This window comes from Electrophorus electricus, chromosome 10, assembly GCF_041902795.1.
Source record: "Electrophorus electricus isolate QZ-2024a chromosome 10, ASM4190279v1, whole genome shotgun sequence".
Lineage (NCBI taxonomy): Eukaryota > Metazoa > Chordata > Actinopteri > Gymnotiformes > Gymnotidae > Electrophorus > Electrophorus electricus.
This window is the reverse complement of record NC_137506.1, coordinates 23,096,106-23,157,053: the sequence shown is the minus strand read 5'-3', so window position 1 is coordinate 23,157,053 and position 60,948 is coordinate 23,096,106. Positions and strand designations below refer to the sequence as shown.

Sequence of the window (60,948 nt, the reverse complement as noted above, 5' to 3'; positions counted from 1 at the left end):
AGTGCCAGGAAGAACCACCTGAGCCTGCAAAGGTTCAAGACAGGCCAAAACCCATCATATTTTAGGAAATAAAAAATAAACTGAATAGTAGGCACTATCTCTTCAACAGCTCTTCTCTAAAGGAGGGCATGGACCTCTCAGAAGAAGGCCCTGTCTCAGGCAGGGTCAACAACAATCAAAGTCCTTAAACCCATGTCCACTGGCATTGCGGCTGGAAAACCCTATGGCCAGCTGAGCTACACTGAGGCCGTGGGCGTGGGGGGAGGGAACAGTCACCGAACAGGCAGGAGAGGATTCCTCCTTCATTCCAGGCAGTGTATTAGCTGGGCGCTAGCAGAGTTAGCAGAGCTCCCCCAGGGTAGCTCCTGAGATATCATCCATTTCACGCTACCATGGGCAGTCAGCAAGAATAACATAGAACATATCTATGTTAGCACAACACCTGGCTAATGAGGCAGACATAGTGATGGCTGTTACAGGCTTTGTTGTTACACATCTCAAACCACTGTTTTTAATGAAGTAATGATGCATCAGGCAATTATGTCTGATCGTTCTGATCTGTCAAGGCACAGCTTAGTGGTTTGTTGGGTCTGCACCCAAACTGTAATGGCACAGGATACAATATGGTTCATGTAGTCAACAACAACAAAAAAAAGGCTATATATGTTACAGGCTATTTCTGTTACAGACAATATCTACTACAGGTATGTCATTTTACATATGTACAAACCAGATTATGTCCACAGACAAAAAAAAAGAAAAAAAAGAAAGAAAAACACAAGACACCCTATGGTTCCCATTATCAGTCAACAAATGGCTGGTCCTTTATCTGAGAGAACAACTGAGAACAGTCACAATAAATATTTCTCGTATACTGTTTGTATGACTTAGCAATGTAGAGAACTGGGGACACTACAAACCCATGCAGTTGTATTGGCTTCCCCTAAAGCCACAAATTAATCATCACAACATAATCCATTTTCCCAGGAGCATGCCAGCGCTAGAGCAGCTACCTATTGATGAGGTTTTTTGTTTTTTTTCGGCAGACAGCCAGACTGTGAAGTGTGTCCTATTTCAGACTCACTGCTGTATTTCATGCTAACAATTACATTGTTCCGTTCAGAAAATAAATTCTCAATATGGAGAGTGAGAGAAGGTTTTGCATGAGTGTGTGCACTGTATTTTGTGTTCTTTTCACCCAGCCTCAGAATCCTGGCACTAAAACAAATCAAATTAGGAGTAGTTTGCCTGGTGTCACAGATGGGATGAAAGAAAAAATTGCCAATCTAACTGAATACCATCATTCTTTTAATCTCTGTGCTCTTGCTAGCAGACTGAGAAACAAAATCCATCTCTAAATATTACTCGCCACAACTCTCTCTTGCATTAAAAGAAATGTCTGTATAAATCTGTATAAGTCACATTCAAGTTTGTATTGTGATGTCGAACATGGACATTAAAATTAGAAAACATTAACTGAGTATGACATGGCATTCAGAACCATGTTATGACTATTTAGTGCTGAAGTGTTCCAAATGATTCTTTGTTTCTGCAGTCTTGACCTAGTTGGCCGAATTAGTTTGACTGCCTGAAAACTACGAAGGCACCACATTTTTAACTCAGCCTATAATTTTTAACTATGACTTGTGCTGTCATATTGAGAGCCATCATATCTTTATCTAAGAGCTCCAGTTTCAGTGAAGGAGAAATTTGTGCTTAACCCCACTTCACATCAATTGCAAGGACTTTAGGAATAATAGCTTTTTATATCCAAGGTAGTATTATTCAGTATTAAATCCATAATATATTTTTGCACCATATTCATGATGCTTATTATGTCAAGGCATAAATGTATTATCTCACCAAATAAAAAAATATAGCATTATGCAATCTGTGTATATTTTTCACTCAGGTATATTCAAATTCTTTCATATTTGCCAAAAGCACAAAAGTTTACATGCAAGTTCCTTGCTTTGGGCATGTTGGCATCAGAAGGATGCTAGTGTCAGAGACTGAACCCATAGGGCTTCCTGCCTGGATGTCACAAACCAGATATCACACAGATGATATAACTGAAACACATGCCTCGATAAGGTTGAACACGCATGTGTCATAATAGGAAGAATTGTGCAAGTGGCCATTTTTAGGTCAGAAAGTGTTAACAAGCAACACATACCCAACACACACAATATACACAACACAGACAAGATTTTACCGTGCCATATCTTTATCTCAGCTTCAAATACTAAATTAACCTCAATCTCAAACAATCAATTAACATTAACCTCAAACACTCAAGTAACTTCAACCATAAACACTGAAGTAACCTCTGCCTCAAACACTTTGTTGACTAGATAAGAAGAGGATGAGAGTATTTTGGACAATTCCTTGATACAATGGTGTTTCAATTCAAGTATACTGAGTGAATGTCTTGCTTGAACAGATTGCTTCAAGGTGTTCACAGGGTGGCATTTCACTAGGATTAGGGTCAGAACCTGATATCCTAATATCCTGACATCCTGACATTCTGCTCTAGAATGTCCTGATGGGACATTCACATTTGCAAGCTCCAGAGTCCCTGAGGGAGTGAAGTCTGGAGGTCACTCATAGTGCTTTACTCCACCTGCTCTGGTAGATTAAATTAAACACCTGACTCCAATGAACCTGAAATGGCATCATCCTGGAGGCTCAACTTCTTTTCCATCAATGGCAATGCTTATTTAAACTGTCTGTTTAATAACAATAAAATAATAACAAAATAAAATTGAATTGTAATAAAACTATAATAAAATTCAGTGCATGATATCTGTAAAATAACAATGCAATCACAGCAATGCTTGTAAAATAGGACAGTAATGATGAACATAAGATCTCAAGCCACGGCAATGATTTATGATTTATAGTTTAGTTGATTTATAGTTGATTTCAAAGGATTCACAAACTTTTTCTCAAAAATGATACCACCACCACCGCTTGGAGTCTGTTGCCATAGTGAAAGCATTGTTCCTCCAGCCAAAATATATGCAAAACAGAATCTACTTTTATCACATGCTCCTGCTGTCTCTATGGCGATGGCCGTTATGAGGGACCTTTGATACTCTGACTTATGCGCACTAACGCCACAAATGAACAACGCTGTTTGATGTCCAAATCAGAGAACTGGGCACGCACAATGGCAAGTCTCATATCTTTTGTCAACACAAAGGCTATTCAAACACCAGAGCATAAATTCTTGATTTAGCATTCTGACACCTTAGTGCCCTGGTGAAGGTGTGAAGACAAACACTGCTTTAGTGAGCCTGTCTCGCCAACTGGCTGGCTGTAACACTCACACAGCATCACCTGCACAGAAGACACTCTCCATGGCGCCCAAATAAACCAATCGAGCTGGACATAGCTGCCAGCTGTCACTCAGCCATACCAGGCAACTGGGAATTTCAGGAGCAGTCGAGACTGAAGGTGCTGTATGTCTGAGGTTATGCTTAACTCTTTAAGAAAATACCAAAGGTGACCAATTGCCCCCCTATCATTCAGTCAACAAGAGGCAATGCCTACTGAAGCAGAAACAAAAACGATTAGACCAGATTATGCCATCCAACCAAGTGACATACACTTGATGTTCCACATTGCCCTGAGACGTGTATCGCGGGGCCAGTTCAGCCTAGAACACCAGTGAGGACTGATTGGAATCTACAGTGACTTTAGCACTGTATCAACAATTAATAATAACAGCCATACAAAAATAAACAATATGCACAATTCCCATCCACCCTTTTCCAGGTTTTTCCTGGTGGAGCTTTAACTCTGGTTAAAGAAAAAAAGACTTGTAATAGCTATTGGTGTTATTGTAAGGTCTCCACAAATGGCAAAAAGAATGCTTGGAAAACATGTTTTGGGAGCATTCACACAGGTAGCACATCTTAAGGCACTACACTGGCATCATATCCAGCTGTGTCCAATTTGTTTTTCAATTAAGAAATTAGCAATTGCTACAGATAAATAAAGCAGCTTGGAGGGAGCTGGTTTGATTATTGCAGTGCAGGACAGCTATTAGCTTGCCACGTTCCCCAGCAGCGTAATGTCCTCTTTTATCTGTAAATGGATTTATATGCATGACTGTAGAAAGGGACGAGCGATCCCTGAAGGGCAGTCATAAGAGCAAAATGCTCAGACTGTCGGTGGCTGTTATTGTTGTGGTGAAACATTCCAATGGGTCATAAATAGGCAATGGGGTCCCACTGCTAAAATGTCAACCATAATGATGACACTCTATCAAGACAACTCTCATTGCTTAATGACCCATAGATTGTGGGGGGTATCACTGTAGCACATGAGTGAGAGAGAGAGAGAGAGAGAGAGAGAGAGAGAGAGAGAGAGAGAGAGAGAGAGAGAGAGAGAGAGAGAGAGAGAGAGGGAGGGAGGGGGGGGGCGGAGACAAAACCTCAGTGCTCTTTTCTTGTATGTATAGATTATAGAGAGTTTTATTATTAGGAAGTGTGGGCCAGAACCTGTGCTGTGGAACCTGCAGCTATGAATATAAAAAACTATATATTTAATCAATACATTTAAGTACTGTGTAATACAATTTTAAAAAGTGCCCGTCAAACACTTTAATACTAACACTTTAATCCTCTGTCTTTGAAATGAGAGATTAAAAGCTTCAACGATTGATCATCTTGTTGGATCTGTTCATAATCACTCATTTCATGTCATTCTCATATCATAATCATGTCAATTTCAAGATTATTTTTTGAATGGTGAAATCAAAATGTATAAGGCCTTATAATTGTTCTATTAATAACACAAGGCCTTCTTGTATGTTGGCCTTTAGACTATGTTTATTCTGCTGCTATTAGAGTTTGTGTTCGTGAATGCTCCGCAGCTAGCCACATCATTTGGAGAGAGATTATGTGGGTGGTGGAGCAAGCAACTGAAGTTTCACACATGCCATGTTTGATTTTGATCAGCAGTGAGCTGCTGACACTAGCGAGCATGTGACAGGAATCTGTTCTTTGCAGTGTTCATCCTCCCATATAGACACTGGCTGCATATACACATGTTCGTGTGCACAAGACAAATGTCACAGGAAAGTTAAAGAGTTCAACCAAGACTCGATGTGTTTGTGCCACTGATCAGCCAAAGCTAAGGTCCCAGAGGGCATCACATATGGAGTCTTACAGATGGGGACAGTGTGCTGAGCATTTAGCACATGAAGACAAAACCTGGCCATGTGTTTGCCAGAAGCACTATAAGTCTGCAGTCCTTTCCCTCTCAGTGACTGTCAATCTGTGTGTAGTCCACATTAGCCCATCACACTCTCACAACAGCTGCTGCAAGCCGATTCATCTGCTAATTAAGCTGTTTGGTTTAAATAGACATGTAGTCAGTTAAATAAACAAAGCCCCAAAAAAAGGAAATAAAGCTGAACTAGAAACAGCCTTATAAGAACATCTTATATGTTTGTAAATAGCTTACTTATAGGATAGCCACGTTATAATCAGACACAGCTGGAAATGTTGCTAAGATACTAGTACTAAACTGTAAGTGTTACTCACGTCTGAACCTTTCTCAGAGCAGAGGCAGGTTAATGGAGTGATAGCTGCACAAGCACTGAATGCAGTTTTTCCTTAATTACCCCCTTTAATGCAGAAAAACACTCAGCCAACAAAGCACAAAGCCTGCAGCATACACACATACACACAAATCTATATACACATAAGATCAGATGTAAATTATGAATGCACTTTTCTGCTATTCTGTAAAACAGATTTACAAAGACAGATTTGAATGCAATATAAAGAACCAGTTGTTCATTATTATCCATTACCCTAAGTTGAATGCTAATTAAAGTAATATACATGATGGCCAAGTAGTCCCAGTGTTATTAAATCAGCAAATGTGCCATATGGGGTTATTTAACCAGCAGTACATGACACTGTAGCAAAGCGTGCTCCCAATGGACTAAAACAAGGGAAAGGATCATCTGCTATTACATATCCTAAACCTGATGCAAACATATCAGCCTTGTGATATGCCGCTACAGTGATTCAGTTTGCAAAGATCCCAGACATTAAACTCATCTGACAGAATCAAACTGTAATAAGGTTATATCAATGGATCAAATTTAAGTGGGTTCTAGACGCTCATTACAACCTATAGCACTAACACTGCTTTAGCTAATCACCAAAGGCAGGACTTTAATTTTTTAGCAATGGCCACCATTTGTATTCCATGTCTGGTGCAATAAACACAGGTGATGGGTCGTAATTGATGAAGTGCAACCCAGGCAGGGGATTAAAATAGAAGGTGATGAATGGGGCAGGGTGTGTTCAGCCTCTCCCTACCTCTGGCTGTGAATAGGTTGTGGCCACAGGCAATAGATCATCTTGCATTTTATCATCCTGGTTTCTCACACTCATTTCACTCTCCCCTTTTGCTCCTAGAAAAAGGCACAGCCCTGCAGGTGCATTCAAATTAGTAAATTGACATCATTGATGTAATATGCTAACCACTATGCTCCCCCACAAACATGCTATCAGAAAAAAGCACTTAGTGGAATTAGCTGAGAATCAGCAGGACAAGGTTAATAATGTTTGAGTGTGGCGGCACTAAAGGCATGGGCCTGGTGCAGAGGCACTAGCGTAGAGCTGGGCTTGGCTGCAGTTGGGATCCTGAGGACATTTGTTGGGCACTGAAAGCACCATGACCAAGTCCCAGCCAATGAGTTACTTGACAGATGACCTTCTGGGCTAATTTGGAATTATGGGCTTATTTACCATGCTATGGACCATTCACTGACACTAGCTTCTCAGAAGCCAGGAGGTCACCTTGAAGAATGATTGGCCAGCACTGTGTTTGTGTGTGTCTTTGTGTGTGTGTGTGTGTGTGTGTGTGTGTGTGTGTGTGTGTGTTTGAAAGAGCAAACTTGTGAGCTGGTACAGATGATACTGTATTTGCCAGAGTTAAGGGTACCCCTTTTAATTATGGTCATATTAAAATCTTTCTATGCAGATTCTCTGTAGAGTCACACCTATTTCATGGTTCAGTTCTAGCACATATCTAAAAGCATTACAGCACATCCGAGTGCCCTGCTCACCTGAGGCAGGTTTAATGCTAATCCCTATGATCTTTTGCAACAAAGCTGCCAGAAGAGCTTTCTTTTCCATAGCTCCTAAACTCTGAAGTAGTGCTCCGGAGAACATGAGGAACGCAAACATATTTCTCTAGGGTTGTCTATGCTGAGTTATTTCAGATTATATCTTTTATTTTTGCTGTGCCATAAGATAATATCTCTATTTTCACCACCATGCTATGCCAATCACAAGTTAGTAAATCTTTATTTGATGTGACTAGTTTAAAAAGCTTCCAAAAGGTGAAGTGCAATTTCAAAGATAACATGTCTTTGATACATGAACCTGTATTTATCCAAACCTACAGTTCATTTCACTATTGTCTCTTTATCCAGTCACTGGGCAAGGAAAAAGAGACCACAGCAAATCCATTTTCCACCACAGCAAAACTATTCTGGACTACTTCAGCGAGAGCACTCTGAATGAAGGAATTACTGCTCTATCTCTACACAGCACAACTTACAAAAGACAAGGTGGATCTTAAGTGAGAGCAGAAAATAAGAGAGCCATTAGTTGTGCTTAACGGGCACATATGCCATTAGCAAGCACACATACAAGCCAAAGGGCTGATCAATACTCACACAGGAAGCAAAAAACAAGATTGTAACTGTGGATTTGCTAGGTGCACAAGCTTTGTTCATTTAATTAGATCTTATGTTTTCTTGAAAGATTTAGGGTTCTGCAAATAACAGGAACAGAGCATACTGGAAGACCTAGTAAATGTATATTTGTTATTTGCGACACACAATAACTTGAGTTTCATATTAAAGGACTGGGAAATGTAAAAATTTCACTGAATGTGAACATTTTGTGGGAGCTGATCATAGCTGAACACATTCAAATGTCGTTCCTAAGTTCCTCTATATGCTGGTTTAATATATTTCATTCAAGAATAAAAATGCAGGCTTGAGAATTAGTTGAAGGGAATATCTGGTCCCCTAAACACTCTTTTTATTACCTCACAAGAAAGAGGAAAAAGTACTGCAGACCTGGATTAATAGGCTACCTTGAATTATAGGATAGGCTGAATAACCCTGTGGAATTTCAATGAGGAAGCACAGAGGTATATACAAAGATATACACAACCTAATAACTAATCATAAAAGAGAAAATTACCTTCATAAGGAATGTTTATTCATTGCAGGTTCATGTGATTGTATGTGGCCTCAGTTTTGTTGATTAACACCTACACTATCAATCTGAAAACAGGTGTTCTATAAGCCTGCATTTTTTAGCTTGTTGCTCCAAGATAGGAGCAGACATGGGCACTAACAACGTGTCAGAAGCTGTAAATCACTTACAGTGGATTAAAACAGACCTCACTGAATATCTTCAGAATCAGACAAACATTCTTAAGTGATGTCAAGATCAGAACAAATGTCCTTTATTTTCATCTGTACCTGTGCAACAAACAACCCATAACCATTATCATTAGAAATTCTGGCAGAACACTGTTAGAAGATTCATCTAATGTATAGAGGCTTCAGTGGCAGTGGTCACCAGACCTGCTCTTGAAGGTCTACTCCTGCAGAGTTCAGCCCCTGCCTGTACCTAACACCTGATCCAGCAGAAATACTGGAGGTCTACCCTTGCGGAGTTCAGTCCCTGCCTGTACCTAACACCTGATTCAGCAGAACTACTGGAGGTCTACCCCTGTGGAGTTCAGTCCCTGCCTGTACCTAACACCTGATTCAGCAGAACTACTGGAGGCCTACTGCAGAGTTCAGTCCCTGCTTGTACCTAACACCTGATTCAGCAGAACTACTGGAGGTCTACCCCTGTGGAGTTCAGTCCCTGCCTGTACCTAACACCTGATTCAGCAGAACTACTGGAGGCCTACTGCAGAGTTCAGTCCCTGCTTGTACCTAACACCTGATCCAGCAGAACTACTGGAGGTCTACTCCTGCAGAGTTCAGTCCCTGCTTGTACCTAACACCTGATCCAGCAGAAATACTGGAGGTCTACTGCAGAGTTCGGTCCCTGCTTGTACCTAACACATGATCCAGCAGAACTACTGGAGGTCTACTCCTGCACAGTTCAGTCCCTGCTTGTACCTAACACCTGATCCAGCAGAACTACTGGAGGTCTACTCCTGCAGAGTTCAGTCCCTGCTTGTACCTAACACCTGATCCAGCAGAACTACTGGAGGTCTACTCGTGCAGAGTTCAGTCCCTGCCTGTACCTAACACCTGATCCAGCAGAACTACTGGAGGTCTACTCGTGCAGAGTTCAGTCCCTGCCTGTACCTAACACCTGATCCAGCAGAACTACTCGAGGTCTACTCGTGCAGAGTTCAGTCCCTGCCTGTACCTAACACCTGATCCAGCAGAACTACTGGAGGTCTACTCCTGCAGAGTTCAGTCCCTGCTTGTACCTAACACATGATCCAGCAGAACTACTGGAAGTCTACTCCCGCAGAGCTCAGTCCCGGCCTGTACCTAACACCTGATCCAGCAGAAATACTGGAGGTCTACTGCAGAGTTCAGTCCCTGCCTGTACCTAACACCTGATCCAGCAGAACTACTGGAGGTCTACTCCTGCAGAGTTCAGTCCCTGCCTGTACCTAACACCTGATCCAGCAGAACTACTGAAGGTCTACTCCTGCACAGTTCAGACCCTGCTTGTACCTAACACCTGATCCAGCAGAACTACTGGAGGTCTACTCTTGCAGAGTTCAGTCCCTGACTGTACCTAACACTTGATCCAGCAGAACTACTGGAGGTCTACTGCAGAGTTCAGTCCCTGCCTGTACCTAACACCTGATCCAGCAGAACTACTGGAGGTCTACTGCAGAGTTCAGTCCCTGCCTGTACCTAACACCTGATCCAGCAGAACTACTGGAGGTCTACTCCTGCAGAGTTCAGTCCCTGCCTGTACCTAACACCTGATCCAGTCTTGGAAGAAAGAGGCTCTCCAGGAACAGATTTGGTGGCCGCTAGTTTAGTCTGCATGACCAGGCCATACATTTAGTTCATTTTTATTAGTAGTAGTAGTATTTGTAGTAGTAGTGGTAGTAGTACTAGTAGTAATACTAATAATGTTAATAGTAGTAGTAATTATAGTTGTAGTAATACTAGAAGCAACATCAGTTGCATTAGTAGTAGAATTGTAGCATTTAGTAACTTGTAAAAGTTGAATATTTTCATATATGTATAGAATATATTTCATGAAGTGTTGATTTGGTCAGGTGAGCTATTTCATGCCAAATCAACTGAAGAACCTTCCACATGTATTCTCTTAGGTCTGCTGCCACCATATATGAACATACAAAGTGATAAGAAAGGAATAACAAACTACGCTATAATGTCCCTGTGATTAACTAAACTGTAATGTTCCTGTGATTAACTAAACTGTAACGTCCCTGTGATTAACTAAACTGTAACGTCCCTGTGATTAACTAAACTGTAATGTTCCTGTGATTAACTAAACTGTAATGTCCCTGTTATTATCTAAACTGTAATGTTCCTGTGATTAACTAAACTGTAATGTCCCTGTGATTAACTAAACTGTAATGTCCCTGTGATTAACTAAACTGTAACGTCCCTGTGATTAAATAAACTGTAATGTTCCTGTGATTAACTAAACTGTAATGTTCCTGTGATTAACTAAACTGTAATGTTCCTGTGATTGTTATAATGTCCCTATGATTAGCTGTTATAATGTCCCTGTGATTAACTAAACTGTAATGTCCCTGTGATTAACTAAACTGTAATGTCCCTGTTATTATCTAAACTGTAATGTTCCTGTGATTAACTAAACTGTAATGTCCCTGTGATTAACTAAATTGTAATGTCCCTGTGATTAACTAAACTGTAATGTCCCTGTGATTAACTAAACTGTAATGTCCCTGTTATTATCTAAACTGTAATGTTCCTGTGATTAACTAAACTGTAATGTCCCTGTGATTAACTAAATTGTAATGTCCCTGTGATTAACTAAACTGTAATGTCCCTGTGATTGTTATAATGTACCTATGATTAGCTAAGTTATAATGTTCCTGTGATTAGCTAAGTTATAATGTTCCTGTGATTAGCTAAGGTATAATGTTCCTGTGATTAGCTAAGGTATAATGGTCCTGTGATTAGCTAAGGTATAATGGTCCTGTGATTAGCTAAGGTATAATGTTCCTGTGATTAGCTAAGGTATAATGGTCCTGTGATTAGCTAAGGTATAATGGTCCTGTGATTAGCTAAGGTATAATGTTCCTGTGATTAGCTAAGGTATAATGGTCCTGTGATTAGCTAAGGTATAATGGTCCTGTGATTAGCTAAGGTATAATGGTCCTGTGATTAGCTAAGGTATAATGTTCCTGTGATTAGCTAAGGTATAATGTTCCTGTGATTAGCTAAGGTATAATGTTCCTGTGATTAGCTAAGGTATAATGTTCCTGTGATTAGCTAAGGTATAATGGTCCTGTGATTAGCTAAGGTATAATGGTCCTGTGATTAGCTAAGGTATAATGTTCCTGTGATTAGCTAAGGTATAATGTTCCTGTGATTAGCTAAGGTATAATGTTCCTGTGATTAGCTAAGGTATAATGGTCCTGTGATTAGCTAAGGTATAATGTTCCTGTGATTAGCTAAGGTATAATGTTCCTGTGATTAGCTAAGGTATAATGTTCCTGTGATTAGCTAAGGTATAATGTTCCTGTGATTAGCTAAGGTATAATGTTCCTGTGATTAGCTAAGGTATAATGGTCCTGTGATTAGCTAAGGTATAATGGTCCTGTGATTAGCTAAGGTATAATGTTCCTGTGATTAGCTAAGGTATAATGTTCCTGTGATTAGCTAAGGTATAATGTTCCTGTGATTAGCTAAGGTATAATGTTCCTGTGATTAGCTAAGGTATAATGTTCCTGTGATTAGCTAAGGTATAATGGTCCTGTGATTAGCTAAGGTATAATGGTCCTGTGATTAGCTAAGGTATAATGGTCCTGTGATTAGCTAAGGTATAATATTCCTGTGATTGTCTTTTATATTGTCCTTGTGAATGTCCCTGTGATTTTCAAGTCAGATGAGAGGAAACAAATACTTTAGTCTAATTTCTATATTTGTAACTTTCTTGTTTTTACATTCACTTTCTTTTTCAATTACCTCTTTAGATGAGATCTGAGCGATTTTTAATTTTCAGAAATCACACCCTGCTAAGACTTTTAGAGGGAATTTTAATCAGTGCAAATATCATGATTCCGTGTGCTGATAATGGTTTACGGTGCTGCCTTATCACCTCTCCCAGCCAGCTGCTCGCACAGCAAACACTGAGTCAGATGGAGGGACACGCCGAGCTGTAATTAAATATCTAATCCTAATCATCATCGGACCGATGTGGGCTATGAATAGGCATTGCCTCGGCCCAACGTTCTGGGACACCACCACAAGAGGCAGGGTGGAGGGCTTTTTATCTGTATTATTAATTAATTTACGACCACCTCCTGCCCCCTTGCAGTGTGTGCGCTGTGTGTCCCTCCCCTACGCCACTGTGTACAGGGCTGCTCAACCTTGGCACAAAACACGATGATGGTATCATTACTGCAAAAGGAGCAACTCTCTAGAGCTTAAAAGTATTTTCTGCAGCCAGTCCCCGGAATGATAGGAGCTGGCTTTACTGAGATATGGGACTCTTAGTTCTTCCTCCACCAATACAGCTGCACTGCACTGAATGACATTTTATACTTCCTAACAGCTAACTGAGCTCATTATGTATGCAGCTTATATCAAATATAATAAATGTCGGCTCCATCTGAATTTGAACCTTAATATGAGTTGCAGTGTTGTAACAACTCTGTCTTTTAGCCTGGCATGCATGCAACAAATCAACCTGAGGAAAAATCACCTAGGGTTCAGAAGAGCAGATAAATTGGAAATTACTGCAGGAAATTACTCTATATCAACTATAACAATGTAAACAATTTGTTGCTCATGCACAATCTCCTTAGATCACCACAGGGCCTTTGTAGAGATTTAAAGCCTGCCCTTTGTGGTGGGGACCCCAAACACTGAGCTACACTACTGCCACTCTAATATTATCCATGTAACATGGACTCACTGGCAGTGAGCCCCTGGTGGTCAGCCTGAGGCAGAGAGCATGATAAAACGTCACATACTGAAACCTGGATCCCACACTGATGAATCATCACACACTGAAACCTGGATACCTTTTAATCACAATACTAACAATGTTCCAGACTACATTGGAAACCCACTCTTGTCTGAAATTTGGTATATTAGGTACATCTAATTTAAAATTCCTCATAATTTTGTAGCACTGTTGGTAATAATAGAAGCTAACGGTTATGAAAGAAATGCTTAAACCTATATGATTACAAAATAACAAGTGAAACAAAACCCCAAAGACAGAATCATTGAGATGTGTTTCTCAGGACTTCTGAAAACCCACAACAGAAATGAGGGCCCCTGTGGGCCCCTGCAGGTTAACTGTTCTTCTTTAATGTTTAGCACTCACCTCACAATCAATTTATTTATTCTTTTTTTTTTTGAGGCAGAGCAACCACTGCTTTTCAAAGTATGGGAGACTAGTGCATAAATTCTAGTGCATAAATAATACAAGCATCGATTACACAAGTTGGAGACTTGTGTAAGGTATGTTTATTCAAGGGTATCCTTGTGTGTTCAGTTCATTAAATGTCACCATATTTTATTCATGTGTTGTGAAAATCTGAAGTGGAAATATGGACTCTAATTGGCTCTGTTACTGTTTTAATGGACTTGGGCAGCTCTGGACTCAGAGATTCATGAATAGGAAATGGAGGATCCAAGGTCTGTTGTAGAGGCTAGGCAAGAATTATCATCCAGTCTCAGACTCACACATTAAAACTACACTTAGCAGCACAGTTAGAATACAAACTTACATTTGTCTTGTGTGGGAATCTTCTTTATCATTCCAACATAAGGAACAAGAGATTTTACCTCTCTGTCCCATCATAGCACAACAGGAATGTCACTCTATAATTTACATTATTGGACAGATAAATGGAACTTTTCAAAAAGGCCTTTTGAAAAGTGATGATTCAGTCACTGTTTTTTATACTCAAAACAAACAAACAACCAACCCCCCCCCCCAAAAAAAAAATCTGCTTAGTTTTTTATACCTTCACAGGTATAATAGACGTATGACGTTTCTAAGCTTACACTCCTACTGCCACATTTAATGAAATTCACAGCAGACTAAACATGCAGCTTACTATAACAGTACACTGTCAAATTAAATATTTATTTATTTATTAGATGATAGTTTTTAAAATGGTTTCATTTGTTAGCATTGCTTATAACCTTGGAAATTTATGAATAATAGACTTTGAATTTTTAAGTGTTGATAAAGTTGCAGTTGCAGAGGTTACTTGTGCTAAAAGCAAAAAACATACTTTTAATATGATTTCAGTATGTGTGTTATGTGAGTCTGTTGAAAATAGTGACATGAGCATGTTAAAATGAATGTTTCCTTGTTATAAATGTCAGCTTCTATATTCAGTGATAATTATAGAGGTTTCCACATAAAATATCAATCCTCTAAAAGCAGATATAACACAATTAAACAAGCAAAATAAATAAATAAATCAAGCTGCGCTTTGTAGAGAGGAATTCTTTGATTGTGTGTGTCCACGGTTCACAGCAGACGGTCGGGATCCATGCATGTGCCATGACTAAGCTGGCCAAGAACCTCCACCCACGCTTCTGAGCGCACTGGACATACCGACATCATTCATTATACAGTCCGACAGCAGTCTCCACTTCTGCGTGCACACTGTTCCTGCATTGGAAGCAGCTCCACTACTCGTCAGAAATAAGAACTAACACAGTTCCACGGTACAGCTGTAAAGTCTAACGTCCACCCTGTGCAAAGACCCAACTGTACCATGACTTAGTCTCACCTTTTTCATTACTTTATTTTTTCTCATCAGTGTGTTAAGACATAACAGGTTTACTACATGATTTAGGCTGTGCAAAACCCACATGCAAGCCTGCAAACAAACAAAAATTAAAAGTTCCATGCCCATATCTTGGACATATAATCCAATAATGACTCAAAAAATGACTTTCCTTTCCCACAAACTAATACATATTTTCCACTGAATGATGTATTACTAGTACATAAATAACACTAAATGCTGCTGTGTCCATGGTCATATCTAAATACAACCTCAAAGGAGATCCCTTGGCTTTTTTAGGTTTGCATTTATGTGAAAAGGCAAGATAAATATTCAGGATGGGTTAATAAAGTTAAGGGACTTTATGAGACATTAAACAAACTGATTCTAACATCACACCAGCTCTATCAGCTACTGTGTTCAGCTAAGATCACATGTGTTCATGAGTGGGCAATAATGTGGCATAGGGGGGATGTGAGAATGTAAGAAAGAAAGAAACCATGCCACAGCAAAGAAAAGCTACAGCTCCTAGTAACCAGCAAGTTATTAATTACTATATGTTTTGATTATTGTTCTTAGTCAACAGGATGGAATGGAAAACATACACTTAGATGCCTTGATTTCAACCCTTTGTTTTTGCTCTAGCTGTTTTGATGACTCTTTTTCCTATTACTCAGAATTCTTTTTCCTATGCTTGTATCCACCCCCTGACTGCCCTGACCAAAATGCATAGAATCATAGAATCAAGCACTTGAATTGTTACTTCACTTCCTGCTATTCATGGGTATTTCCTTCAGGAAGCATCTGGTGGACTTTCACAATGATACCCATTGGTGATGTGAAATAAAACAGTAGCTAATGCATATGTAAGTCCAAAGACCTTTTTTCTATGCCTCCTGAAGTCTATCAACACTCCTTTGAAATTGTTAGCGTTGAGTGTCAGATGTGAACTGAGCTACACTGCTACTGTGGAAAGCCTTTATCAGTGGAGTAAACCGTGCTTCCTCCTATATTTTACGCTCTCATCATATATGCATGAAAATGTGAGATGATTGGCTTGCTGAGGTCTTTTGTCTATGAATATAGGCTAAATTACTGATGCTTTAGCATCTCATTTTCTTAATCCTATAAAAATACACCTTTTAAAATGTGATTCTTGAACTGTATGCATGGCAAACATGTCACTTCAAATAAATTGTTGGTGTCAATTGCTGAGGTCATGGCTGCACTGACCTGTGACTGCCAACTATATTTTTCTCTGTGTTTTGGGTTAATCTATTGCATCACTGAGGGAACAATTTGCAAAAGCTCTGGTTACATGAGCAGCAAATTTCTTTTAGAGCTGTTATTGTTTGGCATCAGCATCACCACCACCACCCTAGAGGAAGCGGAGGTCTGTATCAAGGCTGTGCACACTTCCTCTTCTTGTTGTCTTGGGAGGACCTCCCAGAGTAGATAAGAAAGAAGAAATGAGATAGATGGTGGTTTTCTCCCAGTCAGTGAGAGCTTGGAGACTAACAAAGAGCTGAGGGATACAAGGCAGGAGACAGAAACATGGATTACCAAAGTGGATTATATTTTCTCAACATTCTGACTGTTGTCTTTAGCATAAATGATATTTTCTATACTGTACGCCTGGAGACAGTGTCATTTGAAAATGCTCAGAAATCCTGTAAGGAAGAAGATGGTTTTTTGACTAACATGCCAAACCAAAGTGAAATTTCAAATATTCTGACAGCCATCAGGGATAAAGGAAATCAAACGTTTGATACTTTCTGGATTGGCCTGAAAAAAGAGAAGGGGGTATGCGTTCAAAGCAGTAATCCACTGAAAGGTTTCTACTGGACAATAGATAACAGCACTACATTTATGGCTAATAAGTGGAAGGAAGACCCTAAATCTACTTGCACAAATGTTCTATGTGGAAAAATCTCAGTGGAGTACAGAGACACCAACATCAGATGGGGGTTAACTGCTAGTCACTGCAAGCAGAAACATCCCTTTATTTGTAAACATGATGGACAGAATGACCTAAAACTATGCACTAAACCGCTGATCCAGGGAAGTCATGACATCATTAAAAAAAATAATGATCCGCACACACTTCAGATAACTTGTAATAGGAACACTTTCACACTAACCTGTTCGAGGAGCTCTCAAAATTGGAAGCTGGTAGGAGGAACAGAGACAGACATATCAAAAATCTGCTTAGAATGTCATTCGGGTTACAGAAAAAATATGAATGGAAATTGTGAGGACATCAATGAGTGTGAACAACACCAGATATGTGAACACGACTGCATAAATACAGTGGGTTCATATGAGTGTGTATGTCGGAATGACCTGTGCAGAACAACAGGAATAATGTCCTCTTTTCCTTCACCTGCTCCAACCACCAATTCAGTGGCGCACAACCAACCTCCAATAACAAAATGGACCAGTAACAGCACAGCTGGGAGTGACATTCACTCTGAGGGAAACACAGAAGGTCTGTCCAACATCCTCGTCCCTGTGATTGTGGCTTTGCTGATCCTTGTGGTGCTTATTGTGCTCCTTGCAGCCATAGCAAGATGCTTCCACGTAAGACGCTCTAAAGAACTGCGAAAAAGAAGGGCAAAAACCTCTAAAGAAGCAGTGGCTCTAAACGGATCGGACTCTGTGGAAAAGGTGAACGAGAAGGAGGCAACCTAAGGGGTGTTGGAGAGATCAATCACAGGCATAGATTATTCTGAAAGAACTGAGTGGCTCAGTGACAGTGACATTTGCTGGGGATTGTTATGTATATAAGCTTTCCATGTATATAAGCTTTTTTTTACTGTACACTGCTTGCCTTTTAAATGCTGCTCTGAAGTCATGCTTTTTTACAATCTAAATCAAGGTGCTGATACTGTTTGCATGCATTATATAAAGATTATATCCAGAGGGTTCAATATTCTTTAAAAATGCTTGAATTTTTAAGGATTTTTCAGATCTGCAAACATAAGAGATTTATGTACTTTATATCAACATTCATTTTTCAGTTTGGAAACTCTCAGGTCTTCGCCAAAGACTACAAAAAACTTATATGACAAATGGCAGTATAATGGCTTTTTAAAAGGATGTAGTGTGAGACTGAAAATGTAAAACTGCCACAAAGCATGTCAAGTACATGCCTTACATCTGTGTCATGCTCTTATATAAAGAACAACAATAAGAAGTGATTTCGAAGAGAAAAATATGTGATTGGATGCCTGAAATAAAATGCAAACATTTACAGTTTTTTGCTTAAGTCAAACAAAATTAAGAAGTGCATAATACTTTGCGCAGAAGAATGAGGGAGGTAGGTTACAGATAAGATGGGCTGATGAGAGAGAGTAGGTTAGGGAGACACTCGCTTTCCTGCACATTTTCCTTTAATGCACAGTGGGTGAGATAATGAACAACAAGCACTAAACAGAACATCACAGATCACAGGCTACACCATTACTTGCATTTTCTTATTATTGTATAGTTTGTCTACACTCCTTCAAAACGCTTTAAATATTGAAGATGTAGGAGGCAGACCGTCGCATATCTATCTTACTGTAATAAAAACGGCGCCTTTGTTTTTGCTCTGGTAGCAAATATATAAAAGTGACAAAAGCTTTAAAAACATCATTTAGAAATAAGTGATTTAATGATAGAATGGTTATTTTTAATAAGTGCAACCTATTTATGACTAAGTGATTACTTTCCTCGCTGGTATTCCAGTGTAAAAAGCTTGTGCATATTTGTTTCAGCGTCAAAAAGACTACGAAATTGTTCTTGCTTATTAGCGTAGTTTGTCAAACAGAATCAACCGAACTGCGACAGTTGAAATGTAGGCCAGAGATTCTCTCACCAACCAAATTGATCGTTTAATACATTTGCAGTACTAACAAGAAAATAAACTTTGCGCGGTGTACATTAATAAGCCTACTGAACGTATTTGTAAAATTCAAAGTGGTTAAATTATTTGCGTGGGAAGTTAATAACGTCAGTAGAAGTCGCTTTCTCACAAATGGAATAAACACATATAAATAGTGAAGACATAAAAATACACTTGCATTGAGCACGACAACAGTACAGTTGTGATGTCATTATGTCGTTATTTGTTCAGGTCACCAAAACGCCGCTCTACTGCAGCCCACTACAGTGTTGTAGTTCTTGAGGTGCACGTCCCATTTCTGTATGCGCTGTCTGATTCCATATTGTCCGGGTGAAATTCGTCTACACTGTATCCACGACTTTTCAGAGCCGTAGCGTAGTAGTCGATGGGCTCCTCGGTTGCATTGTCCATCCACCGAAGGCACAGAATTCTTTGGAACGAGCGTTTGAAATTGTCTGATAGGAAGCCGTATAAAATGGGATTGGCACAACTGTTGGCGTAACCTAGAATAACCGCCAGCTGACTAAGAGTTGCGTTATGCTGCTCTACAAAAACGTTAACGAGCTGCACTATGTGAAAAGGCATCCAGCACATCACGAACACAGTCACCACCATCATAACCATGAGGGTAATCTTTCTCTCTGACTTTTTGCGCTGTTGCCAGCCTGCTTTCAGAGCAACCACTCTCAGTTTCACTATGATCAGAAGATAGCACATGCATATAGCAATGACCGGGAAAAGAAAACCCATAAGAAAAGCATAAATTACAAATACAGCCATCCACCGACGCTGTGGCTCAGGCATCTGCATGTTACAGGCGACCGAGCCATCCGAGTTTGGTGTAGAAGTAGCGAATATAATGATGGGCAAGATGACCAAAATAGAGAACATCCACACACCGAAGTTGACCATTTTAGCAACTGTAGGTCTCCTATATCGGGCTGCTTTGATTGGGTGCACCACAGCGATGTATCGATCAATACTTAATACAGTTAAGCAATAAATGCTGGTAAACATGTTAACAGCATCAACGCTTAAAACGAGACGGCATAAAAACGAACCAAACGGCCAGTGATGTAGTAGCGAGGATGTCACCAAGAAAGGCACGCTCAGCATAAGTAACTCGTCCGCGATCGCCAAGTTCAAAATGTAAATGTTTGTTGCGGTTTTCATTTTCGCGTATCTAAAAATGACATAAATGACCATGGAGTTCCCGCAGAGCCCGACCAAGCACACCACCGAATAGATAAAGGAGATAAGGACTGCGCTGCCGTGAGAATCACTGTGCGTTCCGTTGCCAGATGAATTTAGAAAGAAGCCGTCCTCCAGGTTCCTGTATGTACTGTTGACCAGCATGTTGACAATGATTGTACTTTCCAGGTAAAAAGGGAGCGATGTGAGTGTGTGACCTCAGATGATCTCCGTTTGTGTTCTTTTTAAGTCCAGAAGGTGCATCCTCTCCCTCAAATCCTCTAGCTGCAGCGTGGGATGGAGAGTTATTCCAATAAACATCCCCATTGCCTTAAATTGAGAGATCCAACGTCAGACGGTGCAAAATGACGTTTCTTTGTATCTTAATAAGAACATATCGCTCTTTAAAAAAATACTTTTTAAATGTCACACGATAACAATTTCCTCCTTCATTCCGTATTAATATAACGACAAATATCGGTTTTATCTATTCTTTTTAAAGTGCATCACAATATACTGCAATTCTCTGTGTCAGATATCTACCTGACTCACATCCTCACATCCTAGCATTTCCAGAACAAGTAGGTTCGCTAATGTTTTCAACAATTTTGAGCTATGGGATATTATATTCAACATTTTAAACTAGTGAATGGGACCTTTTATATTACTATGACAGTTATATATATATTGATATATATATGTTGATTGAATATATATATATATATATATATATATATATATATATATATATATATAGAGAGAGAGAGAGAGAGAGAGAGAGAGAGAGAGAGAGAGAGAGAAGGAGGAGAAACAAGTCAAGTTTGTATATGAAAAAACATTATATAAGGTATTAAAGATCCAAGAGTGTAGATCAATTCTTTTTCTTTGAGATTCCTAATTTCATTGCTGCCATTGCAACAACTGGTAATGCAAATGTCATTATATGTCATTAATGCAATGTCCATTAGTATTAAAATGCCTTGCCACTGGAAATAACAAATCCTTAGCAAGCGTCTTCTTGATTTCTCCAGTGTAAAGCTGATTACATCTCTTGCAAGTCATACAGTAGACAACTACTGCAGCAATGCGTGAAAAGAAATGGGTGATTACAACTAATCCTTTTGTGCCAATTATTTTTAGTGAATGTATTAATAAATGTACATGTAGCGCATCTAGAATGGTTGCAGGCTACAGTATGACAGTTATTATCTGAATGGTCATTTATCTCACTCTTGACGAACATGTGTTTGACGTTTTTGTCCTGTCTGTAAATTAGTGGAGGATCCTTAAAAAGGGATGCAGTCTCTGCACCACCCTGGAGGATTCTGAAGTGTTGAAGTATAATATTATCCACTGGTTTTTGTAAGATGTTAAGTGAGCACCAAAGGAATTCTTGTCATCTTAATAGTAGATTGTTTGTAGGCCTGTGCATCCACTCTGTAAACAGGTAAAACACAAGCAAAAGCATCATGCATGACTTCCTTAGGAAATCCACCGATACTTTTCTAGAGGATGTGTTCATTCTCATTCTCAATGCACTTAAGTCTTAATAGCTGAGTAAAGGAGGAGTTTTTGCAGGCCTTGCAATGTGGCGCTGCACTGTAAAAAAAAACGAGAATCCAGAGGTTCATAGTAGATGGTGATATTTAAACCAGAATTTTCAGACCTAACTGAAACATCTAGAAACACTATCCTCTTGCTAAGATGTAATGTATTCCATGTACGTCCAGAGTTGGGTGGAACTTGGCGATGGAATAAAATGAACAGCTGTTCTTCAAATATGCATGTAGCAATACCAAAAATGTCATCTGTGCATATCAGAAATATTAAGGGTACAGGTATTGTTCAAAAAATGTTTCTCAACAAAACCAACAAAAATGTTTGCGTAGGAAGGTCCCATTTTAGCATTCATACTAACTCATCCTATTTGTGAGTGGTACTTGGAGTCAAAGGCAAAGCAGTTTAGAGTGAAGTTCCAACAGTTTTAAAAGAATATCTGTAGGAGAGCTCTTCTCAGATCTTGCATCAAGAAAATGCTTTAAAACTCTCATATAATCTTTATTAAGGATGACTGTGTATTAATTTTTAATGTCCACTGAAAAAAGTAGAGATTTGGCAGGTTGTGGTTTTTTTTTGTGTAGAAAATGTGAATTTTGATACATTTGGTTGCAAATACTGATGCAGGGTATTTCCACTGCTTGTTGGTGACCTATTACATTTCAGTATAGATGTTTGTCTAGTTTAATATTTATCTTCTTGTATATATTCTTCTTAAAATAAATCATTGCTTTGACTGATTTTTATTTATAATGGTGTCTTGCAAATATACATATAGCATTATAAAAGGGCAACACCTCAGTTATGATATAAAGCAATTTAGAAATGTTATTTTTATTATATTGGGTATTTTAATGTTGGTGCTTTGTGTAATCCTATCTATATTAGCAATCACCTAGTTCAACTTTTAAAACCCATGCTAATTTATGGCACCAACTATTAATGGAATCCATATCAGAAGAGACAAAGCAGGTCTGACATATCGCTGGAGTCAGGAAGCGAGGCACGAGGAGCCAGGTGTTTAAATAAGCAGGAAACAAAAAGTTTGCTTGTCAAGCGAGCTGCAAAATAAAATAAGTCTATGAGTAGGACAAAAAACGGGTAACTAGGCGAGTCTGGGGGCCAGCAGCAGTATGCAGGCCTGGAAGCAAGCAAGACAAGCTCAGAATGGCATCACACAGAGTATAATGCGGGATGAGGATGAGGATCTGCAGGAAACCAGTGCACACAATGAACTAATAAGTGGGTGACTGGGATCAGGGAAGTGATTGGGGAGTGCAATTGGTGGGTACAGATTGATCAGTGTGTGCAGGTCTGGGTGGTTATCTGGGCACCAATTAGGATGCGACAGCAGGTTTCAGTGTTGACTGCATTCTAATGCTCAGCGAAATGTAGGTACAAGTAAAAAGCTTCGGTACAGCAGAATCTAGATCTAGGAACATAGCACCACAGTGAGCTGAAAACAGACTGATCCTGAAATCCCAAATCCCTTACTGCTGCAGTTATATTTGTGGTTTTGTCAAAATAGATAACTTCTTTTAAACGGTAAAGTTAGCCTGAAGTGTAATAATATCCCTACGTGTTTTTGTTCAGAGAAGGGCTTAAGTTGCCCTTGAGTTGTATTGAGCACATCACAGTGAGTAAAAGGAGCAGATGGCCATGTTAACACTCTTTCATTCACTCTCCCTTTCCCTCTCTCTCTCATTTAGTCTCACTCTCATATTCACTCTCCTTCTGCGTCTCTCTCAGAAATGGAGGAGACCAAGGCTGGCTGCAGGTGTTAGGTGGCCAGTATTATGCTGGTCATTCATCTTCTCCCTCACCCTCTCTCATTTTTTGTGTCTGTAATATTTTACACAAGCAACTCAGCTCAATGACACTGTAAAGTACTATATGTCAACACCATTTTCATGAAAATATCTATTCTAAACATAGGAGTGATGGAAGAATATACAGCACAGTGAAATGTGAAACACCTGGGACATGTGGAGTTTGAATCTGCCCTTCATTTAAATATAAAATGCTTCTACGTAATGGCATTAGTAGATTAAAGCTCTACCTTCACCACAGATTACTATACTAATACATCTATAATGAATAAACTATGCACACAAATTGAGTGTGAAAACTGAATTTATTTAATGAATCTGGCCATTTAACAAGTGCCCCGTATGTGCCCACTCCTAAGGGGCTGGATCATCTGTGTGAGAGGTCTGGATGAGAATGCTGTGTGGCATCTTGGAGTTCCACTGCAGTTCTATAGTCCGCCACTGCCTGCTTTATCAGTCCCAGATGACCACGGACATCTGCTCTGAGCTTGTACAGCAGAGCATCATCAGGTTGAAGCTCAAGAGCTACAACACACACACACACACACACACACACACACACACACACACACAAATGCACACACACATACACACAGAGAGGGAGAGAGAGAGAGAGAGAGAGAGAGAGAGGAGAGAAAGAGAGCTCGTGTTATTTGCATGACATACCCCACTCTGCTAAAAAGAATTATGTGTGTAATTATGTGTCCACACAGAAGAATGAACCATCACCTGTCAGTCATCACTGGAACTCCCATACAAATTGTTAGAACTGAGTGATGGGCCTTAATTAGTATCACCAACAGAATAATCCTATTCAGTAACACCCTGCCTCAGTATTCTACACACAGACTGCAAGACTATACCACACAACTGTTACTAAATACATCTCCATTTCCCACATACAGAATTAGAGTGGTGTAGGGAGGGCATGCTGCTTTTCAACTAAAAGGGAGAGACAAGAGAGAAAATCTAAAGCCCATTTATCTAGTATATTTCCATAAATTACCATTACTCAGTCAGCATGTCTGCAAATGTGTGGAGATCAATGTTTGTGCATGTGAATACTTGCAGTATATTTATTGTATATAAAATAAATGTATCAAAAAATGTTGAAATGAGAAATGAAAGTGCAAATAATAGAGAAGATGACAGCTGACTAGATGGACTAGATGGACTTCTGTCCTTATACAATGACAATAATGCTAATAATGGAGTTTCTTTGAATTAGAAAAACATGCAAAACATGGTTCAAAGCACATTTAACACCACAACTTTAGGTTATTTTGTTACTGGGCAAATTCAGTGTAAATCTAGCACTAGGTTTACACTGTAACCATAGAAACTATCTGCCTCTTGTTTTACACAACAGAACCTGTGTCTTTGTTACTTGAGCTGTAAAGGACTTTTATTGTTTTCTGTGATACTGGGTCATATAGACAGGATTCAACTTGTGAAAGTCTACCGGCATTCAACATGTGTAGAGACTACAGTGAATGGCCACTTTATTAGAGATTTCTTCAGAACTGGCCTTTGGCCTTCAGAACTGCAGCAATTCAGTGTGGCATAGATTCCACTAGGTGTTAAAATGATTCTGCAGGACTCTTGGTCCATGTGGACAGGACAGTTTCTTGCAGTTTTTATAAGGTAGGTAGATGGACGTACTAACATGCTCTGAACTGCCTGTTCTACCTTGTCCCAGAGATGCTGTATAGAATCAAGATTTAGGGACTGCCATGGGGTAAACAGCTGCCATGAAGGGATAAACTTGATCAGCCACAATGCTTAGGTAAATCCTACTCTCTAAACGCCCATCCACAGGTATCAGAGGACCCAGGGTTTGTGAAGAAAGCATTCTCTACACCATTATTCCACCTCTACCAGTCTGTTGACACTTAACAGAAAGGGTTCATCAATTCATGTTGCTGAGATCAAATTCGGATCCCCCCCATCAGCATGGTGCAACAGAAATAAGGATTAATCTGACTAGGCGATATTTTTCCACTGCTCAGTGATCACATTTTTGCACTGTATTACCCACTGGAGTCTTGCCTTTCTGTTTACTTAGACAGCAATAGCATTCAAACCAGTCGTGTACTGTTATAACCTATCCATGCTAGGAACAAATGAGTTCTGCATTCAGACATGCCAGTTGTAACACAGTACTCGACTGCAATTTGCTTGACTGCACCTCCTGTTCATGAGAACAATTCTCCTCCTCTGACCCCTTTCGTTAACAAATATATTCACACTGTGAACTCATACACACACACACACACACACACACACACACACACACACACACACACACACACACACATATTTTCCAATGACCATGACCATGGCTTATTATTTGCTAACTATGTGCTATGGTTCTGTAAATGCATTCTGGAGCTCAATAACATTTTAAGCACAGTGTATATAGATAATCAGAAAAATATGTATATCATTACATCCAAGTGTACCAGCATTCAGGAGTGGCCCACCGTGTGTGAAGTCCATCTCTGCAGCCTTGTATCTTCTGAGGGAGACATACAGGTTGGCCCGGTTGAAGTACACACGAACTGACTGAGGGCTGAGTCGAAACGCCTCACTAAAGTCCTGCAAGGATTCCGGAACTTTCCGCAGCAGAGCCCGGGCAATGGCTCGGTTCAGCACGGCGGCCTCATTGCTGGGCTCAAGTTCAAAGGCCCGGCTGTAGTACTCACATGCCTGAGCCAGTGCCATGCATCCAGAATCGAAAAGAAAAGTGAGAGAGCATTTACACAGATGCACCATTTATGCTGATGCAAGTGATCTATCTGTCAAATCACTTCAAACTTTAAAGGAAAATGGCGCAGTGCCCCTACCCTTTACCTGTTCAAACTGCCTGTTGTAGAAAAAGAGGTTAGCAGCATTGAAGAAGGCCAGGGCATACGTGGGGTTGAGGGAAATGGCTTCCTGATAGTCTCTCAGGGCACTAGGCTTGTCCCCCATGAACTGATTTATCACACCTCGGTTTGTGAGAAGCCGGTCTGACTCAGGATTGCACTGCAGTGGAGTTACAGATGGGGGGAAAACAGATGTCTCTTAGAAAACAGCAAAAGACAACCTTTTTCCAGAAAGCAGAACGTTACTCTCTGCTTAGGCTGTGTATGAGCCAATATCTATTAATGTTGTTCTCCTAAGTGACTCAAGGTGTAAACTTCATTGAAATATAAATCCAGGGAGGCTTTTCAGCTCAGCGACAACTCAGTGCCTACAAGCTTTTTAAAAAATCAGATCAAACAGTTGCCACACTGATACCTTCAGAGCATTGTTTATGTCCTGAAAAGATGCATATGCATTCCCCATCTGCAGACTCACAACAGCTCTTCCTTCATAGGCTGTCCAACTCTTTGGATTAATCTCCACGGCCACAGTGAACTGATTCCAGGCTCTCTGGAAGAATCCACACACCTGGTACGTGGGGAATCATGCGCACAGTTAAAATCAATAGCAGTATAAGAGCCAGCGGGCACTCTGAGATATCACTGCCTGTGGAAAAGAGGAGAGAGCAGGGCAGATAATGAGGATGAATTCAGTGAAAAGGGCACAGGAATCAGATATCACTCTGTCTGCCTGGGTGCTGAATGGATGGCTGTTTTTTCTGATTGCATTCAGCATCAGCCACTATCTTATTTATATCTCTGCATGTGAATAGGGCCACAGGGTTGGATGTGTTAAGAAGACTAAAGCAAGAAAATAGCAAGCAAGCAAACCATTTATAACCATTCATGGATGACCATGAATGCTCTGTAACCAATTTACATTATTTGTCCACTTTTGACCATTTTGTAATTTTTCAGACTGACATCAAGCAAGAGGCCTAAATGGACAATATGGCAGAACTTAACATGAATGACGACAGGAAATGGAGCCTTCTTTACTGCTGTGAGTGCAAATTCAGAAAATTGGAAAGCTGCATAAAAGCACATAAAAGAGAGGAACAGCAGGGAAAGCTGTGACAATGCTTGTGATATCAGCTATCATGACTGCAGTATGAGAAATAAAAGTGATACGTAGAGCAGTGCCAGTGTCTGTGGAGTGTCTTTAGTAACATTTTCAAATGCCTGACACCCCCCCCACCCCCCCGAAGAAATGCAGTTACTTTAAGTGCAAGGGCAACTGCAAACACAGAAGAGAGAGAAGTGGGACGAAACATATTGATTAAGGAGAAATATCCTAACGCCATGCCAGTTTGACTAATGATGCCTCATTTCATATTTACCTCAGTTATACAAAGATATCATCCATCTATGTGTATGCTGCCAAAAATAAATAGTGTGATCTTCAAAAAAAAAGAGAAGAAACTATTTTCTAATACAATTCTCAATGTATACATAGTACCATAACATGCCATAACTCTACTGGAGTATAAAATATTCACAGATATATTAATTAATGTTTCATTTAGAGAACTGGCACTTCTCATCAGACCTTAACTATACGCTAACAAATAACGTATAAATGAGAGCAACAGATCAAGACAGGTTCATATGAGAAATTTGAGATAATATGACACCACATGTCCACTTCTGATGAACAAGCCCATTAAATGTTGATTAGACAATATGGCAGGGACTCCATATTGTGATTATAACACTGAGCATGTCCCATGCATTCAGACAATGCATTATTATGATGGCACATCAAAACCTTTTTTGTGTCCTGCGGTGAAAAGTCATGTCTCTAACACAAACCAGCACCTGGAAATTGTAGGCCAAGCCGATGCGAGCACTGGAGCAGCACGGATTGTGGTGCAGGGCAGAAAGGAAGTCCCTCTGGGCTTGTTTAGTAGCCTGGATATGGCCATAGTCCATGAAGACATTACCGCGTCCCACGTAGGCATCCAGCAGGAAGGGATTGAGTCTCAAAGCCTCGGTGTGGGCCTCCTCCGCCTCCTGCAGCTGTCCCAACCTTCGAGATACACCACACCATGCTTTCAGTACACTGAGGCCCATGTGTCCATTTGAAAATGTAAAACGTAAATATAAATTTCCCACTCAAGTGCAAAAGCTGGATGGACAGATAATAATAACAATAACTGTAACTTACTTTAGGGCTTCACGACTACTACAACATCAACAAAAAAACCCAACTGGCATTACTTGGGGTCATTGTTTGGAAACTGGTCCAACTGCCTGAGTCATCTTTTTGTGAAGCTGGGAGCATTACATCACACATACACTGTGTGCACAATTATTAGGCAAGAGAATATTTTGACCATATCATATTTTTTATGCTGCAAAAAAAAAAAGAGATTTAACTGACTCTGAAAAGTCAAAAATTGTAAAAAGAGGGATGCAGTACTCTTAAAATTGCTAAGATATTGGGGCGTGATCACAGAACCATCAAACATTTTGTTGCAAATATTCAACAGGGTCGCAAGAAAGACGTTGAGAAAAAAAACACGCAAATTAACATTTGAGAAGAATCAAACGAAGCATCCAGGAACCCATTATCCTCCAGTGCTGTCATATTCCAGAATTGAAACCTATCTGGAGTGCCCAGAAGTACAAGGTGTTCAGTACCCAGAGACATGGCCAAGGTAAGGAGGGCTGAAACATGACCACCACTGAACAAGCCACATAAGGTGAAATGTCAAGACTGAGCCAAGAAATATCTGAAGACAGACTTTTTAAAGGTTTCATGGATTGATGAGTTGAGAGTGACTCTTGACGGACCAGATGGATGGGCCTGTGGCTGGATCAGTCACGGGCACAGAGCTTCACTTCGACTCACACGCCAGCAAGGTGGAGGTGGGGTACTGCTATGGGCTGGTATTATTAAAGATGAGCTAGTCGGACCATTTCAGGTTGAAGATGGACTCAAAAGCAACTCCCAAACCTACTGCCAGGTTTTAGAAGACACTTTCTTCAAGCTGTGGTACAGAAAAAAGTGTGCATCTTTCAAGAAGACCATGATTTTTATGCAGGACAATGCTCCATCGCATGCATAAAAGTACTTCACTGTATGGCTAGCCAATAACGGCCTTAAAGATGAAAGAATAATGACATGGCTTCCTACCTCACCTGACCTAAACCCTATTGAGAACTTGTGGGCCCTTCTTAAATGGGAGATTTACAGTGAAGGAAAACAGTACACTCTCTGAACAGTGTCTGCGAGGCTGTCTTTACTGCTGCACAAAAAGTTGATAGTCAACAGATCATCCACTGACAGACTCCATGAATGGAAGGCTTATGACTGTTGTTGAAAAGAAGGGTGCCTATATTGATTTTTTAAATTTGTTTTTTGTTCATTATTCTCATTTTAACAGAAGAAAATTTCCATTTTTCTTTTAGTTGCATAATAATTCTACACATTAATAGTTGCCCAATAATTATGCACACATAAATATTATCCTATTAATGCCCAAAACTCACTTTTACTTTCTTAAATATTCAGATTTGAAGTTTATTAACCTCAAACACTACAGTTGTTCAATAAAAAAATGAATCCTCAGAAATACAACTTGCCTAATAATTGTGCACACAGTGTATAATCACAGATTTCTCTGCATTTTAGACATCATGTGATTAACCTGCCAAGTCCCATGCAGAGATTACAGTTGTAGTGCAGAGATGTGAAAATTCAAATAATAGCCTTATACATCAGTAGCAGGACATTGTATTGTGTGAGGAAATAAATTATTTTTAAAATCTATTCCTCACCCAAAGCTACTGTGAACTTGCTTTTTCCATTGCTTTAAACAGGTTGTGCTGTTCTCAAACCCACAGCGATATGCCTGTGTTCTTAACCTGAATTTATTCTGTATTGAGAGCACGCTATTGTTACCTAGTAATGAATTCATGCAGATTAAATAATTCCTCCATGCCAAGCCTTTGAGAAACACACACTATTACATGCAATGCAGACCTCGACGTTAGAGCAGAGCTGTGATGGCAGCATGAGTAAAGTTGGTATATACTCACGCTGGAATGCTTGTTCCTGTCTAATGGCGATCAGAAACCAACTCTAAATAGACTCTGAAAGCTTCTTCTGCCCCATTCTGAGAACGGATTATGTTCAGAATTATGGACAGAAAAATAAGATGCAGTTTGGAAAGACACATTAATGAAGTGTCACACAAAGCGACTGCATGCAGTGGTCTAATCCTTAGACTATATACTGTAGCAATATCAGACGGCATTATGAAACAGTGGAGAAAACAGAAAACGATCCTTCCTTTTTCAACTCAGAAATGACAGAATACATTATCCTCCTGCAGAGGGTTTATTTCATATTTCATCTGAAAATAAATAAATAAAAATATTTCAAATTCACAAAACAGGTAACATGTAAGGTTTTTGCCTGGATCAAGTGTATTGGTTCTAGTTCTAAAATGTGTGATTTAGATACTGTGAATATTGTCCAGTTACCAAATGTGTGTCATTTGGTAACTGTCCTTATTTAGCCTCCCTCAATGTTTCACATTCACGCCACTGAAAACCAAGAGCTAAGACGACGATGCAAATTTTCCTGAGACTCTCACGCTACTCTGTCTTTCCTTTTGGTTTGTTCGTTTAAATAAGCTTTGTTTGCTCTCCAGTCGCTCCTGCTTCAAGAATGTCACAGTATGGTTTAGGTACTATGAATTAGGTCCAGTGTGTAATATAAAGCAGTAGCATCTGCATCTTCCAACAGTGTGCATGCGCTAGTGAATATAGACATTAATGCTATAAAAACTGGGCAGAAAACAATCATGGAAATCTAGGATTAAGGAAATCTAGTACATGGTGAATGCTTGCTATTATGGTTTCAGCATGTTCTTTAAATGCCATGCTGTACAACTTTGTGATTTTAGAGCTGTTTTTTTCTGAATCCAGCCCTGAAGGTCCCTCTGCAGTGTACAAAACATGCACCCTAAGACACATCATTTAATGATCAAGCCATTCAGAAGCTGAAGTAGGAGTATTACATCAGGGAAAACACAGAATTGTGCCCTTTGCAATACTTCATACAACCTCTATATTTAAATATGGTACAGTCAGACTGATGATTCAACAGAAGGCCTCTGTACCTAAGCTATTTCAGAGACTTTGGAGGGGGTAAGAGTATGCAGACACGTGGTATCAAACCATGGAAAATGTAAGAGACCAGACGTGTGGTAACAGACTGTGAAGGATGTAAGAGAGTCCAGACCTGTGATAATAGACTATGGAGAGGATAGGAGAGTGCAGATCTGTGGTGATACACTGTGAAAAGGGTAGGAGAGTGCAGATCTGTGGTGATACACTATGAAAAGGGTAGGAGAGTGCAGATCTGTGGTGATACACTATGAAAAGGGTAGGAGAGTGCAGATCTGTGGTGATACACTATGAAAAGGGTAGGAGAGTGCAGATCTGTGGTAATAGACTATGGAGGGGGTAGAGCAGTGCGGACCTGTGGTAATAGACTCCCAGGGCATGGTACATAACTGCATCTTCTGGCTGTTTCTTTGAAGCAGCTTTCAAGTCCTTCATTTAAAAACAGGAAAAAATCAATTTACCATTCCGGTCATTGAACTAAATGTTATAGAACTAAATTCAACCTTCCTTTTACCTGCCTCCTGCAATTTTTGGTGCCAATAAGAAAACTATTAAAGATATGTGGCCAGAAAACTAAAAAGTGATATTTTTACTTCCTTGCCTGGTTTTCAGCTTTTCATCTTTAACCCAAATGATATCCACATTCACCGCTCCAGTACTGACAAAGGGCACCACAGAAAAACCTGATCTACTGGTAATAGTGGTAATAACACTAAGAAGAATCTCTGAAGCCTGAAAACTAACACTGCAAACATGTTAGACCTAAGCTGAACTGCCTACCTGCAGGGTGCTGTAATGGTCATTAAGCTCCGCATAGACAAGAGCACGGTTTATTAGCACTTTAAGGTCAGTCTCTTTCTGACTGGGAAGCAGCAGTACTATGCTGTAGTCTCGGAGAGCCTTGAAAAAGCAGAATATCAAACAGCATTAGTGAGGAAGACCGCAAATGGCCTCAAAATACACAAATGGCTTCAAATGCAACAATGGAGAAAAGCAGGCCTGAATGGATTGTGAAAGAATGGAGTAGAGGAGCAAGACATCACCAGTTCGTACTCCCGCAGCTGTTGGTAACACACTCCTCGGTTATAGTATGCTAAGGAACAGGCGGCATCAATTTTGATGGCCATGGTCAAATCCTTCACTGCCTCCTTGTACACCTGAAAAAAGGTAAACCTCTAAATACACATTCATTACAAAACTCATTCTAAAATATTAGGCCAAATGATTAACTGGTATCAACACTTTACATGTATAATAGAAAAAGTATTCAAATATATAATTATTCAAAGGCTGAACATATATGACTTTAAATATGACTGTTACCTTTAAATAGATTTTGAGAGCTCCTCTGTATAAGTAGGCCCTGACACTCTTTGGCTGGATCCTTATAGCTTCATTACAGTTGAGAATTGCCTTCGAATATCGCCCATTAGCCCCATACAAAGCAGCACGGCTTAGATACACCTAATACCAGGAAAGCACGGAAAACACTTTTGTTTACATCAATTGTTTATAAAAGACTTAATGAATATGCCACAACTTATTTAAAAGGTGTCAATAGAAGATCATGATGACTATACATGTTTTTATGCATATCATCTCATGAAAAATGAAGAGCCACCAACAGGAATCCAAAGGCAGTTTCTATATGATTGAAAAAAGTACCATGAGATGATTATAGCACAAGTGCCATGATACTCATCATGCTGTTCAAGAAATAATGAACTAGTACAAAATATGTTCATTGTCTTATTTAATGCGAAAAATAACTGACTATTTGAGATCATGGGTCCTTCTTAGTGGAAAAGGGGCTTATTATATACATGGTAAAGAAATACACTGCAGACCAGAGGGAGGAGTCTGAAGTTTAATAGGAAAAAGAATATAAAACTATTGAGTGAATATTTAATATTTGTGTGAATATTTACTTTGATTGTCCCCTGCACACTTCAACTGTCCCTTGCACCACTGAACTACCACTGAGTGACTAACTGTTTCGCGCCAGTTGCTGTTATGAATGTCATAGCCTTGTGAAGGTCATGCAAGCAATTAAAAACAAATCAAAATTTTGTCTCTTAAGTGACAGTGTGGAACATACAGTATATGTATGCTTGCTTTGCATACTTATGCATACAAAACAAGAACAAGCATCCTGTATCCTGATCCCAGTGATCTGGTGGAGTTATGAGACAGAATACAGGCCACATGTTGAAGTGACCTGGTAGGCGTCAGGGTTGATTTGGAGGGCTCTGTTGAAGTCCTGCATGTTCTTTGGCTGCTGTAGGCGCAGACGACACAGGCCTCTCTGGTGAAAGGCGTCAGCATGGTCAGGGTTGATCCTCAATGCTGTACTAAATGCATCCAGAGCCTGAGGCAGCACATGCTCTTCGCCCTGGTGGAGAGTATATATGTATGAATGTATCCACTGTGAGCATATTATTAAAAAAATAATAATTCTCCAGACAACCTCCTCCAAGCGGCCTTTCTCCTTCAAGCTCTAGTCCTCTACCAGAGCCTGGGAGCTTCAGGGTATTATATATATATATACCGCATCACCTGAGCCATGTAGCATACGCCAGTGAGGTAGAAGAGATCAGAGGCTCCTGGACCATCACAGAGACTCATTTCTTTGGGACTCAGGAGTGAAATAGCTGTTCTGAAACTCTCCACTGCTTCCTGTAGACATAACAAAGGACTGGGTATTACATTTTGTACCTGGTTTTACATATTTTTCTTTTAATGTTGTCTGGCACTGTGCTGTTCTCAGTGTATAACACATTGAAAGCAAAATCACAATATTTTGAAGTAATTAACTACATTTATTAACAAGAGGTCTTACACAACAGTAACAAATCGTAGAATTATGGATGCAGACATATTTTGTGCACCATTTAAATGGACTAGATTTTGGCTTGCCAATACAACAAACAGGATGCCTTTGGAAGGCTTCAAACATACCATGAACCTGTGCGCCTTCATCTGGGTCTTTCCTAATAGGATGAAGATGGAAGGGGAGTGGTGGGTCCTGGCAGCCACCTGGAGACACTCCATGGCCTTGGCATCGTTCCGCAGGAAAGACTGGACTACCGCCTGCTGGACCAGGGACAAGCCCAGAGCTGCAGACACACAGCGGACATGCCGCACTGGGCAGTTACCTATGGACCCTGACTGACAAGCCTATTTACCCTGAGTTTTGTCAAAGCACGGTATTCTGTAATCAGAGTAATCATTGAGTTGTTTGGTTTTGAGGTGCACTATTTCTTTAGTGTTGACTAAGGATGGCATATGCAGTAAAATCCATACCTTTGTTCATCTCTGCTGCATACAGAATACAGGACTTTGCCAGATCAAACTTCTCCATATCACACAAGTACTTCCCTCTACATAAAGAAAGAAAAGGTCTTCTTTTCTACTTCTTTTGCACCTAATCAAAGTTTTCATGTGGATATGGATGTCAGTCACATGTGATATTCTTTGGGGACTGAACAAAACTTCTAGAGATGTGAACACAAGGATGGATACTCTTGTTATAAAAAATACCTCATAATATGCAGCTGTTGGTCATCTGGCCTCATGTGTATGGCTCTAGTCAAGTCCTTCAGTCCTTTCTCCAGATTATTCAACTGTTTTTTAAATGGCATCAGACAGTTCAATGGTGCATTATGCACTACACAGTTCGAATGTATAATCTCATAGCACTGGGTACTGAGCTACTAGATAGTTCCCATGGTATTCGTTAGGAAGCCAATAACTCAGTGTTTGACAGGACACTTCCTTACATTGTGATAAGCTCTGGCCCGGCATATATAGCCTCTTATGTATGTGGGTTCCACCTTTAAAGCATTGCTGAACATTTCAATGGCATCATAATTCTGGTCCATCTTCAGCATGTATATTAGCCCCAGGTTGATATGGGCCACAGTGATAGTCCTGTAATTTCAAAGCAACAAAACAGTGAAATGCTGGATTAAGAGCATCTCATTTAAACCGAGCAAAATGACTCCCAGCTACCTTAAATAAAACATTTTTTAAGCATTTAAAAAAAACATACACTGAAACATCACTGAACATTTATTCATTTCAGTCTGGATTTACTGTGTTTGAACAAAAGGATATGAGACCCTGTGCTTTCACACAGAGGAGGAAGAGCATGTCACCTGTCCATATGGATCACAGCTTCAAAGTCAGCCAAGGCCTGCTGCCACTGCTGGAGATCTGAGTAGAGCAGGCCGCGGTGAAGGAACGCTCTCACATTCTCTGAACTATCATTAATAAGCACTGGAGCACACACACAGACACACAGACAGACAGACACACACACACACACATAGCACACACATGCTAGTTATGAAATTGAGATTACACTCCACAAAGTCCTGCCAAATTTTACAAGACACATGGTCCCTAAAGATTAACAGCTGATACTTTCACTGTCACTTCTGAACAGCATAGCATAGCACGTAGCAGACTGATTGCATAAGGTCCCTACTCAAGCCATATATTAAACATGACAGACACAAACAAGAATGCAGAATTAAAAGGGCTATTAACATCTCACATGACCTCGACAAATATTACAGGCCTCAAACTTATGTCATATAAGGACTGAAGGGCCTTCATTTGGTCACATAAGGACTGAAGGTTATGACCTTATATGTCCTTATATGACCTTGACTAAAATTACACACCTTCTGGCGAGCCACATGTGACAGTAGTAATAACAAAAAACAAACCAACAAAGACAAAAATTGTCAAAAAAGACTGAGGGTCACAGCGACCTAAAATCAAACTGGTGTGTGTGTGTGTGTGTGTGTGTGTGTGTGTGCGTGCGCGTGTGCATGTGTGTGTGAGTGCGTGCGTACCCGAAGTACTAAGGTCTCTTATGGCCATAGCTGGCCTTATCTTTCTCAGCACACAGCCACGGTGGTAAAAAGCCAGCCAGTCCCTGGGATTCAAGTGCACAGCCAGGGAAAACTCCTCAATGGCATCCTGATATCGACCAAGCTTGGTAAAGATCCTTCCTCTATATGTCCTTCAAAATTCAGAATAAAACAAAAACAACAATAATAAAGTACCACTTTACAATAACACACAAGGTATTATTGAGACGCAAATCTTATTCAGTTTATTAATGGTTATTAATGAGGTCATAAATTCTTACGAAACAAAACCTAAAAAGAAAAACAAAAAAGGAAACTGTTGTGTTTATGCTAATGATATACTAACATTGAATGATATGATAAATGATAACCTGGCCTACATTAACGTATGAAAGAAATACACATTGTATAGGTCAACAGGTCACTGTGACTTTTTATTTATATTACTTAACTACTTATTGACTACTTACTAAATATTTCAAGGTGTTTATGACCTAACTAATAACCATTAATAAACAAAATTAAAACATTAATAATCAAAATTTAAAAAATATAAATATATATTTGTATTATAAAAATATTATAATATGATTATAATGATTAAAAAATTAACAAAGAACTCGTTAAATGACATATTTCATATTTAAGATGGCAAGATGCTTGTATTATTGATTAAACTAAAACTAAAACCACATGTTTCTGCATTATTTTCAACATTAGCTTGAACACATTTTTAGCATGTTATGAGGTGCTTGTGATAACACAAATAAAGAGAATCCAGTACAGGGCAACGGAGAGCACCTGGCTGTGCTGTTGGCAGGCTCCTGTACCAGCAGGAGGGAGAAGTCTTCCAGGGCAACCCTCCAGGCATGGCCGTGGAAGTGGTATATGCCATGGGTCATCAGGGCATCTGTCCTCGTAGGGTCAATGGCAAAAGTCTGCAAGTCAGATATGAATGTGTCAGAGATGCAGACATGTGTTAAATGATGTGTAAGCAGTATCGGTGAGAGCAGCAATTAGAGTCAGCAGCCTGCACATACCAAAGCGAGACACATTTAATAAGTGATAATGTCTGCTCACTGCTCTGACAAGCCCAAGTGGACCTGTTGCTTTTGGTGGATGCAAGTCTGGTCGTATAACACCTGTTTTATAAACTATTTTGAACAAGGCTTACCTTAGCATAATCCTCCATGGCCAAAACGGCCTCATTTCTCTTGGTATACATCTCAGCTCTTTTAAAGTAGTTTTCAGCATTATCCGGGTTGTTCTTGATGGCCTGTGTGTAGTTGATTATGGCCAGAGTGGTCTCTCCCCTCATTCTGTAGATCTCGGCTCTTGACTTAAACGCATCTGAATGCACAGTTCCAAAAGATGTGGGCATCACACATGCCAGGTTTATCTCACACATACTTGATTTATTTCCTGCCAATATCACAGGTTCATTATAAGAAAAATGGATCTTGTTGTAACTCATTATTGAATGTGTGTATTTTTTACTATTGAGGGAACAAAGAAAGTCAAGGCAGAAATGAGCCCTGAAGTCCACCTGCATGCTTAGGGTTGTGCCTGATGATGAAGCTCAGATCAGGGAGAGCGCTATCGGGGACGTTTCTCAGCAGGTAGATGCTGTGTCTGTGCCAGTAGGCATCTAGTAAACGAGGCTCCAGGGAGATGGCCTTTTACACAAGCACAACAGATCGATCACTTGACACGGGGCAAACTGGATGTACTAGAAGGTCATATCCGTAGATTAGGACTTTTCAAGGAAAACTATGGTAAACTATGGTAGACGGGGCAGGGCTTACAGCATTGAGATCCTCGAGGGCTAGGCTGAGATGGCCGAGTTTTTTGTACAGCGCTCCTCTGCGGCACAGGTGGAAGGGGCTGTTCCGCCCACACTCAGCCATAGCCTGGGTGAGCCTGGCCACCTCCTTCTCCAGGTCTGCGGTGGTGAGACCCGCATCCAGCGTGTCTGAGAGATCCACTATATTCTCCACCTGGACCTCAACCTTCCAAGGTTGTTTCTTCTGCTTCTCACTGGAATCTGGGCAGGTTTTTCTAGCTTCCTGGTCCCTCCTGGTGCTGATGTCCTCCGGCCACGGAAAGACCTCATCTGCCCAGATGTTCTGGATGTATGGGAAACACTCTTGGGGTGGGAGCATGTCAGGAACACCACCCTGCTCCAGCAGAATGGGCAGACTGGAGCAGCGGAGAGGAATAGGACACTCCGCACACATGCTGGGCTTCCACGGCAAATGGCACAGAGACTCGCTCCTATTTGGACACAGAAATGTACTTCTTTTAAATGTGACATTACACACAAGCATGGAGAAATACCTACCAAATTATTTAGACAAAACCAAACATAAGTCTATTATTACAAAGACTAATAGTGGTCTGTTTTTTATAAAAGGTGTGTACAATTGCTTTGTTTCTCCATTGTAATTTCTTATGATATAATATCTGTTTAGATTAGGCTCAATCTGAGAAAAGAATTCCATGTAACCTCACAATTCAGGTAAATTCAGTTTCACTGATTCAACTGTAATTATTTTAACATGATAATCTGACATTTAGTATAACCTGGAAAGAGTCCGTGGAAGCTCCTTCAATTTCTTATAAACGTATGCCATCTTAGCACAGCTGAGCCTGCTGATGCGTTTGGGCTGTGAGAGTCTGCTGCCCCTTGCAGGCTTGGCTGGGACCCTCCTGCCTTTGGTCCTGTGGGGCTGTGTTGTGCTCCTGCCAGGACCCTGGTCACACTGCTCTCTAGGCTTGCCTTGGCCTTGTTGAGGATGGGCCTGGCTGACCCTGGGCAGGGAGCCCGGCTGAGTGCAGAGGGAGAGCTGCTGCTGACCCTGACGTCCAACACACTCCAGCTCCCTAGTGAGAACCGTGAAGTCTGACTGCAGCCTCACAGATGACTCGGTGTGTGAGCTTGGCTGCGGGGCAGACAGGGGGCGCCACAGGCAAGGCTGAGGGAAAATATACAGAGTATAAGGAGTTCAGCCCAGTGCTTGTGTTAATGATGATTATTTAACCTGCAAACCTGTCCCTGCCCACAGATAAGGGGAAAGCACACATGTATAGCAACTTTCTAATGATGTAAGATTTATGACATGCGTCAAAAGTCCACCTGTATGCACAAATAGAAAATAACGATCTGTTAGCTTTAATATCTATTATATTTCGCTTTAGATACTTAGATAGCTTTAGATAAAAGGTACTAGTTATTGTGTTATAATCTTAAATTATTATTGTTATATATTGTGTGAATTAATTTATGTTAATCTTTTTAACAGTGGTTTTATATATATATATATATATATATATATATATATATATATATATATATATATATATATATATATATATATATATATATATATATATATATAAACATAAAAACATAATAATTTAAGATAATAACACAATAACTCTTAATCATTAAAGGTATCTTAGCAGTCTGACATTATCAAGACAAGACTAATATAGCATGAAGTTGCCTCCTTTGTACTATAATACAGAGGTCTGCAAATAGAATGAGACATCAATGTCTGTGTCAGCTCTTAAATACATTCACTTTCTCTATTCCAATTTAGGAGAAATGGCAGTAGGACCTGCTGGTCGGGGCAGATCTGCTGTGAAGACTGTGACACCAGTTCCTCTGCTCTCAGGTCCATCAGAGACTTGTGCTTTCTGGACAGAACCTTTTCCAGGGGAAGAAGACAAGCACTGAATATGGGTCACAAGTCATTAACTCTAAAAGCTTGCACATAAATACAGAAAATCCTGCTCTTGTCTAAAAAAGAGAATACAAATTTCGACCAAAAACAAAGACATAAAGAAAAACATGGGAACAAGCTTAATAACAAACACAAGGAGAATGTTACAAAACACAAAGGTAATCAAAACACATGAAGGAAGCACAAAGTGGAAAGTTCAACAAACAGTGGAAGTTACAAAGACTGACAAACTGAACAGGGCAATGCAGGGTATAAATAAATGGGCAAACAAGACACAGGTGAAACTCCTAAGGGATGGAGATCAACCAAACACGAGACAAGTGGTGGAAACAAATGAAGACAAAACAAAAACAAAACCACATGGCGCACAGTACCATGGGAACCACGATACCACAGGAGGAAAGCATGACACACAGAAGCACTTTGCTGTACAGTTCATAACTGTAGCACATTTGTTACTTTGGACACTGTGTTGTGCTACCCTCTACCCTGTTCATGATCAGATGGTTTCTGATAGCAGGAACACTGCTGACTGCATATTATTTGGATGGTGGACGATTCTCAACAAAGTGGTGATACCAACATGGTAGGGCCACGGTCATAGGTGCTGTGCAGGTATAAGTGTATCAGAAACAGCACTGGTGGAGTTTTTATTTTTACACACGTCACTACCACTGCTATCACCTAAAAATATACAGTCCAATATCCTACTAGCAGTGATGTAGTTAAACACTAACCACTGCGGAAGAGTTGGAGGAAGGTTTACAGTGCTTGGAAACAGATGGGAAATAATCTCTAACTGTACACCTACGAGGTGTTTCTAATTAAGTGTATATATGTAATTAAGTGTATCTTCTATGAGGAACTACAGAAGAACAGCTATCAGTGTTTTTCAAGGTGTACCATGTAAATTCACTGACCGCAGCGGGATGGGTTTTCACCTCCATCTGATCACTGATTGACTGTATCACACCCTGCAGGCCTTTCAGCAGATTCTCACTGCCTGGATCTGGAGGGCTGACCTAAAGACACAATGTTGCAGAAACCTTGTAGAGGGAAATCACATAATGTACTAGATTAATTTCAGCCTTAGTTTCAGTTAAAGCCACAATTTATGGCATAGGAGATTTCATGAAGTTAGATTATTCCTCATTTTTAAAGTAGTGTCAAAATAACAAAATAATACCACTTGAGGGACCATTTCAGCAAAGGCCTGAAATCCAACTGAAAGGCCTAAATCTACACTATACTCTCAAATACCTTCCTACATGTACAGCCTTCTGCCGTCTGCCTCCCGTGAGATCACTGGGTAAAGCAAAAATATGCAATGCTTTGGTTTTAAACTACAGACCAAAAAAGCTACAATATGCTGTTCCCTGTGGAATAACAAGAGTTTAGAGAGTACGTTCTAACACCAGAGAGCAGATGGGGGTGGGGTTGTACTGTAATCTCTGCAGTAAGCACTGCTGCTCAGAGTCCCACTGGACTGGCAGGGAAATACAGGTCCATCTGCTGACTTTAAAGACACAACGCAACAGTACCTGGTATTTGGGAAAGAGCTTGTCTTTTATACCACATAGAGCACAATGGAATTTAGGAGGAGCTGGGTTCCAGAACATTCTCAGTTGATTGTCACACAATGTGGCCTGTGGAATTAAGGAACAAAAAAACAAAGACAAGGATAGATCAACATATTTCCAAAACAAGATGTCTGTCTGGTGGTAATTTATAATTCTTTATAAACTTATGCTTCCATGTATTCCCGTATAATTTATAATTCAGCGTAAAGTTCCTGTGGTGCCTATCCACAAGCATTTATTCTTATTTATTTTTAGATTAACTACAAATATATTTTGCTGTAAAAATATTTATAACACATAATATAGCATATTTAACTAAGTTAGACTGGTTTTGAATGAGAGCGGTTTTAACTGCGAATGTCAGCAACAGCAACATCAAAAATCTTTTAACTTGGGGAATCTCTTTTCTTGGGGAACCCTGTCAGGAATGATGGCAGCACATGTCAAACTAGGAGAAACCGCCTCTGGAAAGAGGAACAGAGGTTGTGGGGCAAGGCTCACACGCAAGGATAGACAGACTGGCCCCTATGAAGTAGTTACTAAAAAACCCATAAAAAATAACTGAACATTAAAGGCTCTAGCTTTTGAATACATTGTAAGACAAGGGCTGGGTGAAACTCGTGTATAATGTGGAAAAAAATCAACACTGTCTGCAGAGCCTCGCTACAATCTATCATTACAACGTATTATGAGAAGCGCCATCCAACACTACAATTCTTTCATCCTTTTGTTTCATTCCTTATTGTTATCGACATAAATCATAGTACACAATCAAAATTTGGTCTTACCATTGAAATCTCTTTCCTTCATCATAAATACAAATAAAAAAACAAAACTACCTACAATGTCACAAAATCCGTTGACTTCCATTTTTATGGATTATGGTATAATGGTAATGGCGTGTTCTTGCGTGTACATTTTTTTGCATACATTAAAAATAAATAATCTCTACTATAAATTAATCAAATAATTGTATTACATCAGTTTTTAAAAGTCTGCCAATATCTTGATGTTTGTGTATCTTTTTTGTGTGGCATTCCACAGGCTTACAATCAGTGTGAAGTTACATTTGTGTCTGGCGCCTCCTGGTGGCCTAATATCAACACCACAGGAAAGACTCCAACAAACACTAATGATCTCTTGCTCCATTTTCTTTTGATCACTTTAGAATAGTTGCCATAGTTTGCCTGGAACTGAAATACATGGAGTTCACTGAAAAAAAGTCAGGCCTTATTACTTTGCCTATTCGTTCGGCTTATTTAATTTAATTAGTATACTCTAGTTGGGGTCATGTTTTCATGAGAGATGCTTGTCTTACTGCCTGTCCACACATCATCATCCTGGGCTTTTCCACATAGTATTCTGCAATCCTCTGCCAGTCTGCCAGAACATCTGCAGTTTGTGCAGGAAGGTGCTGGACCCCACCTGTCTGGTCTGTATCTCCAACACTCTCTACAGGAATGCCTTCACACACCACACTACAACACACAAAACCAACACAGAGCAGATCGGACCATAATCTGTCATACCTACAGGAGGAATACACAGTACTAAGAGTGTTACTGGTTTCTGTGTTACACTAAGAGTGTTACACTAAGAGTGTACTGGTTTCTGCTTCTGCTTTAGTAATAACTAAGGAGAGGAAAGGATGACAGGTTTGCCACCTGTGTGCGTCAAAGTGGGCAGCCAGGTGTCTAAATTCTGCCCTCTGCTGGTGAAACTGTGGAGTTGCCATGAGCATGTCCTGAGCATGGTACACTCGAGAGGCGAGCTGCAGTTCCACAGGCAGGATGTGAGATGCAGGAGTGGTACAGAGATGGTGGATGGTTTTGTACTCTTTTGAACTGTGAAAGACACAACAGCTACAGGAAAAGAAATATTCTTGGATAGCATTTCCACAAATGTCATTAATGTGTAGTTTTAAAGGCACAAGGCATGTAATAGCATATGGAAAATGTTTTTAAAAATGTACATGACTTTAAATCTTTGTCACTGATGCTGTGGAACAGCAGGTTTAGTTGATGGGGGAGGGGTTTAGTCAAACAGGAGGTTTAGTTGATGGGGGGGTTTTAGTCAAACAGGAGGTTTAGTTGATGGGGGGGGTTTTAGTCGAACAGGAGGTTTAGTTGATTTATCAGTCTATTTACACTTTATTTTACAGTTTGTGTGTGTTTGGCAGGGGGATTGGGCTAGTTCTACCGCAGGCAGGAGAGAGGCCATGATGGGCCCTCCTTCCCGCAGCTCCGCGAACAGCAGTACATTGCGGCCTGTCAGGCCAGATTTATCACCCTCTCTCTCTGGCACGAGCAAGCCTCTGTGACAGCCCTTGAAGGTCACGCCAGAGTCATTGGTCCCACCTCCTCTGATAGGACGCATTCTTAAACTGTGAAGGACACCTTTCACCATCCATCTACCCCACAAGCAGGCTGCTGTCATCTGCCTTTCAACTGCTTCCAAAAGAAACTTTTCACTGCTATCCCACCTGGAAGAAGCTGGTAATTAAATTACATTTGTTCTGTTTGTCTGTTTTTGGCAGGAGTAGTGGCATGAGGCCAGCTCCACACTTACAGACAGTAAATCGTGCGTGTGAGCAGAGAGGGTACAAGAGAGGAGAGGAGGAGATCTGAGGGGGCGAGCAGGCTCCAAGAGGACCCATCACATGGCAGAGGGGTGGAGGGGAGGGCTAATTACCCACTATGTCACCACCCACTTAAACAGGTCTAAATGGGAGCTGATGACAGCCTGCTCATTCACTCAAACACCCACAGAACTGAAAAATCTAGTCTGTCCCTGAGCCAGAGGCCATCCTGGGCGACCGGTTGGTGGAGAGGCGTGTAAGGAGATGGAGTCACTGATAGAAAGGTGAAGAGTTCGGAATATGAACTTGCCACATGACAAGTGAGAAAGAACCAGGAAGATTCACCAATCTACTGGTGCTACTCAGTCAGCTACTCAGTCAGTTTATGCTACTCAGTCAGGTTATGCTGGCAAAACAGGCAATAAAATGAAAAACATTTTAGAAAGCAGAACAACAAGACATTGATTACTGAAATATGTGAGGTGCAATAGATAGGAAAATCTCTAAAATAGCCTCCATCTGAGGTATACTTTGTGTTAGGTGTCCAAGTAGCAAGGAGGGTCAGGCCATGGATGCCTCTGGCTTGCTGAATCACTCTTCGAGGTCTCTGGATTAGTGTGAAACTACCACCTCGAGCCTCAAGTACATCCGCATTGGTCACCTTCAAAGATAAAAAGACACCAAGAAACATATGGCTTGTATAATGGGTGAAATTCTAGGTTGAACAGTGTTAAATATAAGAAGGTGACTGATATAAGAGGGCAAGTATGATACAAGTGCCTGTGTTCAGTTATTTAAATGCAACAAATAAACTTTCAGCAGCATATTATGGATGTGCCTAGGAGGATAATCCCTGGATAATCCCTGGATAATCCCTGGGGATTTACTCCCACAGTGTGTGAGACTGTCACCTTGATCTTACAGGTTCCTGAAGAAACAGGTAGATTACTTATAGGTCCTGAGGCCACCTTCCTCTCTGTGATGTCAGATGGCTTTGCAAGGATGTCCTTCTGATTTAAGACCTTGAAAAACATAATTATTCTATCTGAATTACTTTTATTCTCATCAAGATATAGCACAGCAGTAAACAATTATTGGTAATATATAGTAAGTATGATGTGAATTGATATTATTGAGTGGCAGGGTAATTCATAGTATAGGAACCTCAAATTGAGGTTATTCTGAACAGGTGAACAGATACACTCTTCTGTTGCAATCTTTTTATAGTTAAAAAGATAGTTGCCTGCCACACAAAAATATCCTTCCAACTGACTACTGATTAAAGGCTAGAGAATGGATACCACATAGTCTACATTACATCAGAAGGGCCATTGTACATCTTCTAGATATACAATAAGTCTATGGCCTCCCTTTTGCCATGCACAACTGGTTTTAGCATCCTGAATCAATGGAGTTTTAGAGTGACAGACAACTCTCAAGATAGCAATGCCACTGCCATGCCTGACACACTCACAGCACCACAACACCCGCTACCATGTCACTACTATGTCAGCGGTAATACTGAGATAAACTGACCAGTAGTTGGGCAGGGGGTAACTGACAAGTTGTGCATGCTAACAGATATGCAGCTAGTGTATAACTACAAACCTATAAAATGCATCTACCAGACAGGTGTACCTAATAAAGTGGCTTGTGAGTGATGGAGAAATGTAGATTCTCCTAATAAAGAATAAAGTGGGTGGTAAGTGTTGTACATATACAGAAAATGTTTTTTATGTTTATCTATATCTATATATAGCTCACCTGCTCATTGGAAATGTAAAGATCCATTAATTGTCTATTCATCAGCTTTTTGATCCTATTTTCAGAGATGCAGATTGCACTAGTTTCGCCCTGCCTCTCTCTCTCGAGACTGATCTCATTTGCCATGCACTTGCTTTCACTCCTCATTATCTCTGTTTGTTGTGGCGCCCTCTGCTGACCAGCCTCCTGTGCTCCTTCTGCTGCAATGTCTCTTGCTTCCTCTAGCAGATCGGTGACAGACTTCAAACTCCGGATGCTGCTGGTGGCCAAGCTGCCAGTGGGACTCTTCGGGCTGTGTTTCCCTGAGGATGTGTGTTGATCCTGTTTTGCATAACTCAGCTGCCTTCTCTTTTTCTTCCATACCCTTCTATTTCTGTTCTGCTCTGACTCATCAGAGGTCAACGTTCCAGGGGCCACACTCTCGTCAGACCTAGAGGAACTCAGTGAGTGGCCTTGGCTCAGGAAAGCTGACGGCTGAATTTCAGCACTAGGAGCTTCCTTCTTGTCACCTGGCACCTGCTGTGAAGGACTGTGGCTCTTATAAGACGTTGCTGCTGATGGAGGCTTCTGTGATCTGGGCTTAACAGGGGGCTGTGGCCTTCTGGACATGGATACTGATCTAGCAGTCCCTGCGAGAGACGCTATGGCTGGCTTCATGGCTGTCTCTTGTCCAGCACTACGCTTTGGTGGACTTGTTGAACTCATACTCGTGCCTGCATGGGGCAAATTTGGTTTAATGATTTTTTTTAATCTTGGAGGCTTTTGAGATGTTGGGTTGTGGAGCACTTTGTGGAAGGGAGGAAGATGAAGGGCACTCTGCTTGGAGTTCAACAGAGTTCAGTGACACAGGTGGTGCTCTGATATCAGATGAGATTAGTAAATCAGCACCATCCAGGTTCACTTGACCAGGTAAACCTGGTAGGAGTAAAGAATTTAGAGGTAAATTCAGCTGTGTAGAGTTGTCCAATGGCTTACCTAGAAGGAGCTTCATTTTTTGAAACTTTATATGAGACTTTTCACACAGTTCCTTAACCTCCCTTTTTATTATCTCCTCGCTATACTTCAGTGACCTCAGTTTCCAAGGCATGTTTTCTTTGTGAATGTGCAACCTTTCAAACTTATATATGTTCTTTACACAAGCACTGAAACATTATATATTGTTACTATACATGCCAATAAACAGGTCATAAAATGTTCTTATTTTCTTTCAAATCTGTTGTAATAAGCACCAGCAGATGCCACATCCATCATATCCAGGTCTGTTTCATCTAACAAACGTAAGTTGTTAATAAGTAACGTTACTAAGTAAGCTTACAGATTTGTTTATTAACTATGGAGGGTTAGTAACTAAGTAATTCAGGACAGCTTTTCCTCTCGCTCGCCATGTCTACCATTCTAGTTCTATTCATGCGTGATTTTGCTTATCTTGGGGATTATTGCTCAATCATTGCATTGTTCCGATTGCTCTGCACTGCAAAAAGTGGCCATTCATACTATTTGACCAATCACCAAGCTCCCTGTATTTTGAAGCGTGAAAGTGACATTTTAAATTTCAAGGCTTATTTCATGTAGTTGATAACATCATTGAAATAAATCATTAAATAAATACACACATATACAATTAAAAATTACATTTACTTTATTATCTATACATTTTATGGCAAAGTAATTTTTAACACTTTTACATTTTTATTATTATTTATTTATTGCTGCATGTATTTATTTATTACTTTATTTTGTTCCAAAAAACCCTCAATAATCAACACATACAAACTTTAGGACTAATTATTTGCTTAATATACATAAAAACACTGTATTAAAGGTAACAAGCTGGCTACTCCACTTTTCTTTCTAATTCTTAAGATTTCATTTTTTTAAAACGCTTTTTAATATATTAGTTAATTGTTATTATCTTCACTCTTTTTTTTTTTACTTATTCATATGTAGGACGTATATGCCTTTAGCTTTATTTATATTCACAAAGTTTTTACACCCAATGGTAGCTAACAAGCTAACATACCTAAATGAGAATAGCTGACTGCAATGAGTAATAAAAGTATTTTTATACGTTTCATTTAATTTGCATTTGCATTTGCTATTTTTTACTGCGGTGTTGGTTGGGTGAAAGAAGAGAAAAACATGCTTTTATTGCTCTTTGATAACAGTGAAGGCAAAAAGGTATTTAATAAGACTTAGGAGTCTCCCCGCACACCATATTGCCTCAGCTGGAGACAAAGGGACATGTCTCTCAGTGATAGAACCCCTGATAATACTGAATAATACTTTTCTGTCAAAACTACATACAATTACTCCTACATTATTCAACTATATATACACAGCAACATTAGTGCAGTAAACATGAGCTACAACACATTAAATGGTGTAAATGAATAAAATAATGTCTTCCCCAGGCTGCAAGGGCTACTGGGAACTCACTCAACCTGTAGCCGCAGCCTCTGCTTCTCTCTCACACACACTACTGTTGCAGACATCACATAGCCCCTCCCTCAAGACTCAACTTTCGTACCTGGAGCGAGTGGCTCCCCTTGACACCTCTTTTTTTGCACCTGCTTTTGACACACACAGACTCTGCCTTGGTTCTGACAGGTGATCTGATGCACAGTCTCCATCCTCTCGTGCAGTCTGGCAACACAGTCCACCTCCAAAGCTATCTCTCTCCGAATCAGGGGACTGTCTGAACAATAAGTCTATAAGGGTCCATAGCTTGTGTTACAGCATTAACATGGCCAGGGTGAAACCACAGCTGGGTCTCCTGGGCTGCTGTCCAACACACCACAGTACCAAAAGTAGATTCTGGTCCTAGTCAGGCGGGTAGTGACTGTGCGGTTGAACCGCTCCACAAGCCTATCACTCTGAGGGTGAAGTGGTGTTCTTGTTGTCTTGACTCCCAACCATTATACATGTCTAACATGACCTGAGTCTTTCTTCAGGGGAACTTCCACCATTGGACACTGTGTAGCTCTGCGGGAAGGCCAAACCTGCAGAACAATCTCTGCGGTGGTGACGGCACTCTGGTCAGGGAATGCATATGCCTCAAGCCATTTAGGCAATAGTCCATGGCCACAATCACATAGTGATTACCAGCTTCGGTAATGGGCAAAGACACCAGGACATGCGCTATCACTCTCTTCATCTGTGACCCAAAGCAAAATGTCTGAAGAGACAATCTTGCTGGACACTTCTTCACAGTACATGCATCATGGACATGTTGGAGTTGGAGTTCCACTTCCGTGTGATGCCCAGAGTAATAGAATCACTTCCGATGTCGTGCAAACTATGCAGACTCCAGAAAACCAGTAGCTGCCATGCACACCTTCCCAGCACAGATGTTTCCCACCTCCAGTACATCAGGCTGCCCTTTTCTCCAACCATTCACAGTAAAGGCAGCTCTCTTCCAGACAGAAGCAGTGCAACAGTGCATCAGTGACACAGACTGTTTCAGCAAGTTTTACTTAGGGTGGCAAAAGGGGTGGCTCAATCTGGGGGGCAGAGGTTATCACCTCAGACAACATTTCCTTCTTTCTGGTGATTTTTTTAGCAATGTTTATGTTGAGCACCTAGTCCTATTTATTTTTAAAAGACATTTAATGAACTCATAGATAATATTCATACCACCCATTCCATAAAGGCACAATTAGTTTCTTTGTTTGTTTGTTCGCCAAACATTCCACTGAGTCTTTTTCAGTTGGGAAGCTTTTTCTTGTCGCCAAGAGGAAACTGCAATCTGCAGAATCACAGGAAAATACAAAAATTATATTACAGTAAACATATACCATACAGGGCTGCAAACCTTTATACATTGAGCATGTGACACATTCAACTGAAGACTACCACACATATTTCACACTGTCAAAAGCTTGTAAAAACATTTAAAACATAGAGCAATGATAAACTAATAAAAACAGCTTACCTGTCATTTCTCGCCAATGGCAGCAGCATCAGTGGACAACAGAGAGTCAATAGGCAATCAAGGAGATGAGCCAAATCAGCGATGAAATTGATTGGTGGATTTTCCTTTGTCGGCATTACCATTTTTTCTTTTTATTCAGGGGGGCAAAATGATTTCTAAACTATGGAGAAATATTGTGAACTTTCAACACCATTTTTTTTTTCATAGCGATTGCCTACAAATAGGATGGCAAGGCCTTTTTCAGGGGTGGCAGTTGCCACCCCTTGCCACCTCATAGAAATGCCCATGGTCAGCGATGATGTCCCACCCAGTTAAGTGCTGAGTAGTCAACTGGTAATCTTGAAGGACTGCAATCCATCTTGAAACTTGGCCTTCTGACTCCTTGAACAGCAAAAGCCAGGTCATGAAGGCATGACCTATATGCAATGTAAATGGAGTTCTGATCAGGTATGGCCTGAAGTGTCTGAGCCCTGAGACCACGGGTAGCAGTTCATGCCAAGTCACACAGTAAATGTCAGAAAACTGGTCTGCTGAGTTGGCAGCTGTAGTACATTACCACCCTCTCTACTCCATCCTGGACTTGGCACAGTCCCTGTGCTGTTGGCATCAGTGTCCACACCCAAACTGCAACCCCCACATGTGTGAATGCTAATACAGGAGCATCACACAGTTTGTCACAGAGAATACAGAGTGCTTGGTCTTATTTAGTATAACTCCAAGCCTTTTTCAGGGAGGCGATGGAGGGGGCAGCAATGTTGGTGAAACCTTTAATGAACTGACGGTACAACAAGGGCCAACCCAAGAAGCTTCGACTCGGTGACATTTCTGGCCATTTGTCCACTGGCCAGATTTTCTCCAGATCCATGGCCATGCCTGAACCACTCACTACGTGTCTTTTCTTTAGCTTGTGGAGTGAGCGGCACTTGCCAGTAACTGCTGCGTAGGTCCAGAGAGCTGAGCCAGGAGATGCCTCTGAGCCGATCAGGGGCATCGTCAGTGCGAGGGAGTAGGTAAAAGTGTCTTAGCAACTGTTTTCATCCTGAGGTGATCCACGCAAAACCACCTGCTTCCTTTTAAAAAATTTTTTTTTACTAATACCTCTGGTGCTGCCTATGGTTGACTGACAGATCACCCCCACCGCTAAGCAGGCTGTAGCAGCACACCTTGATGGGGGCTGAGGTACCTGCACTCATATGGTGCCGAGTCAGTCTCCGTCCATCTGTACAGCAGCTGCTTCTGCTGCTATCCGCCAAGGTCAATGCTGACACTGCTGGTGTATGCAGCTCACAGTCCTTGAGGTTCTAGCTTGCTCCCTTAGTGCTGCATGTTCAACTTCTCCAATAGGTTGGGCTTTCCCTTCAGGAAATTTGAGGCATTGCAGACTAATATCACTCACTGCCCCATGGGCTCCTTTATCAAGCTGTAGCGCACATGTTCAGTTTACCCATGGAAGAGCTCACCCAGCCTGTAGCCACACCCCCTGCTTCTTTCAGTCTCATATATATTGCTGCACAGATGCCACAATATATTTGGCACAAAATTAACTCTATAGCAATGTGAGAATGAAAGGAGAGATTCACCTTTTTCATATCTGAGCCTCTTTAAACATGTATATGATGATTTCTCAGTTTTAGCAGGCACAACAAATCAGTTACTAAATCAGCATTTTATCACCTTAAGAGCATCAACAAGAACAGAGCTTTCCTCACAAAACCAGACCTAGAGAAACTAACCCATGCTTTTATCTCCAGCAGGGTTGATTACTATAATGGCCTCCTCCTCCTAACAGAACTCTCTCTCTCTCTCAAACCCCCCCCCCCCCCAGCTTCAGCTGATTCAAAATGCAGCTGCTAGAGTTCTCACTATGAGCAAAAAAAGAGAACACATCACCCCCATTCTTAAGTCCTTACACTGGCTACCAGTATACTACAGAGTCATTACTGGCCTATAAATTGCTTAATGGTGTAGGACCAACATATCTATCTGATATGCTGCAGCGTTATGAGCTGGCCAGAACTCTCAGATCATTGGGAACTTGTCAGTTAGTTCTGCTTAAGGTAAAAACTAAGCAGGGAGGGGCAGAGATTAGCTATTATAGTGTTATGCTGGATATTAGATGAGCCCCAACACTGGATATTGAAACTAAAAACATCCTTATTTGACCAGGCTTTTGGCTCAGTTCCCTCATGACACTGCACTTTCACAAGCTTTAAGCACTACAGTGCATTTTTATTTCTTTTAATTCCTAATTCTTAATTTATTATTTTATGTCTAATTTGATTTTATGCCCTTTATATTCTTTTTATTTTTATTAATCATATTTATTTTAATACAGGTTTTATCTGTTTAATATTTCATTTTAAATTTAGTCCATTTTAACGTTATTTTGATAAATAGTATTTGTAATATTCTATTTTATTTTCTATAGATCTTGGAATGTACTAAGCCTATTATTCTTCTATAGCTGATGTGAAGCACTTTAAATTGTAACTGTGTATGAAAAGTTCTATACAAATAAACTGCCTTGCCTTTTAAGACTTTTTTTTTCTTATATGATTGTTTTGCAAATAAAATTATGAGCCAATGAATTTATGACTCTAAGTACGCTAATTGAGTAGTTGACATCAATTTCCTAAAAAACATAATTTTTAAAGACATAAAACAGCAAAAAAACATAGACCTAATTTTCTTTGTGATGGTCAACAAATTCCTGCCACGATCTGGCCTGTTCTTTTCTTCATAATTCATAGTTTTGGAGTGCTAGAGGCAGGACAAACAGCTACAGTTTTTGATTGGTTTCAAAAAAAAGAAATTGTGTCAGCGGACCACACTAGAAGCTGACTTTGTTTTGGTCTCACTTGGTAAGAGAAGTGTTGTTGTGGGCTGTGGAAATGCTTCATCAAGAGCACAAATCAATCTTCATTCCACACATTTCCCTTAACAAACAAATCCCTGTGCAAATTACGGCTACAAGTGATAAATACCCTGAATGTGGCAATGATATCAGGTCTGCAGGGACCACTTCAAGGCAGCAAACAACAGGGGGACAGGAGGGACTGTGGCAATGAATAGAGCTACAATCTTTGGAGGTAGTTTTGTTCTTTACTCACATTATGAAGCTATTTGCTAACTTTGTTACTAACAAATTTTGACAAGTCTCTTAGCTTGGTACACTACTGTTAGCTATCATTTCAGCAGATGAATACACTTACATGATTCAAGCATGCAAATGCAATTAAAATAACTAGATGCATTAGCCTCCTTAAACGTCTTTACATAAACAAGAATATCAATGAAGTCATTACATGGAACAACTGTATCAACTGAGGAGTGCATGTACAATGTGTGCAATTAAGTGGAGTCCAATCGGAGAGGAGCAGGCAAGCTTTAATTTAATTAATTTTATTTGAGCAATTGATATAATAACTGAGGTGCCGTATGTGTGCCTTACACATTGCCCTACACATGTTTAGAACCTCCCCCATTAAGGGTCCCACATCATGTTTTCTGTTTGTTTGTTTGTCTGTTGATTTTAGAGTTGGAGTGTATTTCTTAATTATTAGAGAGTGTTAGATTCAGGTAAAATGGTCATGCACTATGAATAAAAAATACTGTATTTCAATTTGTAATCAAAGTAAATACATTAAGTCACCCACTCTTCAAATTCTCATCAACTCTTTCTGTCTTGTTCTCTTCTGGGGATAAATAAATAGCGGCACATTGAAGGGTAGTTTGAAGGAGCATTGGAAAGATGCTTGGATGGTGGGGACAGACTCCTTCAGTCTGGCTAAAGCTAACAAGAACTGTTAAGAATGCTTAGGCCTATAGCAGCCTGAAAAAACAAAAGCACTAGTAAGCTCAGTAACATCTAATAAGTGGATAAAACACAGAATATATTAATAAAAGTATTTTTCTATTTTCGTGCAAGGACTCCCTGTCTGGCATGGGCTCTGGAATGATGGCAGTCTTACACACTGGCCTCATTATTCGAGCATTAGGATAACTTATATGGAGACAACAAAAGCACTTCTGGACGTGTGTCTACTAAATACTGTAAATGTAAATGTAAAAGCCAACTTATTATTTCTAGGGTCAAAAGTAAAAAAATATATGATAGGATAAATTAATCACTTAATCTAAATCAAAAACAGCATGCCACTCATATTATGAAAAAGAGACTTGAGGTTAAGTGTTAATTAGAGAGTAGAAACTATAGGTCACTGCAAGAAAGCCTGGAAAAGAATCATGGGGCACAGTAAACACTAAGACGCATTTCAGCCTTCACGATGACAGACTTGAGGATGAACATACATATGAACAGCATGCAACCAAATATTTAAAAGGATTCCTTATTCAATGTTGTTTTTTTTTTCCTACCAGACTGTTTCTTGTGCCCTTAATGAGTGTTACTGTGCTAAAAACATACACAATCACAAGCAAATAAACAACAGCAGTGCACTGAGAATATTTTAAAGACATATTTATAGTTTAGGTATAGATCTGCTTAATTTTGTTTTTTCATCGTGGTGGTATTAGAGATAATTGTTTTGATTTTGTACTCATGTCTTAATGACTGGTGTAGGTGCAGTCCTACATGCATTATAGGAAATTAGCCTATAATATGGTGTGAATACATTCTTAGGTGGTCTCTTTAATTTGTTAAGTAGGGCTTTTGTCTTATTTGAATAAATAAATAATAAATAATGGGGAGAGAAATAAACAATGGTTAATAAAAGGTATAAAAGCCTGCGACTCATTCAATTAATGGTATCTTGGTGTCATTGGGGTCAATGTGAAGCTATGTTAGCTAACTTAGCTAAATTTAGATTTTTTTAAAAGGTTGACCTAGGCAGATTTTTTTATTGGTTTATTTTGAATGAAAGAACCACTGACATCTATGGATATATGTATAGAGCGCATGCAATACTGTAGATATTTATGGAATGTTCCATAAATAATTACTAATAAATAATTACTGGCTGCAATTACATTTATATCATCTTAGAGTGTTAATGCTAGCTAAGACAGGTTAGCTGACCTAGCTAGCTAATGCTAGTAAATTCACGCTCAATATTACAAGCCTACTAGAACTTCGGTAACCTAGCTGGATAATTAATTTACATCGGGTCCTACCTTTTCACAGATGTCTTCCTATATAATTTTGCAACTATTCCTTATTACCTTGGCTTGGTACGTGTTGAAAGCATGTCTTATAACTTTATAGAAACAAACTTTAGAAAGTTTCTCCACCTTTCATCTAGGAAAGTAAGAGTCATCTCCTAGCAACCGGTAAACTGAGCGCCAGAGACTGTGCCTGGCCTTAACGCGCCAGACGAGCCAGTTTGGGAACTCTGATATTAATCTTTAAAAGGAACATGTTCAATTTGAAACAACTCCTCCTCATATTGCAAATGATTAATCTTTTTTCTATTAATTAAATTATATTAATTAAATTCTTAAATGTATTTTGTGGGCTACTATAATCAAAATTCTGATGGCTTGATTAAGCAAATTTTGCCTGAATGTAAACAAAGGGGCCTAACTATAAGCATGAAACTATCTGAGAAATGTAACTAGTTAGCTAAGAATTAGGATAAAACATGCCACAAATCGTTTACACACATACCCTACGTACACAGACGCGGACGTGTGAAACGAAAAGTGAGGTCAGCAAGTTATTGACCTGAGGCAATGATACACCACCAATGTCTACAAAAAAAGCTGCTCTGAAGGAAAGTATGTAATACTTCGCAGCTCAGTAACCTCTGATATGGCACTGCCTACACGCTCAAATGCTATGATCGAATTAACTATGAAGGATCGCGTTAATCCACAAACGTTTTTCTTCACGGATCCATCCACAACTATATTGTTCGCTTATTTTCTGATTCGCCATGCAGCATAAGCCTACTAATTTAAAGGCCCTCTCATGTTCTCTCTCAGGGGGCCGTGGCTTCGAGAGCGGTTTCATTCCACCCGTGAAAAAATCGATTTGTGCTCTAATTGTGTTAGAGATCACTAGAAGAAAAGCCGATGTAAGTCGGTGATCAGCGATGTTATTCATTCGTTAGCAGGTGTACCGTGGGTAGTGTAACCCCTTGTTTATCCAAAAGGAAGTGGTGAGCTATTTCAAGGTATCTTAAGTAATGCGTTTCTCGAGCAAGAACAACAGTCTCGAAGAAGCTCCATACATACTTGTGCCTGTTTAACATTTATAATTGCTTTACTGTAGTCTATTGTTTATGTAAAATCTATGTAACAATACAGGAAAATAGTTTTCGCTTATATATTTTTGGATTGCTTCGTGTGTTCGTTCTTTGAAATCTCGTTATACTGAAGTCATTTAGTACAACTAAATTGATTTTTCCTACGTTAACTTGGGATAACTGTAAATGTTAGGCGTCTTGTTATATTCCGTATTTTTCCTTGACCCAATATTTAAAACAGTGCAATATCTTATGTCCAAAAACAGAGGAAATATTTTGGTATTACTTGAGTGAGGCGACCAACCTAGGCAAATTAGCCATTGGAAGTGGGCAGTACCGCTCTCTACGTAACAACTAGGGGAAGATCTACACTGCGCCCACAGCGTTCCCAACATTTCTTCACTTTGCCCAAGCCGTCGCGTAACATCCCACGAGTGATTGCGCACCGTTTGCTGGGACACTTTGTGAAAACTCAAGTCTGAGAACTGCATGTTGACGACCTGTAGATTTCCACCATAATGTTGGGAGCAGTGAAAATGGAAGGACACGAAACTCCCGACTGGAGTAGCTATTATACTGATGCGCAAGAGGTATGTGTGAAGTTACTTAGACTGTAAAGTGGAATGTATTGTATCGTAGTAGGTTTTTATTTATTTTTATAGTTTAATACAGGCAATTTTTTTCCGTGATGCGGTGTAATGCGTATATCTTATGGTAGGTTTTCACTTAGCTATTTCCTCAAGAACAAGTGGTAGGCTAAAAACGAATAAAGGATTTTTTTTCGATGGAGTTTAATCAGAATCTACCTACCAATGGCCGCCCCACTTGGTGGCAGTAGTGATCCCATTGTGAACTGGCCGTTGGATGCATATTAAAACTATTGAAGAGATGTACGAAATAACGCTCGATTTATGTGTTTAGCCTCGTTGTGTGAATTTTAAATGTTGGATCAAATGTTTACGTGCTCACAAACTTTTCATAGATTCATAGGTACTGTTTTTGCAGAATCCTGAGTAATTACGAAAACATAAAAACTTTAACACTTAATTATTTTTTGGTTAGATTACAATTACTGCGTACAAAATAATAATCAATTCCATTTTAAAAAATATGTGAAAGTTTTATGTCGATTTGATAGAATACATTTTTTTCTCCTAATGCTAAAAGTGTAAAAACAGACGCGTAATGTACACTATACACTATCAGTCAGTGCATTCTCAAGCAATTATTTAATTCTGTTTCAGTTTATCCACATAGTGTGCGTTTATACACACACACACACACACACACACACACACATTTATATATATATATATATATATATATATATATATATATATATATATATATATATATATATATATATATAGTAGAGGAACTATGAAACAGAACTAAATAGGGAAGTTTGGCATATATTAGAGAGTTATTTAACATATTGACATTTTTTCACTTTGTCTTTCACAACATAAATTTTATGGTATAAAATTTCTGATGTATTTTCTTTATTTCAGGTCTACTCCCCCATGACAAACAGTGGCATGAATGCTGGACTGAGCTCCATGAACAGTATGAACAGTTACATGAGCATGTCCTCCAGTGGGAATATGACCACTAGTTCTTTCAACATGTCCTATGCGAACCCTGCTCTCAGTGCTGGACTAAGCCCCGGCACGATGGCGGGAATGCAGTCCAGCGCAAGCGGTGCGATGAACGGGATGGGTGGTGGGGTGGCGTCTATGGGCACTGCACTTAGCCCCACAAATATGAACGCGATTTCAGCTCAGCACACCTCCATGAACGCCCTGAACCCTTACTCAAGCATCAGCCCCACTATGAGCCCGATGACATATGCCCAGAGCAACCTTAACAGGCCACGGGACAACAAGACTTTCAGGAGAAGCTATCCGCACGCTAAGCCTCCGTACTCATACATATCGCTCATAACTATGGCTATTCAGCAGTCACCGAGCAAGATGCTTACCCTTAGTGAGATCTACCAATGGATAATGGATCTTTTCCCATACTACCGTCAAAACCAACAAAGGTGGCAAAACTCCATCAGACACTCGCTGTCCTTCAATGACTGTTTTGTCAAAGTGTCTAGGTCACCGGATAAGCCAGGAAAAGGCTCTTACTGGACCCTTCATCCTGATTCTGGAAATATGTTTGAGAATGGCTGTTACCTCCGCAGGCAGAAACGCTTCAAGTGTGAGAAAAAGCTTTCGGGAAATAAAGGGCCGGACGGAAGGAAGGAGCCGAGCGGGTCAGGCTCGCCATCCAGCGACAACGGCAACACAAAGAACAGTCACATGGACACCAGCTCGATAGGCAGCGCCAACCAGTCATCCAGCCCTCAAAGCCTGGAGCACAGAAGCAGCACCGCCAGCTCGGAGCTAAAGAACAGTGGCCCACAGCTGCACCCCGCAGCCAGCTCAGCCCCAGTCCTCTCCTCCATCCCTTTGCCCCCACACTCAATGACCCATGAGTCTCAGCTGCACCTAAAGGGAGACCCCCATTACTCTTTCAACCATCCGTTTTCCATCAATAATTTAATGTCCTCCTCGGAGCAGCAGCACAAACTGGACTTGAAAGCGTATGAACAAGCGTTGCAATATTCATCCTATGGCTCAGGTATGTCTTCCAGCTTGCCTCTAGGCAACGCCTCCATGGCTGGCAGAGCGAGCATGGATCCCTCAGCATTAGAGGCGTCTTACTACCAAGGTGTGTATTCAAGGCCGGTTCTTAACACTTCTTAGTTTGTTCTTATTATTTACTGAACTCAACAATTGCTGACAGATAAACTTTATTTTATTTTTGCATGCACCCGGTGCATAAAGGACTGTTACTTTAAAGTATAATAATGTGTATGTGTATAATAAAATATTGTAAAGTGTTCCCCTGAATGATTGTATATCCAACCTATAAATCATTGCTAGTGTATTTAAAACGATTTTGAGCTTGTAAAATAATGTTGTAATCCCAAAACTTGTAGCCCCTATTACGATGTGTTCATGTGTTACGATGTGCACGAATGAAGGTCAGTCACGGTCTTGTGGAACGCGTGATACAAGTAAAAAGCAAAGCACCTGTCTGTTGCAGATATATTTGGATGTTGTCATTTTACTCGTTATTTTGGGTTTTGTTTACCTCGTCTGACGAAAAACCTTTCAATCCCGACCTTGTATTGAGATAAGTTAATCGAAAGTGGAAATGCATTACGAATAAAACCCGTATTTCTTAATCACGCCACTTAGTGTTTCGCTGAATCTTTATGTGTAGACGGTACACATCGGTTTGCCGACTGCGTATTGTCCATTTAATCGGTACCCTTAGATGGATTTTATTTATTTCCAGGGTAATCTCGTCTTTTATAATTCAAGTAAACAGCACTTTCCCGATTATTCTTTTTTATGTTCTTATATTTATTTATTGCATTGTGTTCTATTGAACAATCTTTACTTTCCAGTGCCCAGTTAACGCAAATGACAGTTCCGTATATTGGAGAATCCTTCATTGGATTGCCTGGGCTTCCGTTGTACATACCTTCTTCATATCAAAGCATTTAAGTGGAAAAGTTTGATCTTTCCAATAAACAAACAAATAACCAAAACAAACAAATAAAATAGTATCCACTAGGCCGATTGATATGAAGTTATTTATTTTTGATAAGGTGTCTATGCACAGAGGCGTTCACTGGCTGGGCCTGTCTGGTTTGACTTTGTGTTGGTAAAAGACCAAGAGAAAATCCAAGTCTAACACAAACGCAGCCTCAAAGCCCTGCGTCATAAAAGATCCGATCGCTTTTTAAATGGGATTTTTAACAATATCATAGGGAGGCCAAATCATCTTTTTGTCAAGCGTAACCTACATGACGGGCACGTGAACCTGAACAGATTTTACTTTGATCATGGTATTTTGTAGACACACATTTTGGCCGACTAACCGTGAAATTCATTTAATTATCATGTAATTGCCCCCCGATGCGTAAATAATATGGGGAATTGAGCTTAGGATAGTGCAATCATTGTCAAAATGTAATGACGATGGTTAATTTTATCACAGTCATTCGAATTAAATTTATGTATTTGATTTAGACACTTTAAAAATTTTGATTTTCAAATACAATGACCTAAATTAAGTCCACAATTTTGTACATTCAAAACAGGCCTACTTGATTAGTTGATAAACTGATCTTATCTAAACGACTGCGAAGATATCAGATAATTGCTGATAGGATCGTGGGAGTCACAGAGTCTGGACAAAAATATTTTATAGACGGAAAAAATTAAACCTAAAAACAATATGGCAAAATAATCATCTGTACAAAAAATACAACTGTCTCAATCTGCTCAAAATTCCCATGTATAAATGGAAAATCGAGCATAAAATAATAAACAATTTAAGTGATTTTTTTTTACACTTTAAAAAATGAAGCAATATTTCGGTTTTATTTTTTGTGGCTTTTGTTTTTTGGAATTTTTTGTTGTTGTTGTTGTTTATTTTTATGATGTTCACTGTGAGGCCCATATTTTAGGACATTCAAAATCCATTTATATAGACTACTAGTCTCTTAATAGTTTAGAAAAGAAAGACAGTAAAAAGAATGTTGCCATTAAAAATATATATATTGTGGCATAGCAACATTTGGAAACTTCTAACTTTTTAGACAAAATCCTGTTAGAGGTCATCATTAGGCGAATTCTTATTTGTAATGGTTCATGAACACCTGAGCATATCCGG

At 39.9% G+C, this 60,948-nt stretch overlaps 4 protein-coding genes across 8 annotated transcripts; 2 read left to right on the top strand and 2 right to left on the bottom strand.

The window, feature by feature from the left end:
• Positions 1-15,057: 15,057 nt before the first annotated feature.
• On the top strand, positions 15,058-18,721 carry clec14a (C-type lectin domain containing 14A). Its single transcript, XM_027013197.3, has one exon. The coding sequence runs from the start codon at positions 16,570-16,572 to the stop codon at positions 17,704-17,706; it is 1,137 nt and encodes a 378-aa protein (XP_026868998.3). The 5' UTR covers positions 15,058-16,569; the 3' UTR covers positions 17,707-18,721.
• A 144-nt stretch (positions 18,722-18,865) lies between these two features.
• Positions 18,866-20,419, bottom strand: sstr1a (somatostatin receptor 1a). The gene has a single exon (XM_027013198.3). The coding sequence runs from the start codon at positions 20,255-20,257 to the stop codon at positions 19,163-19,165; it is 1,095 nt and encodes a 364-aa protein (XP_026868999.2). The 5' UTR covers positions 20,258-20,419; the 3' UTR covers positions 18,866-19,162.
• Positions 20,420-23,772: 3,353 nt separating this feature from the next.
• ttc6 (tetratricopeptide repeat domain 6) lies at positions 23,773-55,252 on the bottom strand. 5 transcript variants are annotated; one of them, XM_035532612.2, is made up of 31 exons: positions 55,136-55,252; positions 46,072-46,986; positions 45,219-45,329; positions 44,838-44,968; positions 43,394-43,573; positions 43,048-43,207; positions 41,691-41,795; positions 41,070-41,171; positions 40,024-40,113; positions 38,987-39,378; positions 38,209-38,677; positions 37,950-38,079; positions 37,578-37,753; positions 37,205-37,341; positions 36,386-36,555; positions 35,681-35,801; positions 35,303-35,453; positions 35,064-35,146; positions 34,827-34,903; positions 34,482-34,639; positions 34,080-34,199; positions 33,742-33,915; positions 32,847-32,987; positions 32,567-32,680; positions 32,304-32,423; positions 31,879-31,952; positions 28,203-28,413; positions 26,761-26,913; positions 26,332-26,505; positions 25,962-26,187; positions 23,773-24,003 (listed from the first exon to the last, which is right to left on the bottom strand). In XM_035532612.2, the coding sequence occupies exons 2-31, from the start codon at positions 46,774-46,776 to the stop codon at positions 23,846-23,848; spliced, it is 5,313 nt and encodes a 1,770-aa protein (XP_035388505.2). In that variant the 5' UTR covers positions 46,777-46,986; positions 55,136-55,252; the 3' UTR covers positions 23,773-23,845. The 5 variants fall into 5 exon arrangements, with proteins under 5 accessions (XP_035388505.2, XP_081577505.1, XP_081577507.1 ...); XM_081721379.1 differs by lacking the exon at positions 55,136-55,252 and adding an exon at positions 48,599-48,715; XM_081721381.1 differs by lacking the exons at positions 23,773-24,003; positions 25,962-26,187; positions 26,332-26,505 and adding an exon at positions 27,725-27,784 and having other exon boundaries at positions 26,806-26,913.
• A 1,380-nt stretch (positions 55,253-56,632) lies between these two features.
• On the top strand, positions 56,633-59,448 carry foxa1 (forkhead box A1). The gene is made up of 2 exons (XM_027013193.3): positions 56,633-56,798; positions 57,720-59,448. Exons 1-2 carry the CDS (start codon positions 56,727-56,729, stop codon positions 58,962-58,964), a joined length of 1,317 nt encoding a protein of 438 aa, XP_026868994.2. The 5' UTR covers positions 56,633-56,726; the 3' UTR covers positions 58,965-59,448.
• The last annotated feature ends 1,500 nt before the right edge of the window (positions 59,449-60,948 follow it).

What these genes read in the sequence shown, in the direction of transcription:
- clec14a (XM_027013197.3), top strand. Translation starts at nt 16,570, where the DNA reads ATGGATTACCAAAGTGGATTATATTTTCTCAACATTCTGACTGTTGTC.
- sstr1a (XM_027013198.3), bottom strand. Translation starts at nt 20,257, where the DNA reads ATGCTGGTCAACAGTACATACAGGAACCTGGAGGACGGCTTCTTTCTA.
- ttc6 (XM_035532612.2), bottom strand. Translation starts at nt 46,776, where the DNA reads ATGAGTTCAACAAGTCCACCAAAGCGTAGTGCTGGACAAGAGACAGCC. An exon ending in TGATGATGTGTGGACAGGCA is followed by an intron (nt 41,796 to 43,047) that starts GTAAGACAAGCA and finishes TTAATTCCACAG; the next exon opens with GCCACATTGTGTGACAATCA. An exon ending in TCAACCCTGACGCCTACCAG is followed by an intron (nt 32,988 to 33,741) that starts GTCACTTCAACA and finishes TCCTGGTATTAG; the next exon opens with GTGTATCTAAGCCGTGCTGC.
- foxa1 (XM_027013193.3), top strand. Translation starts at nt 56,727, where the DNA reads ATGTTGGGAGCAGTGAAAATGGAAGGACACGAAACTCCCGACTGGAGT. An exon ending in ATTATACTGATGCGCAAGAG is followed by an intron (nt 56,799 to 57,719) that starts GTATGTGTGAAG and finishes TCTTTATTTCAG; the next exon opens with GTCTACTCCCCCATGACAAA.